This window comes from Gallinula chloropus (genome assembly GCF_964237585.1).
Source record: "Gallinula chloropus genome assembly, chromosome: 4".
Classification (NCBI taxonomy): domain Eukaryota; kingdom Metazoa; phylum Chordata; class Aves; order Gruiformes; family Rallidae; genus Gallinula; species Gallinula chloropus.
The window spans coordinates 19,595,072-19,667,160 of record NC_140088.1 but is presented as its reverse complement, the minus strand read 5'-3'; the positions used below and the strand labels follow the sequence as shown (position 1 = coordinate 19,667,160).

Genomic DNA, 72,089 nt, shown 5'->3' with positions numbered 1-72,089 from the left:
CTGTTTTGTTCTTCAAAACCTTATGCTTCATTGCGAAACTGTGATATTGCAATTGAGCTCAATCACACTGCATCAATACATCTCGATGCCTGGTTACCACTATACTTACTCACCTTTATGGCACTGTGTGTGACAAGCAAACCAAGAAAGGAGATCTCCTCTGTGCATTTCCATACACCAACATGACTGTTGGAGGTCACAATGTATTAATCAAACATAGATTTATGACCTGTGATGGAATGCGTTAGCTCTTTGGAAATCATATATTAGTTTCCGCAGACAAGGTCTGTATCACTGTAAACAAATGGATAACAGGCCAAATTAAAAACAAAGGCTGAGTCAAGTAGGAAACAAATCTGATTTTACAGTATCTACATCCTGTGATTTCCAGAGCACTTGCTGCACTTGCCTTGATGTGGGGCTGTCTGCTCCCTGCTCAGACAATGCTCTAATCTTCCACTGGCCAGACCCAATGCACTTTGGCTTACCTGGAGCAGCTCACCAGAGAGGTTTTGTAGCTTCCACTTGTATCTAGTAACAGGGAGACAGCCAGCACAGGATATTGCTGAGAGATCTGAAAAGTATGATGTTAATACAGTGTCCCATGACATGTTCCCTGTCATTTTAGATGCATGGAGTGACACTGGTCAGAACAGAAAAGGCACTGATCAACAAATAATATTCCTGGGACCTGACAAGTCTCCAAGCACTGACTGCTTAGTGGGAGCTACAGAACCAGCTGCAGCCCTGTCCTTCAGCTATCAGTGTCCTCAACCACCACCCTCACCTCTGCCTTTTCCATGGATCTCTTTTTAAGAAAACTCCTGAAATAATTAAGCATATATTTTGCCATAAGATTTTTCATTTATTTCTTTCTCCTTCTCCATCTATTTAGCCTGCTGTCGGTCCCTATACTACATCCCCCCTCCCTGTGCCAGTGGATTATCCTTGGTGCTGAGGAAATGCACCTGCCAGATGGCTGATTAATACAGTGTCAGCAAGGAATGGGTGGGGGTTCCAACGTCTGATATAAATTGATAGTGGGCAGGATGAGTTGCTTTTCTGTAGGGCTTTTGTGTTTTGCTCTGATAATGTTACTGTGCCAGGAAGGAGACACAGAAGCGACTGCAGGCACCGAGCTGGATCTTTTAATGGGAAGTTCTTAAAGTATTTTATGATACTGAGAATTATCACTCCCCCATTCACCTGTTCATGAAATAAGACAGACACTTGCCCAAGGTTCACAGTGAGTCACTGTGTAAAAGGTATGTCTGCACTTTAGTTTGCAACTTTATAACGCATTTTGAGGGGTCTGTAACAACAGCAGATTTAAAAGGGAAAAAATGGTTAAAGAAAACCTGAGTGATTCCAGATGACTGTAATGAACCTCAGGCTTGTAACTCTTGAGTCCTAGACTCTCTTCTTGGAGTCTGCAAATTCACACAGTGCTTTTCACTCATCAGTCAAGCAAGACCTTAAAAACAGGACTTTTGCTGGAAAGCTGAACTAAAATTTCATTCTAATGCTTCCTTCCCCCCCCCCCCCACCTTCAGTGGAAAAAGGTTTGTAACTGTGAGTAATTTTAGTTTCTTTTTTTTTTACTTGTGTTTTTTCAGGATCTGTTTGTCTTATTTATGTGCCACTGTGAGTATTTTTTCTAGTTAAAAAGCCCCCAAAATTGTATTTTCCTATTGACAAGCAGCTCAGTCCTACAGATAGCTGTTTCTCAGAAGTCCATGTGCAGGAATGGTGCCTGGTTGCATGGACCTTGAGAACTGTCCTATGCTTAATTTTCCTTGATGTTTTTTTAGTGATACATCAGATCATGTTATCTGCTGTAAGGTCTGCGTGTCCTGCTTTTTCAAATGCCCTGATGTTATAACCTTCATGGACAGATCTGATCTTAAGCAAAAAGGGCCAAAAATACACTCCTGTCATTGTGCTTATAGTGGTAGAGCAGAAATGCAAAATGTCCTGTACGTGTGCAGAAGAGTTAACCCAATAAAAAGTGTTTTATCTCAGGACAGGCACACAGTTTCAAACTGTGCTGCCTTTCCTTAGACATTTTATTTACAAGTGGCTAGAGATAAGCTGGCGCTCAAAATGATAGCAGGCTGATTTAATGCTTTGTGTTGAGAGTGAAGGAATGAATAGCTTTCTTGTTACCGATTTCCGGCATTGACAGGGAAAAGAAAAAGCAATGTTAAGATTTAGGAAGGGTCTGGAGATCTTGCTTCCTCCCTACACTAGCCAGTCAGGGGCAGTGGAAGGGTAGCTCCGTTGTTGAGCCCGCTGCAGTCTATTTAGATTCTTGATGTTTAGCAGTAGCATTAACAATAGTTATGGAGATAAACTGGTTTTGCTGACTCATAGACTCACATAATATAATGAAGAAGATAGTCTAGAATGGACAGAGAGAGTGGCAGGTTGAACTAATGTCTTAGTGTTCTCTCAGCTCCAAAATTAACAGGCTACAAAAGCTAGTGCACAGGTGAGGTAAAGTGGGACCCTGTGAGGAAGGAGTGGACTCTGCCTCCCAAAGGTTACCAAGAAACAGCAGTGATTCAGAGCTTATCAGAGCTAAAGTGACAAAACAAGAATGTGCCTTCCAGAAAGCTTCCAGCTATGCCGCGCATATAGGCACTGCTCCTGGCATGGCCCCGTGGTATCGATTGCTGGGCTAGCACTATCTGGTGTCCTTGAAGTTGATGGCACTCGCCTTCTGACTTTGCCCTTTGCATTTAGATTTTTGTGTTGGGTGTTAGAAGGTGTTTTTTTTTTTTCCTCTCCCCTTCCTTTTTAGTTTTCCACAGATACTGTGGTATACACCCTAATTAAAAAGAAAAAAAAAAAAAGTCCTCAATGTCTAGGCCAGGTTCTCATCCACCACTAAAGTCCTCAAGAAAAAATTTCAAGGGCAGAATTTCTGCAGCACAGGCACTGGCAATGACAGTGCCCTTGGCACCCACTGTGATGTCCTAGCTCCTGTGGCCTTTTCAGAGCCTGTGAGCATTTCCTGGGGAAATGCATCTAGTTGAAGATCTCTCAGCCACATCCCTTTTTCTCTCTAGGGCATAAGAAGAGCCAGCAAAACTGTATTGTGAAGGTCCTGCATATTAGCAAAGCAATGATGAGTTTCTTTGTTTCTTTCTCAAGGGAACCTGGAAGAGTCATTCAAAGAGCTTCGGGAATGTACTATTTAATAACAGCCCTGGACTGTACTTGCTGGCCTTTGCATTTGGCTTGACATTTTGTTTACTATAGTGTTTGTGAAATAGGGACAAGCCATAAACATCCATCTAGCTGCACCTCTGCAATGACATGCTCTGACACGCATGAGCATTTTCAGTGGAAGAGCTCTTGTAGCCATCTTACATCTTTGTGGGTTCTCAAGTCATCCAGTTAGGGAGAAAAACAACCATAACGTGTTACTGAGGTCACAAGATGAATAAGATGTTATGAATAGTCATGCTGGAAACAAAAGCTTTGGTGAATACTTGGTGAGAATTGTGGGGGTAGACAAAAGTTCGAAGAGAAGTTCAAAATAATGAAGCACTTGGAAAAAAATTAGCTTGTGTATAATTTCCAGGCAAAAAGAGTTTCTGAATAAACTGTTCAGTGTAGGGATTTCACTTACCCTTATTTTAATCTGAGCTGTGAATTTTTTGGTCATCATCTTGTAGGTAAATCATTAAGTAAAAAATTTAGGGGGGATCATTGTGTCACCTTTACCCTATGTCCCAGAGCAGTCAATAATTGTTTTTTTGTTGCTGTAGCAACTGACAGCTTAATCCCCTGAGCTTGAATTTCTCACCAGCAGTGTCAGATCTTCTGAGTGGGTCATAAATAAATGTGAATATATCTTCCTTGCATCAGAAATTTTGCCAGCAGATAAAATACCTTTCTCTCCTATACCTTTTAAAAGAAGGCATGTAGTGAAATGCACACATAATAATTTTCCAGTTTGTGATTAAGCTTCTCCCCATGTCATGATTTAGCGTTGATTCATAACTTCCTTCGTGAACTGCTGGGACTGTACATGGACATTTCAATCACATGTGTATTTATAAAATTTTCTGAAATATCCAGTGTGAACATTTACACATTTATTCTCTCAGCATCTGTATAAATTGACATAGTGTTTCACAGGTCTGGACCTGAAAGACAGATTTCGTATAACCTGGCTATAGTCTTGCAGAAAGTTTATGGTAGAAAGAGAATTACACTCCAGATTTCCTAAAATCAATCCCACAGTCTTAAATACACAATCTTCCCAGCTAAACATCAACCCTGCAATCACGGGTCCGGGCACATCTGTCCCTAATGTGATAAATGGCAGAAAGATACTGGCACAAAATTATGGGGTGAACTTGAGTGTTAGAATATTTACTTTTCTCAGTCTTCAGAAATCCTAGCATATTGATTTGTTTTTACTCCCTCTGAGGTAGACTTTCACTTTGAGTTCACTTTGGTCTTTTGGTCACTTATTTTCCCTTTCTTCTACAGACTATGAAGAGGTTTGTCACCTGTCAGGAAATTTCCAAGGAAAGGGACAGAGTTGGTAACAGCAATCAGCTGTAAGGATGAACCTGCTTATTACACAAAAGTGCATGCTTTGCAATTAAAATATTCTAAAATAACATTGTAGTTGTTTGTGCTTTATGTACAGTATTAAAAATAAAATAGTCTACCACAGGTAATTTATGAAAACAGCTAATAATGAGTTCATTATTGCATAGCAAGCCAATGTTGCAGTCGTGGTAATAGTCCTAGCCAAGGTCTTTGATCTTCTGGTTCATTAATGTATAAATGAAAAGACTCTAGCTTTCATCTCACATTCATCGGCTAATTATCTCAGTAACTGGTCTCGGTTCTAATTCAAGGACTTACCCTTTCATTTTCCATCCTCTACACAGGGAGTGAGTCACCAGACTCATGATTTATTGTCCTTTCGTGTAAGAGATTTGTTATTTTCATAGCTCTGTCCAAGAGACTGGTCTGTCTATAAAATTTGCAGTTGAAACAATTTGAAAAATGTTTCAACTTGATGTAGCTGTTTGCAGTGACACCACTCAATTTTAGTTAGGAGCAGCTGATTTCCAATACGAAATGCATCACTTAAGCATTCAGCCAACCACAGGGCTGAACTGAGTATCATCAGAACATTATGATACTCTTCAGACTTCTTCGTCTGCTCCCACTTGACCAGGACACAAAACCCAATGATTGTGAAAAAGATTCAATGTTTAGACAGTATTTAAAAAAAAAAAAATAAAACCCCCTTGAATTCTTGGATCTGCTAGCCTGGGTATGGGATTGTACTCTGTGGGAAGTGAACAGACAGTAATTTCCTCTTGGAAAAATCTGTATCAGTTTAAAGCTTCCTCTCAGCTCTAGGATCTCTGCACAGGAACATGGTGTAGTTTAAAACTTCCATTCACTTCCAAATCCTGCAAATGGCTAGTGCCATTCTCACCAATTTCAGTCAACTGTTACGTACATATGTAACAATGTTAACTGTCAATTCTAAAGGAATGAAATATGATCTGGATGGTGATCTGAAAATACGGTCTTTGTTTTATACATAGAGTACAGTTTTCACCTAGTATTTCAAAGAATGTTAATAGTTACCAAATGGTACTTAATAAATGGTTGCCTGTCTGTCTCTCCCCCCTCTTTTTAGTAATAATAATAATAGTAATAATCCAGTGTCAGCAAATAAGAAGATTATGTTCCTGACTTAGAACTTGTATGCCAAATATTTTATGCTAGAATGCTAAGACACACACCGTGGGATTCTTATCCCTGCAAACAAAACACATTTCTTGAAGAATTACATCATTAGAAACTCACATTAGATTCATAAGTTTGGGTGTTAAGATAATGAGTGCTCAGAATTGTAAGACTGCTGATATGCCTGCAAGTTCTAGTATCTGCCTTGACTGTCACTGATTTTCCAGGGATGACAGTACATGCTGGGAATGAAGCTTCTTCTATTCAACTACGCTATATAGAGATAAATGCAATATTTAGCAATGGTCAGTCTCATATACAATTAACCATCACTTTTAGGGGAATTTGCTTCAGGTTTTTTTTAACTATATGGAATTGCACATGAACAGGTATCTGCTTTTTTCTTTTTTTGACTTGTACCCTTATGGACACTGGAATTCATGCAGCCTCAGTGCATCTACACATAGCATTATTTGAGATGTGAAAAGGAATATGATGTACAGTTTAGAAGATGAAGTCACATGGCAAGAGGAATATGGCAGTGGATTATAACTGGAGCAGATGGCTGAACATGAGTAGGGGGAACTGAGCCAAGTGACTAGAATAAGCTTCTTGCCAGAGTGCGATAAATCATCAAATAGTCTTGTAAAGGAAGAGAGGTACAAGTACAAGGAATACTTTGAACTAGTCTAGATGACAGACTAGTTACAATGGTGGTTATAATAGTAGTTTCTATTCATGTAGTTCCTGATTGATCAAGGAACTGATTTAGAGGGACAAATAAAGCCCTAAAGCCTATAGCAACCTGGTCTGATCACTTATCTGACTGTGGTCTGATCACTTATCTGACTGTGGTTGGAACAGGAGATTAAACTAGAGACCTTCCAAGGTCCCTTCCAACCTGAATTATTGTGGTGGTTCAGCCCCAACCAGTGGCTGAGCACCACACACCACCCACTCCTGGAGGAGAAAGACAGCCCCCATGGGTTAGGATAAGGACAGTTTATTGACAGAAGCACCGTGAACATAGAACAGTAACAGCCAATTACACTCACACCCAGTGATAACACTGAGTACCTTACCAACCCAAGGACTACAGAGTGCTGCCCAATGCAAGGCCTGACTAACCGACCGACCAACTGACCCACCGACCTGACACCCCAGCCACACTTGGACTGTCCTAGAGGCACCAAGCCCCTACCCTTCCCCCATCAACCCCTTTTATGGGGAAGTGATGTCAGGTGGTATGGAAACAGCCCAGGCTAACTCAGCTCACCTGTACTGGCTGCTTGTGAAGTTTGACTCTGGCCTGGCCAGAACCAGGACAATTATCCTATGAAATAAATACATCTAAGCATATGGTGAAGAAACAAAATACAGAAAGTGACTGTACCATTTCCTATACAATCTGTAAGTCCCCTTCCCCTTCCTTTCCCCTTTTCTTCTCCTCTCCTTTTCTTTTGTAAGTCCTGGTTGTATTACACACTTTCACATGTAGCTATTTTGTGAACGTGATTTTTGTGCACTTTCTGTCCATACTCAAGAATACTCAGATGTAAGAATGTTGTACCAGTTGCCATTTAGATTAGATCATCAAGACCAGTAACTAAATCATGTAATTGGCAGCAATTCATTTTAGTAGCAATGGTACAATCTCCCAGTAGAGAAACTGACTTGAAGACAAGGTCCATTCTTTCCTCCAGATGTGGTAGCTCCATAGGTGACTCTTTCAGGTGTGCTCTGGAGAGGCATTTCTGCAATGTATGTGCATGGTAAAGCCACCTTCTGCTTAATCAGCTGCGCACTCCACTCTTTTGTGGGGATTGACTCCCATCACTACGGTGATTGCAGCAGGCAATGCCTGTTAATATGTCCTGGCACTTAAATTGAATTACTTTCACACAAAATAAGCTTGTAGAGTTTTGTGGAAACTGCATGTAAGTAGAATTCCCTGCAGGGCATGAGACCAGCAATGGAGTTTCCTGAAGATCACAACTCCAGCTCCAAGGCTTTAACTGGATTACTGGAAGAAAAGGGAGCAGCTCAAGAAGAGACTCACTCCTTTGAAATTCAGGGCTGTGTTTCTGTGGGTCACTGAGCATAGTTTGGAAGCCACAGAATGAGTCCTAGTAAAGTCACTACAATTTTTCTCATTCTTTCCTCCCACAGATGCATCATGCCAGCTGCTAAAAGCCCTTTCAGAAAGTGCATGGAAGAAACCTGGGAGAAGGTTTTTCTGAATAAATGAAGTAATTAATTCTGACCAATGCAATGTTGTATAGTAACTCTTTACAGGGGTTATGAAGTGCCAGCTTCCTGCCAGCGTGCCTCTCTGTACCTCAGCGTACCTGAGATTCTGTTCACACGCTTTCTCTCCATGATTTAGCAGCCTGGTTGGTAAAAGGCAAATGTAGCTCTTCAGTGCTCACTGACCAAACAACCAAATAGCTGGATAAAATTGGCTCCTGGCAAATAAAAAAAAAAAAAAAAAAAAAAAAAAAAGATGCACATGTAGTTTCAAGTGGGAACAATGTGCCAAATGTATGGATAATGAAAAATCAAATCTTTGCAGAGTAAAAAGCATCTGGATTATATAATAGCTATCCAACATGGACAGCCCGTCTCAAAGACTAATGTAGCAGAACTCTAAGGACAAGAGCTGAACTTCTGTGGCCCTCGACTTTAATGTGCGTAACAAGGGCTGGTGTAGTAGTCTGGTATATGCAAGACCTTCATTTACAGGGTTTCTGCTTCACTCTGTGGAGTTGTTATATCTAGACATAACCACTGAAACTTGGAATGTCTCAAAAGAGGAATACATTCACCTTTACAGTATTACACTGTCTCAAGAAGAGTTACATCATTACCAGCATAGGCTAGATAGGGAAATTGCTGAAAAGCTGGGGCAGAACCAAGAGGAATAACCAGGCTTCTGAAGTCCTATCTCTGTTCTACTTAGCAAAAGTATCTTTCACGGTGCAATTTTTGTAGTGGGAACCAAGTGACTTTCTTTGAGGTCAGGGTAAAATATTTGCTCAGCCTGTCCTCTATCTCCAGTAGAACAATATTTGCCCTCGTCATGCATGTATTGATCATGCATATTCGCTTGCAGATAGTGTACTGGTATGTCCAACTAGGTGATGTGAAGGAAACTCTTAGGACCTAAAAAGATATGTCACATACACCTACTGAAAAACTTCCTTTTAACTGCTAGCAAAGTGAAAGTTTAGCAAGGAAAGGGTGTATTGTTTCAATTTCATTATACAAACAAATAAAAGTACTTGCAGTTCCATGGAATTTTAGCACAGTTAATCATAAACCTGATATTTGCATCTCACAGGCACTGAGCATTGTGTAGATATTGGAGTTGGGATAAACTGGTTTGGAAAGGTTTGCCTGCTACAGCCATGTTCAAGGGTTAACCCTCACTCCCCCACTCAGATGCCAGCAAAGGAAATCCTCTCATAATTACAAAGATTGGAAGTTAGCCTATAAATTTTTCTCATGCTATCTTGTAAGTAGCTGCTTGCTTTGAAATGTCCCCAAAAAATCTGTTCTGGTATGATTCCTAAAGCTACCCTGGCCCATGGTTGGCTATTTATTGTCCTTTGTACCTATGCATTTCACAGACCCCTCATTCATTTCTGTGAAGCTATTCCAACTTTGCCTTATGGCAGATGTGTCCACTACCTGATTCTAAATGCTGAGATATTGGAGGTTTCTTTAATAGCCTTTCCCAAACACATGAACGTACCCATTTGAATGCCCTCAGCTTGTATTTATGCACCAAGACAGACACATGCATAATGAGTTTCTTGCTTTATCCCCTCCTCAGTCATTCAGTCATGCAGTTCTCACCCACATGCATACAGACATGCATGAAAATGCACTCACACAGAATCTTATTACTCTTCAATGTCATGAAGAGGGAGAAGCTCACATAGGAGAACTTGGTCATCTACATATTCATGCTGCCATGGGTCTCTGTTGGGCGTATTCCTGCTTGAGCAATCCAGCACCTCTGCCATAGATTTCTCATAACTAATCAAATCCATAATCTCCCAGTCAGACACCCTGCACTGCAACCTGTCTGTCTCTGTATGCTCAGTTAGGACTTGTGTGCCGTCCTGTCCTTGAACTGCTTTTGATCTAAATGTGGATGTGGGCATTTGTGTCCAAGGATGCCCTTGACTATTCATGTCTTTTGCATTCTGCCACACCATTTGGATCACAAGAATGACTACTTTGAAAGGTATCTGATTACAGTGTGAACAATTCCTATTTTCACATAACTTTTAATTCCATTTTATTGGCTCCTTGATCTGTCCTTATGACATATAACTGGTCTTTTGGCAGCCTGTTGTCCTTACTTTTTAATTTTCTAGCACATAAAAGAAACCACACTTACTGCTTGTGGGTCTGCTGCAAATACCTCAAGTCAAATCCTCTCATCTGAACAGCTTTTAAGTTTGGGAATGTTCAAGGTATTTAGATTTACAAGGACCCCCAGTGGGCTCTTAAAGAATTCAGGACACTTAAACCAGGAAAAGTTTAATTTGATAAGAAACTGCTAGAATTTGAACTCTGCAGCTAGAAGCTGCTTTTTCATTTGTAGGTTTCCTAAAAGTTTTGTCATCATATGCTGTATATAAAAAGCCAAGTGAAATCCAGATACAGATTCACTGATGAGGACCTAAATGAAGGCATGAACTTCAACTCTTGTCCAGCCAACCTACAGTACTTATCCTCAATTTTTCTATGCTTGTAGCTCCATAACAAGTTGTCCTCAAGACACAAGACCTCTTCTAAGCTATATAGCTGTGCTCCAGTTCATACCTCTGTGAATCACAGACACCTAAGGGATTGCACAGTGGTTTGTAGTTACAAATCATCCTAGCATAAACATACTTCAATTTTTGCCGTATTTTGGAAGCAAGAGGTGCAATATTCATAGGCATGGCTGTTCCTCTCCTGGCCCCTGTGGTTTTATCATGTCCTGGTTTATGAATGTAACAGAAAAAAGTGTTTGAGCCCAATTAGAAGCTTATCTCACCATATTTGTGCTCCTTTGTTTATCTCTGTGTGTTACATTGTGTTTGCACTCAGTGAAAGATAGTTTTACATTCACAAAAATGAAAGGTTTTGTTTTGCTTTGGTCCTGGCAGCATCAAGGTCTTTGCTAAGAGATTGAAACCACAACAGATAGAAAAGACCCATTAGGTCATTTTGCCCTGCCTGTTGTTTAACATCTACCATTGCACAGTTAGGAAACTTTTTCTTTATGAGATCATTGCACTGTCAGTATAGCCTCATAATATTTCCTTTTTTACTCCTGACAGAGCAACGTGTATATGTATATTTTAAAAATGCTGATGCCAAAACCTCATAAAAATCCATGGAACTGTGTCAGCTCATATGGGCAGAAAATAGCCTTGTAAATAATTTCTTACCAATGGGTCCTGTGGACTTCTTAAGAATTTTTCCACATTTTTCTTTCAAATGAGAAGCTTCCAACAGTTTGAGCAACAGTGGAAGCTCTTTCACAAAGGAGTGGCTGGATGCCACTGCACTGTTACACTGAGCTTGTTTGACCTGCACACTGAGGAGACAAAAACAAACACATATTTAATAACAAGGCTATTTCTTTGCATTTTTTCTTTCAGTGTTTGTTTGAGCAATCTGTGTTTGCCTTACTTGTTCATTCTAGCCCTTTGTTACCTTATCTATTCCATGGAAAATATAACTTGCAATTTATAATTTTATTAGGTTTCTTCCCTATCTCCATCTATTTCTTAGTGAAGGTGTCTAAGGTGTTTTCCCATGAATCTCCCTCTCAGAGCATGGTCAGTTTTGAAGTGATCCCGAAGGTGCTTACGTATTTTTTCTGGCCAGTTCTTAAATTACCAGACACACACTTGCCTTTTCTTTACCTTTAAACAGGCACAACAAGAGAAACCACCGTGATGTTTCCAAGAAAATGTCCATCACTGGAGCTGCAGTGTGTGGAAAAGAGACCAAAGGGTCAAGATGTGGGGGTCCTCCCCAGGAGAAATGGTGCTTGTGTGGGTGGTACTTTCTGGCTGGCAGCTGGCTTAGTTGTAAATGAAACTTGAGGGGGGCTTGTTTTTATCCCTTTGTTCATCATGTTTTCCAGTATCCCTTTAGAGGCATATCTGGGTTTGCAGGGCATCTCCTTTTCATCAAGAGAGCATACAGAATCAAAGACCTTTGTCATTCGATTATTTCTGGTTCACCAGTTCCAGTTTACAGCAAGTTGGGGTCTGTCTGATGATTGGGATGTGTGTGAAGAGTCTTAAGAAAATATTAACATACATAGCTGTATTGGTTTAGAAATTGAACCTTCATAGAACTGTATGCAAACACAATAGTCTATTGTGACCATTGCTTAGCTCCTTGCTGTTACTGACCTTGCTTATAATTTACCAAATGGTGACCAGCAGAGCTACAATGGACTTCTGCTTGCAGTTGAATATATTTGGAAAAATCCAGTCAAAATGTTTAGGCTATTTCTAGACTGGTGCCACCATTTTTTTTCATAATTAAAATAAATAATTTTTTTCACCTTCTTTTATCAGAGAAAAAGAGTTTGATTTACAGAAGTGCTAAGTGCTAAGATATGAAATGGAAGTGAATGGGAGCTGCACTTTCAGTACGTCATGTAGCTATGGAGTTCTAAGTGCTCTAAAGCTTAGGTGTTTAGGCATCTCAGAATGGATACCTTGAATTATTAAACATCTTTACCTGGATGATTTTAGGATTCCCCTTTAAAACAGGGACAATAAATTATTACCTTCTCATCTCACCAGGGAAGCTTAAATAAATATTTTTGTGCTAATGCTGTAAAGTTAGTACTAATGCATTAATATAATGTTAATAATGTGCATAGATTAAATGCTTATTTACATTATAAATAAATATGTTACTATAATACCTCAAATAGTATTAGGATGAACATTATAAGAAACCTCATGAGGAAATGAATAGAAGTTTTCAGAGCAAGTTCGATTTGTGTGCAGCAAACGCTGCTCAGGGCCACTCCCTGAATGCATAGTATTGGCTAGCTTCTCTTCAAATGAGTACCATCTTGTCTGTGTCTTAATTACAGTACCTCCTAACTTTGTCACGGTGTTAATAATTTTCTTCTAGTTCTGCTTCTTGTATACAGTTTCTATGCTTTGAATCAAAGAAAGGCGCTTCAGCACTGGCTATAACTGTGGGGTAAGTTGTTACTGGGCCAGATTGGGGAGTCACTGGAAAATTTGGCTTTTCAGGAAGGTGGATGCACAGGAATGGCCTTTGTTAGATGCTGGAAAAGCCCTGTGAAGCCAGGAAGTGGAGAACACTCAGTGCAGAAGCAAGCTGCTGGGAATGCGACTCTTCATGATGGAATCCATTATGTGGACTATGATTTGTCAGTGAGCTTTACACTGTCTAATTTTGGTTAGATTTTATTTGGAAAGATAAATAGCACACCCTTAACTCAAAAATCCATTGCAAACAATCCTAGCTTCAAAAATAAATGCTCCTGAGCTTAAAAAAAAAACCAAAAAACAAACAAGGCAGGAATATTTTTAGTATGAATAAAAAGAAAAGCCTTGAGTAAGGCCTTTGGCATTGTGTCCCACAGCATCCTCATAGGTAAGCTTAGGAAGTGTGGGTTAGGTGAGTGGGCAGTGAGGTGGACTGAGAACTGGCTGAAGGGCAGAGCTCAGAGGGTTGTGATGAGCAGCACAGAGTCTAGTTGGAGGCTTGCAGCTAGCAGTGTGCCCCAGGGGTCAGTGCTGGGTCCGGTCTTGTTCAACATATTCTCCAAACACCTGGATGAAGGGATGGAGTGTACCCTCAACAGGTCTGCTGGTGATACAAACCTGTGAGGAGTGGCTGATACAGCAGAAGGTTGTGCTGCCATTCAGTAAGAGCTCGACAGGCTGGAGAGAACCTACTGAAGGTCAACAAAGCCAAGTGGAGGGTCCTGTAGCTGGGGAGGAATAACCCCAAGCGCCAGTACAGGTTAGGGCTTGACCTATGCAGAACAGCTCTGCAGAGAAGGACAGAGTCCTGGTGTGCAACAAGTTAACTGTGACCCAGAAGTGTGCCCTCATGGCCAGGAAGGCAAATGGTACCTGGGGTTCATTAAGAAGAACATGGCCAGCAGGTTGAGGGAGGTTATTTTTCCCCCCTCTTCTATGCCTTACTACTCCACATATCTGGAATGCTGTGTCCGGTTCAGGCCTCCCTAGTTCAAGAAAGACAAGAACCTAGAGGAGACAGTCCAGTGGAGGGCTACAAGGATGATGAGGGGACTGCAGCATGTCTTATGAAGAAAAGCTGAGAGCGCTGGGTCTGTTTAGACTGGAGAAGACAGAGGGGATCTTATCAACACTTAGAAATATCTAAAGGGCGGATGTCTAGAGGGTGGTGCCAGACTCTTTACGGTGATGCCCAGGGACAGGACAAGGGGCAACAGGCACAAACTGTGACACAGGAAGTTCCCCCTGAATATCATAAAACACTTCTTTACTTTGAAGATGTCAGAGCACTGCAACAGGCTGCCCAGAGAGTCTCCTTCTCTGGAGTCATTCAAAACCCACCTGGACGTGATCCTATGTAACCTGCGTTATGTGATCCTACTTTAGGAGAGGGGTTGGACTAGTAAATCTCCAGAAGTCCTTTCCAAGCCCTACCATTCAGTGATTTTTTCCCCTGTCTCTTTTAATTTATTGGAAAAACACACACTGTTACAATAAAAACATACACAGATTACAATTATTTAAAATTTTGTTGCAAAGCATGATGGAAAAAGTTAATTTAGCCAAAAAGCTAAGGGCTAGAATTTGGCAAACTGTGAAGAAAAATTATAAGATCACAGAAGTCTAAGTAATAGGCAACTTCAGGTAGTGTTTGCCTGTAACTTTAAACACAGTTTGGAAATAGCGTCTGCCCAGCTCCTTCTGCCTTCTCTAGTGATGTTTTTATAGAAATTGTATTATTTTACATCAAACTTAATGAATCACTTCAGATTTTGCTACAACAGAATGAGGGCAGGAAGATCATACCCTGAATTCTTTGATTGCTTGGCATGTCTACCCTACATATCAGCTTCTTACACTCTCCTTTTGATACTCCACTGGAATTTCATAAACGAAGCAGAGATTAATATTAATGGAAAAGTAGAAATTACCATACATTTGTTCTCTGTTTTCATCAGGTGTCAGACATTACAGTAAGAGACGCCAATTTAAGAATCTAGACAGATTTAGATAATTTCCTTCATGCTTGATGGCTATAATTAAAATCTGGGAATTTGCACTGGCATTTCTGCCATACTGTGAATGTGTCCTCCTAGCTCCTAATTATAGAGGTTTTCATGTTTTCTCTGCCACCTAGAATTGTGTGGGGACCAAAATCATGTTAATTTTGTGGTTGCAGTGCTGGAGAAGAATATGCGGAGGGAAAGGCCTGCCTGTCTCCAAAAGCCACCCGTAATCCTCTCTGTGCTGAACCACATGTAAGTGTCAATAAGCATACTTGGGAGCATGGGGGCAGCATAGCTGGCTGGGCAGGACAGCAAATTTAAGAAGTCACCACCCTGTGTGGCACCCTGTCTTTGAAAATAGCACACTACTAAATAATGCATACTGGTGTGCCGGCCAAGCTAGCCTCACCTTGCCCAGACCTGTTGGTACAATGTGCTTTTTTGTCTGTCTGGAAGTATTCTGGGTCTTAGCAACTAGAGCTGTCTCTGCCCTTGGGAGCTGAGACAGAAAAGGCTTACAGCCTTGCATACGTTGGTGACACACGAGTCTAAGTACCATATTTGAATCAAATTTCTGCTGCTTTTGCTGGTGCTGTAGGGAAAGTCTGATTTCCATAGCTATGTTGAGATCCAGTGGTCACATCTTCCTGCTGTGCTTCTGCAGCATATGGATGAAATGTATTTCAATGAGACTCTATTCTCCCATATTCAGCTCAGTGGTATGATGTAAGCGGTGGGTTCCTTGTTAAAGATGTCCTTCCTGAGAAGGGAAGTGGTCTTTATTGCTTTCTCATTCTTTACTCACATCTTATCTTTTTCCTTATCTCCTGCTCTGGATTGATCATTCATGCTGATGAGAAGATAAGACATTATTTTGATGATGAAAGCTTTAGTATAAATACTCACCAAGGCATGAACAAGAAAGCAAATACTTAGGCTCAGTGACACAAATGCTTAGAGAAATCTTGTAGGTACTAGACCTTTTTCACGAAAACTCCGAACAGTTGCCTTGTTGTTTTCATTGGCATTGTTAACCCTTGGAGTTTTAACTATAAGACAATGCTGCTCTCCAAGGTGGACATTTACAGCCTTCCTTCTTCCTCAAGGATGACTTTCTTTGATGGGTTAGAATGAAGGTGAGCAGCCATGGAACTTGACTATAGCCTGGGTGAAAAATGATGGGATCTTCCCAAGCAGGACTTGTACACAGGTGCTCCCTACTTGTGTGAACAAAAAACAACTCAGGTTTTAATGTAATCAGTTTTAGTGTGGGTGATAGGAACAAAGGTGACATTCCTTGAGTCTGAGATCCACTATTTGTCTTGAAATCAGGTCCAGCATAAATAACATGTATGAAATGTTTCCCCTACACTGACAATGAGCCTTAATTAATCATTAATGCTATCTTTGGATACTGAAGAACAATTCATTCCCTGTGCTTGGTAAATCTATCACTGACAATGATTGTCGGCATCTGTTGGAAGGGACATTTAAGACAAGCTGTGCAACCAAAGTGAAAAAAGACTGGAAAATTCACTTCACACAGACCACTGAGAGATAGACGAGGCTTCATATTTTCATTTAGTCACTTCCTATATGCTAAAACATAATGTTCCTTAGAATATTTTCTGCTCAGGTTCATGGTTGCAAGCTGGAGGTGAAACTTACACCGAGTCAAGGAAAACTTTGGATTCACAATTTGGAACTGTCCTGCAAGTGCAGATCTTCTGTGAGAAAACAGCTTTTCCTTGCTCTTCACTCCACTTTGAGAGTTCAACTGATGACTGAATTAGTGAAAGACTTCTAATGCAGTGCCCAGGCTGTGGCTCAGAGGAACAAGCAAAAATATTTTGCTGAACTCCCACAGACTGTGAAGCAGGTGCCTTAAGAAAAAAAATACCTTTCTTCTGATGAGCTTAACCTTCAGAATTAGGAAGTTTAAAGGCAGAAAAATGAAAAACTGAGCCCTCATCTGCTTTTTTTTTGCTACATGTAGCTAAGCTTTTATACTGAACCCTATGTACAAATAAAACGGTAACTTCTTTACTCACTCTTTTTATTCATTCTGGTTTTATCTTTTCTCATATTCCCAGAGAAGCTGAAAGTCCAAGAGATTCCCCTTTCTGCAACCTCACACACTTTTCAGGATGCTCAAGATATGAAAAAAATTAATTGAGCCCATGATATTTGGCTTCCTGCCAGCACAGGATTATTCCATAATGTACATCTCCTAGTGTTATTTCCAGAGTCATTTTAATTTAGTACATTCCTGCTTTTCACTTCTCGTTCTAATTATAATCTCCCTATCTACCTGAAATAACCTCCATTAAAAAAAAAAAAAAAGGGATGGTCTTAAAAAAACAACTACAAAGAAATCAATCCCTCATCCATTACCAGGTTTTTCTTTTGTTCTGGAGCCACGCGTGTAACCCGGTTAGACCTGTTCTCTTTGAATACTGAGGACTGAGCTGGCCTTATGCAAATGTTCCCGACTTCATCTTAGTTGTTGTTGTTGCAGACCCAATGAAACGAACAGGAAGTGACCTAAGAAATTTCCCTATTGGCTGCCTGAGTGCTTAGCAAAATGTTTTAAAATTAATATCACATCCATTTATCTTCACTCCGGGAGTCTTTAGGAGACATAACCTAGTACCTGTGTTTACCCAACCTACTGCTCTATAGACAGGTTTCCCATTGCCTCAGTTAAGGATTTCCACTCCAGAATCTGCAGCTAAATGAGGTAAGGTGTTTGGAGTATTTTTTTTTTAATATACTTCCTTTAAATTAATAGCAGTGGGTAAAAAATAAAAAAAAAAAAGAAAAAGAAAAAGAAAATGAAAAAGAGAAGTGTCTACTGGACTCATGCCCACCTTACTGAGCCCCTCACTTCCCACTGTGGAGCAGCAGCTAATCTAATTTGATCAAAAGGCTTTTTAATTTTACAATAAAGACTTCTGATTTCCTATTTTGAATTTCTATCTTTAATTCTGTTTAAATGTCTCTGTTGTGTTTATGTTTGATTTGGCCCAGACCTGCTGCCTTTACTTACCCAGGATGTCACTGACTTAGAATTGAGCCAGTGGCTTTACCGGGATTGCTTAAAAAACCCTGAGGAACCCTTTTATTATAATGTATCTAATAATATTCTGGGTCCTAAATCTAGTGCTTTTGTCCACAGAGTGGTCATCTGAGCAGTAAAGCAAGGGGCAAGAAAGTGGACCTTCTCTATACCATTGAGAGTACTGGTGTCACAAAACTGGGAAAGGCTTTACAATGACAGGTTTTCTCTGCTTTTAGTGGTGAGGGTGTTGATGATGACTGTGCTGATAACAAAAAAAATCCTAAAGTACGTTTGAAATTTGCCTTGGTTTTACCCTCAAGGCGATTTCTTGGCAGTTTCTCTGGTGAGGTGGGGTTCTGCAGATCTTAGTCCCTTCTAAGTTAAAGCATCACAGAAGTCAGCTCTGTGTAGGTAAAGCACGGGGTAGGTAAATGCAGTGTTAGTAGAGGCCTGCAGTGTCTTTGCTTGCTTAATTTGTTTCTTTTCCAATGGTAATTTTATTTGAATAGAACCAGAATTGCCCCCTTAAGGTATAGACAGGGCTGCTTAAGTAATGGTAGATGAGAGTGTCAAGAAAAAGTTGCTCAAAATATATGTTATTTTGTAAAATATGTGTAATGGGCTTAGTGATAAATGTTTGCATTTCACCCCATGAGACATTTTAGGCACATACTCTTGTGTATATAGTTATAAAGTTATTGAATTTTGTCAGTAACATTCTTTTGGATTACTTCATCTAAAAATATCCCTATATGTCCCTGTCGCTGCTTAAATACATCCAACCATCCTTTTTTTTCCTGTTCTTTAGACAATGAAACCAGTTCATAATGACAGAAATGAATCTTGAGGTAAAAGTTTCAATTAGTGATTTTATTTGTACTCATGTCACATCAGACTGTTACATATACCTATATACTGCACCAGTATTTCCTGTAATTTCTGAAAACTTTAGTGGAATACAATAATATACTACTTTAAGTTTTGTTTGGGTAGCAGAGTTGCAGGTAGGAATTTAAGCCAGTTTTCTGACATCTACTTTGCACTGTGGAAAATACCAGAGCTGGAAAACATAGCAGTTCTATATTTATGCAAATGCAGAAACAGAAGAAAAGAGTTGCAATTAAAACCAGAAAAGCAATAGGATTAAGGTGTATCACCAACAAATATTGCAATTAATGACAGTTTAATTCCTGGCCCTTACAGTTTTCAAAACCAGAAGCAATCATTGCAATAACAACATGGTACTTCCAAGAATTTTTCAGAGTTTAATTAGGTGACTTGAAGTAGAGCCTGTCTTCTAGAAAACCTCTGATCTTAAAAAAAAAAAGAAATATCCTGAAGTCACCAGAACTTTTTCAGAGTGACCCAGCAATTAAATGCCATTCCTTTTAGTCTCATGTGGTCTAGCTTCAACATTCAGCCACCTGATTTTGTTATCTTTTGACTGTTAGTGTTAAGTTCCCCTGAGTGGCAATTTTCTGTTCTTGTGTAAGTAGCCGGGGACAAGTCCTTCCTTAGCCTAGCCTTTGATAATTGTGGTAGTCTGAGCTCAAAAGGCTGTTCCCTCTCATGGGAAAACTGGCACAACAGTGAGAACCTGAAGGACCTCAATCTTTTCTACTGTAAGCTTTTTCATCCTTTAATCACTTCAACAGTCCCCTCTAATTTTTCAACCTTTACTGAGAAATTTGGATGTCAGAATTGGACACAGGCTATAGGAACAGCAGTGCCAAACATGAAGGTAATATGAGTCAATATATTGGGATTTTAAGGTCAGGGGTTTATGAAGTGCATTCAAGGCTTTCTTAGAGTCATCCTCCTCCAGACACACTTTTGCCTTTGAGCATTGGTCTTACATACAAAGACAATGTTATCATTAGCAGAGTTGATGTTGTTTGCTTGGGGTTCCCCCCCCCCCCCATTTTATTCTAGTCCCAGTGTCTTTTATAAAGACTATAAGAATGGTAAAAAAGTATAGTTTTCCCAAGTCATAGTAGTACAGGATCTCATATGGGATCAGAAAAACACATTGTTTCCCCTGGCACAAATTAGGTAGCCCTTCACAGCAATTTACGGGGTGACAACTATACATATTACCCCAGTCGTGGTAAGATCTGTTAATAGAATGTGGTGTGGGATATTATTACCCTCTTGTTACCTGAGAAAATACGCTGTGGTATTACTCTAGTACTTCAGATTACTTCAGATATTCTCAGGGTATTGTGAGTTTTCAGCGGTGGTAGAAACAGACAATAGGACAGTCGGACAAAGACAAAATTAAATCATTTGGCTCCCGCTGAACTTCCTGAATTTCTTTTCATTACCAATGAATTTTATTCACATCAGTACTTGTTCTGTCTGGGAGGTGCAAGGTAACAAATTGCAGTGGAAAGAGATCAAACTAAAAAGGAAAAATTATCCAAAAACACAGATGAAGAGAGATTAGAGAGGAAAAATATTTCTGTAGATGCATCTGTGTCCAGACAGGACCGACATGTTAGCCTGTTGCCTGTCCCTAAGCAATTTGCACCAAAAAACCTGTGCAAGATGAAATTCTACACCTGCTGAAGAAGTGAATATTTATGTACAATTCTCACAGAAAGGATTAATGATTTTATCACCTCAGTAAACTCTGAGAACTGTCTATGAGCCACGACACCTTTCCAGAGTCGGCGTGTACCTTCCGTCCCTTGCTCACCCTTTGCACGCTCTTTACAAACATGTCAGTCTCAGGACAAAACCACTCAGTCTTCTCCCAGGCAAATGTTCCACTGACTGCAGTGTAACCTTGATCTGTTCTGTGGAGTCTCGACAGCCTACTGCTGTTTACTTGCTTAGATTCAACTCTTACAGAAGTGTCTGGGCTCTTTCTGAAATACAATGGATGCCATTTCTGTGAACTGGAGCAATGACCTACTCTATGGAGACGCGGGTTGGAAAGTGAGCACTACAGGACAGACCTGTCTGGCTTAAAAATTGGTCAGTGTGCCAAAACCAAGTTATGGATAGAGACGAACGACCCCTTCTTATTCTGATGGTAATGTGACCACCCTTTATGTGATTTTCTGTGGCCTTGCCGTGTGCTCTTTCTCATCAGCCTCCCTACAGTTGTAAAGTAGGTATCCTTGTTGGGAACTAGGCGTTTCTGCAGCAAGCAGCACATAAAAAGAAAAGGGTCACAAACTTAATTGTCAGTTGTCGTTGCTAGTGACACATGATGTTAGGATGTGGTAGAACCAAATATAAAGCCTTTGCTGTCCATGAGGAAATGAACAGAAATGCTAGCGATTTTTGTAGCGTGCGTATTTTGTAGATGTTTAGTGAAGTAAAATCTCCATCCAGTCTCACAGCTTAGTTACTATTGAACTTTCAAGCATAAACTCATTGAGTTTTCTTCTGAATAACAAACGCCTTGTACACCAGTGAAGTCCAACGCCATATTCAGCAAGGTGTGCTGGCTTCAGCCACTCAGCCAGTGTGGTGCAAAGGACACTTCTTTCTCATTGTGCCTTCAGCACGCTCAGCACCAGTTTCCCTGGTGAACCAAGCATTTATTTCAGTAATTTTTCAAGAAAAGGAGTACATTGCAAATTTGGTAAGTGTGAATTTAATAAGTAACACTGCTGATAAAGGGTATTCAGAGAGGGGTTTGTTCACAGAGCTGATGTATGGAGAAGTAAGGATTAATTTGGTTTCAGTGGAAGTCATCAGGAATCTTTCTTAGTGTGAGAGTGGCTTTGAGCTCTACTAGGGATGCAGCTTGCATCAAATCCCTCAATGAATGCCTAAAATACCTGGGACATTTTTTGGTCATTGGTCTATAGATGGGTGAGAATGAGTAACCATGGAGTCATGTAGTCGGTGGACCAATCAACTGGCATTTGGCATTTTGTGTGTCTTCCTTTGAGGTAGAGCACTCAAAGGCTCCCCTTCTGAAAGCTGACATTGCATGTGGTTATCGTTACCTATTCCTCTTCTTGTGAAATGTGCTCCACAGGAAAGAGTATGAGAACTAGTAGACAAAGCAGCTAGCTGGGGCTATATAATCACTGGTTATAGACCAAGATGATGGGGCAATAAAAGAGAATTGCTTTGCAGTGGTGAACAGAAAGTCATTCTTCTTAAAGGATGTACAAACCTGTAGAATAAAATAAAAGTTCCTGCTTATAATGGAGGAAGGGTACTGACAGAAGCACTTAAGATGTTTCCTCAGCTCACAATCAGATATAGCCAGAATAGTCTCCTGAGCCCCTACAAGGATTAAGCAACTACGTGTAAAAATATGCTCTATTATCCAAACTACTACTGCCATCATCAGAAGAATTGTTTTTATTTTTTAAACCACTCTGGGTTTTCTTTCATCTAGCAGTGAGCAGGTAAGTAATTTATATTGCTATGTAATTAATGAACCTGTGTAAAACTGCCCAAGATACTGTGGTCAGAAATCAGCCAATGTCCCTGATACAATGATCACCCCCAAACTTTCTTAATGATTTTTACTGAAACATATAATTATTATTACACAACACTTTAGAAGCTTGCAACTTGGTGATACACTTTCAAAGTATGCTTGGTTAAGCAATTGTCTCATAGATTGGCACGGCCATGGAGGAGTTTTATCAGGGAGTCAAATTCTGACACATTCAAGGGTGCTGCTCTAATCTCTTACGCGGTGGGATCTAACACACTACTCACACAAAACAGACTTTACTTGTAATATTCCCAGGCAGCTGCCTTGACAGAGGAAGATGAAAAAGTTTTCTTAGATTGAATTAATAAGTGATTAAATGAGTAAGATATCCTACAGCCTTATCAAAAGTGGGATGTACAAAATGAAATAGATATAGTTTTTCCGACATTTGTTGACCTGTAGTTCTCTTTACTCTCTCTAAGACTTTTTTTTGATGGAACTGTAATACTTTGTAAGAACAGGTAGAAAATTCTTTCTTTAAAATCTGAAACGATTAAACATTTTTGGATATAGTTTGTAAATTCTGGTCAATTTTTCCTAGTCTGTCTGTGGCCAGTCCTGATACACAGACACTCACACAAACGTACTGCTCTAAGTATCTGCACATGCACATCCCTCATCTCCTTCACAGCCTTTCTTGCTGTCCTTTTTAAAGTAGGGATTGAAATATTTGCTCAAATTTAAACCAATTTTCTTTCCTAATCTGAGTAACTCCTTATTTTAATCCTTTAAAATGCAAAGCTATTTGTGTTTGGTATTTGGGGTGTGTGTATATATATATATATATGTTTTGTAAGTGGGTATAAAGAGCGATTAGCGTTCTCCTGCAGCGAGTGAGGGTGCTGCTCGTGCCCAGAGCTCTAGCCTGAGCTACCCGCAACTTCCATGCTTGCTGTTTTTTTGTCCTGCGCTGCAGTAGCATTTCTTGCAGGTACAGGTGCACAGCCTGAGAGCTGGTGTGCCCAGAGCTTCCCTTCCCCAAAACCTGGACCGGGAACAGCAGGCCCACAGCTCTAGCACCAGTCAGGCTCTTCTAAGCTAGCACTGATACTGTGGAGGGATGCACAGACTCAAAAGGTGTTAATCAGTGCTGCTATACATTGGAAAAGCTAACAGGGTTGCGGGTCATTTGGAGCCAAGGTATCAGCCTGCCTTATGCCGTGACACATTTTCAGTATTAAAAATCTTGGGAAGTTTTAATCATTAAAGATAAATAAGTAAAGAAAAAAACTCCCCAGTACCCGACAATAACTTTTATAAGGATCTCTCCTAACACTCCCTTCCTAGAACAATGTTAACGTTGGCATAATTCACATAGTAATAAATCTCCTTTTGAAAAAGACAGTTGTTTGAAATAGTCCGGAAATATTTTTATTGGGTTTTTTGGTGTAACCTGTTCCAGGTACTTTGAGGACTACACAGGAGAGCAAAAAGAACTGAGGGAAGCCAGCTTTTTTTCCCCTGTTTCTGATTCCTTCAGCCGCCATCCTAGAGACCAGCCACAAACTCCCTATTTGCCATAAGACCTTGCACTCCTGTGCCACAAAGAGGTAATTGGAGATGATATTTTTGCCTGTTTTACTGGCTACAGGCTTATGGTGGTATTTGAAAGAAGCTTCCTTGGCCAGGTCAGCCAAGTAGAGGGAAAAAATTGAAAGAGAGAGGAAAAAAAGGAAACAAACATTAAAAAAGAGAAATAAAAGAACTAAGGAGGAAGAGAAAGAATAACGGCGATCAGTGAAAGAGGAGGAGCAGGATCACAAACTTCACATCCTTTGTAGCACCTGAGACAGTCAAATCTTCTAGTCTGCGGAGTCTGCATTTCAGGATTACCGTGGTGAGGCTCTGCAGAGGGTTTCCTGGTGACCATGTGCACAACAGCCATGTTAGTCAAGTTTATTGCTCCAGCGCAGCTGCTCGATGGTGACTTTACTGCCTGTTTGCAGTAATACCTGAGTCTGGTATTTCACATAGCAGGTTGAGTTGTACATTTGTTACGTGGACAACTTGAATATAGGTTTTTAGACGTCAGTTTGTTGAGAAGGGGGTCCTCCCTCTCTCTTGCCAGAAAATTCACTTTTAAAAATTCACTTCTTTCATTGTAATAAAAGAAAGGAAGAAAAAAGCCTCTTGAAAGGGAAATAGTTCCAGAAAACAGAAATTTTGAGCCAGCTCTACTTAGGAATTTCTAGTTCATTTTTAGGATCATACATAGGTCAGGCAGCTTTTTTGATTAAATAAAATGTAGATTTAGTTGTTTGGCTAACTTTACATTCAAATCTCTACTAGGCATATAATAGCCATGATGCATAAAAGAATCTTGTTTTCAGTCTGAACAGGTATCTTTTTATAGAAAATTCTTTCCCTTATTAAATAACTTCTCTTTGCACATAAAAACCCCACAACCATCCTAACCCATTTGAATGTTGAAATTTTGCTGGAGACATGATGCAACAGACAGTAATGGAGCTTGAGCTGGAAGATATGAGTTGGACTGACTTGTCTATAGACTTGTTATATGACTTAAGCAAACTATTTCAGCTCTGTGTCTCAATTTTCCTATTTGTAATAATGAGGCAATGCTAGTTCCTTCCTTCATTTCTGTGCTTTGTGCCATTTACTGCCTTCACCGTCTGCCTGTACTCTACCTCTTTCTGCTTCATGGTTGTCAGTGTGTCAGTTCTTCCAACACCATAGAAGCCTAAATGGTCAACTGTAGATGAGCCCTGCAGGCTTAAATTTCAGGACAACTTAGAAGTAGCCCAGATCTCAGATGAGTACCTGCGTCTCATGGACACATTTTTTTTTACTTTCTTTAAAAAAAAAAAAGATTAAGGGCTGGAGGGTGTGTAGGTTCATTTGGGAAAGCAAACCTTCCCCGTGCTTCAAGTTTTTTCTATCTGTCAAGAAAGTTCCTTTGCCGCTTACACTCAATTTGTTGCTTTTTCCTGCTAATTTTCGAACCACGGAGTCTCAGTTTATTTTTCTCGATGCATTTTGTAGGGCACCTTTACTGACTTAAAGCTTAGAACAGCGTGCTACTTTGACCTGTTGAGGTTTCAGGTGATGGAAAAGTACGGTATTGAAATCTCTGCTACCAGGCTCTTCTGTAGCAAAGGACTATTTATGAAAAGGGAGAGAGTTCACGTAAGAACCGAAAGAGTACATTTGTACAAAACCCAATGGGAAAAGCTCTATTGTCAAACCGGCCCAGGCTGTTGAGGCAGATGCCTGGCTTTGCTCTTTTGTTTATATTCCAACAAATCAAAGCTGACCTGTGTTGTTATCGGAGTAGAGCAGCAGGTGCAAAAAAATAACTCTGCTGCCAACTCAAACGAAAGGGTAAGACTAATACCCTCTGGGAGGTATTGAGAAGATAACAGAGAGCCATGCCAGCAACTGAATTAACGGCTCTATTTACGGTGGTTTTTACTTAATAACCTGCTCCTAACACTGACACATAAATACTCCATTGTATTGTTTAATGCAACCACTGGAGAAATCAATGGAAACAGGATGGGCAGCTCTTACTGCGCCAGGTGAGAAGGAGCAACACTTCCATGGTGTTGCTCCTCTAACCACAGACAGGAGAGAGAAAGAAGCTGTTCTTGGCTTTTACAAAAGTGGGGACACATTGTTTCCCACAGCTTCTTGCCTGCAGAGCAAGGAAACTTAATTCCCTCCATTTTCAGGTTGGTTTTAATGAAGGCAGTGAGAAGAAATGGGACCCAACATATATATTGGCTGTTGTTCCAGCACCACACGGCTCCCAGAGGTTCAGGACTTCCTCGAAGTCCTGGGTGCGTGTGATGAGTGAGCCTGCTGCTACACCCACAGGTGAAGCAGACAGCTCTTGTACAGCCAGTGGAGTGGGATGCCAGGGCAGTTGTCTTGCAATCTCTTACTCTTCACACAACAAATACAATATGAAGAAACCACATGGCTATAGCTGGGCTCTAAATAAATGTTTACTAAACACACACAAACATGCAAGCCTGAATGACAGTCAAAGTAATGGTCTGACAGCAAGTTTCTGAAACAAGGTCAGTGACCTTCATTGAACTATTTCAGTGATAGCCTTCCCCCTAGGGACATTTGACTTTGAAAACAGCTGCCCATCTTGGGATAGTTGGTAGTCTAGAAAGGAATGCAGGGGGAGCAGGCGTCCTGGCTGAAGGTATCATGCAGGTGGGATCAGTGAGTCTCAGCTTGGCACCAAGGATCATGGCTCACTGGGATAGAGTTAATAGTCAGCCATATAAACCCCTCCTGCAAGCTCCACAGAATTATCCTTCCCATCATGAGCCTTGCCTCCTTGAAATATCCTTTTGTTATCATGTCAGGAAAAGAGTGTGATCAGATTATGGTCAGGTCAGACAGTGGGCTTGTAATAAGGTATAAATGCCACTATTGACTGAGTTTGTCTTCTAACAAGCTGCTTAGTTTAGGATAAAACACTTAATGCTCAACATCCAGCTTCCCTAGCTAATTTGTGCTGTACTGCTATATAAGGAAGAAACACTATTAGTTTGTTGATTGAATGAATCAACTGAAGTAAAAAACAGTAGTCCCAATGAGAAAATTCGCATGTTCCTCAAAACATTTTCCTTGTTTTGCTCTCCATCCAATGTCCCTTATTCTGTTTAGTTCTCAATCAGAAACCATCCGTGAAGAAGAAACCTACAATTTGCTAGCAGGTGCCCTTTGTAAAAACAAAATCTATGAAACACAGTTTACAAAAAGGAAAAGAGAAAAAAAGGATCTTTTTGTTTTGGAAGTAGGCAAATTAGTGGTTGTTACTGCTGAAAACCAGGCTAGGCCCATAACAAAAGAGAGGCGCTGGTGGTGATAGTATTTAAAATAAACTTATCCAACTGCTACAGCAGAGTATGTCATTGTATTTGTGTGGCTGTTAATGTCAGAAACACTTCAGCATCTAACGAGAATCAAACATGAACGCAAACACAATTGTAATCATCATTATTGTCATTATTCACTAATAACCAACCAGTCACACATGCTACCTTAGCAGAATGGAAAGTAGGTCCTTCAATCTGCTGTTGGTCTTCAATGCAATGCAAAGAGAAGCTTTGGAAGGTAGAGGGAAGTGGTTGGGGAACTGGAGCCAAAGGAAAAGGACAAGATGTCAGAACATGATGGTAATATTTTGTTAGCTGATGAGGTTCTTGCCTAATTATAGACATGTGGCTTGTCAAGCTACAGGGGCGTCTAGAGTGCTTTTTGGCCATTTGTATATTTAGTGTATTGTAAGCAAAAGAGAGGTGTTCAGTAAAAGGAGATTAGGGAGATGAGCTGGCTTCTGTTTAGAGGAAGGATGCACCAGAGAGATAGGAAGGACATGAAAGGAGGTGTGGAGTTGTTCCATGAGGTGTGGTATTAAATTGCTGAAACAAGAGCAAAGGCAGTTTTTCCCATTATTGTGTTTTCCAAGACTTGGTATCCCTGAGGCTAGACTGGTGAATTTATGGCAAATGACTTCTAAATATTCAGGAAAAATGGCTGATCCAAATTATCATGAACTTGCTGAGGTGGTGCAGACAGACAGTAACAAAAGGAGTGCCATATGTCAGTCAAAGCCATGTTTTGCAACACCAAGCCTGAATAATAAAATAAATAAAAAGCCTATTATTTGCTAGTTTTTAGAGAATTTATCTACTTCCCCAAACATTCTAAGGATATGTTTAAGTAAAATGACTCAAAAATTTAGCATTAGAAAGAAAACATTTTGACTTAGCTCTATGACTAGCAATTTTACTAATAATATACAGATCTTTGCACAGAACTTCTTCATGATGAGAATGAGATTTTTGACAGTAAGATAAATTATGATACTCCTTTTTTATATATATATTTATATTCAAAAACTAGTGGTATGGCAAGAAGATGCACATCTAGCCTATGAGGTGGCAAGGAAACATGGATACCAAACACTAGGTCCTTGTTAAGTGGCAGGTTCCAGTTCACTCTTTCCTCTACTAGGGTAACATAACTATGGGGAAAATTAGCAGAAGTACCAACCATTAGCAGTTAGCACTGTCAGATGTATCTATGCCTTGAAGACTCTCTGTTCGCAGTTGGCATTCTATTTGCTTCTGAGTTAGAAAACCAACCAACCAAAACCTCTTTTAAAATGATCCCTTTTATTTTCACTATACTAATGAGTACCTTGAAAATTGAAGTCAGTCCATATGAAGATCATTGATTGTGAAAAAAGAGGACAGGTAAAAAACAACCTATAAGGCTTAACATAAAGTAAATTTTCTTTTTTTTTTTCCCCATTCATGAAGTGAACTTTGTTCTCTCTCTCAAAAAGGAAACTGAACTATGGTTTTGTCTTTAAATTACATCACTAAAAGAGAGATAAGAACCAAACCCAAACCCTGGAGCAGAGGGATAGCTCAGATACAGATCTAAATCCTAACTTTTCTACCCCAGCTTCTGTTTAGTTAAAATATATATGCAAGTTTTTCAAGCATCCATATGAACATGTTAAAACAACCACCACATGTCTCTTACAAAATGTTGCCTTGTAGTGCATCATGAAAATCAGATCTTAAGTAATAAAAGATTCCAATCAAGCTTTATTTGATTTTGTTTATAATGATCCTATCTGCAATGTAGGTAAATGTTAAATGCTCCTTTTCTATTCATCTTTCTTTTTCTTGTCTTTCAGTTTACCTTCATGTATGCATTTAATATACAAGGTTCAAAGAAAACAAAAGAATTAACACAACTCTTCCTTTCCAAAAGCCCACAACAGTAAATGATCAAGGTCTCAATGCAGTCTCTGAAAACTCACCAAGAGTCAGTTTTGCACATGCAAAGGTGGGTTTATGCATATGAACCACAACTGTATTCACCAAAAATATGGAAGCATAGGAATGTACAGTTCAGAGCTGTGTAGAAAGGAAAAAGATTGGCCCTGAAGCTTCAAACTAGAATCCTGAATACAAAGAGTTTTTGAGATTAGAAAATTTTCTTATAAAAAAATTATTCCTTGAACTTCACACTCATGATGTGATTCAGTAAACATGTTTTGTTACTGTGGCCCAAAGGTACATATGATGAGCTAAATATGAAATGCATCAAATACACAATATGTTATACAACAAATATTGAGTGCGATCATAGTGCTTCTTTGTATGAATTTTCTTCAAAGCTTTCAAAGAATCTGGAAGCAAGTTTTTATGGGGCATGTTTGTAAAGATATTAGCAGTGAGTCTTGAGATTACCATCAGTCAGGCCAAGCCGCATAGGCTGTTATCTGAATGGTACCTATGATCTTGCAAGTCGTAGCAAAGTGGTCAAAAGTTGAGCTTTTTGTTGTTGTTCCCTGCTAGGAATCAGCCTGTAGATGAGTTGTTCCCTTTAAGACTTCTGTCTGCTTTTTAGGCACTAAAACAAAGGGATAGAAAGGGAAAGGAAGTGTGTGATGGCTACCTGTGGATCGATGTAGCCAGAAGAGACCCTAACACTGCAGAAAAGGTCATATCAAAGTGGGCTGTGGCAGGGATGGTATTTTATCTGGGAGTTTGGCACAGAGACCAAGGATGAACTTTTGCAAAATAGGCAGATAGAGATCACAGGACAATCTTGGGGTCAGCCACAAATGTATGTACAGGCACAATGGCTCAGAGTAAGACCATGGGGCCCTTTTAGTAATACACATTAAATGAGGGACTGGGGGGTGGGAGAACTGTGGAAGACCCAAAGCTCATAGTAACATGCAAACAGGCTCTCAACATTTATATATTCAGTTTGTGTGCCTGCCCTTACCATAACTGGAGATGTAAAATAGGTGGTTAGAATGCAAAGCAGCTAATTGATCATATGCATTACAAGTGCAATGCATTTATGTTTCTGAAGTAATCGTATGTGTAAAGCAGGTCCACCTGCTTTGTTGTATATGTCCTTTGTTTCTGGTGTCTTGAAAACTTGTCCCATTTGGTTGTCTTTTGATTTTTCCAGAAGCAGCCTAAGATCTGGGGTCTGTTCCTATGCAGCTCCAGTTATTACCCAGTATCATTTATTTTAGATTCCTGTTTAAGTGCTTGACTGTAATCCAAGGTGCAGTAATGATCTAAAATATTTAACATACTCTGTAGATACTTGTTCCATAAACTCCAAGCCCTGAAAAGCAGGGATTGTGTCTTCACTGTGTACATAACATACTTCAAAGAAAATAGGTCCAGGTGAAATCTACATTTGAAGTTCAGCCATGATGGTAAAAGGGGAAAAATGGGGAAGGATCCTGTAGGTAAATATGCCAAAAGAGATCCACCCTTTTGGACATGCCAGGAGGAGCTGCACTGAGCTTGTCTCAGCTAGAAGTCACTCTTAGACTTTGCATAGCTTACGGGTGGAGTCATAGTTTAATAGTTTCAGTCAGATTTGCCTTAGACATCTTTTTTTTGTGTTTTGCATAGAGAACATAGCTTTACAAACCAGGCTGTAGGGTCCCTTCCCTTATGGGCTCCACACTGCGCCTGCCCCGTCCCCCCCCTCTCCCCCCCTCCACATATTTGCATTTAATGAGACCTTTAGTTTAGTGTTGTAACATAAACAACCATACAAATCAATGTCAGAACAATCACTTGGGTTGTCATACTTTAGGATTCACTTGTTTTCTCTATACAGTTTATTCACCTTTCATAATCTGTTCGGCACTTTACTGTGATAATGGATATGAGCTGTTCTTGAAATATGACCTGTTCTTGAATGATTCTGGTTCAAAGAAAGGAGAAACTCATTATCTGGATGTTAAGACTCATTGGGTTGAATGTGGAAATGGGATCAAAGTAAATTATTTTCAGAGCACACCTGTACTGCAATAAAATAATTTGCACAGAGTGCACTATACAGTGTTCAAGGTTCAAGGATTTGTAAATGTGTTTTTCTGCAACAGTAGATTTGCTTCATGGGCAGGCCAGGGCTCCTTGCTCTTTCCATCGCTGCCATTTACTCAGAGTGTTCAGGCGGTCAAGGAAGACAAGAACAGAGCAAATGACCTACTGTTCCTTCCAAGATTCGGGGTTGTGGTTGGACAAAGCTTCTCAGAATCCAGTGATGGCTTTCACTAAGAAATGTGTGCACAGATACCTGCAATGCACACACAAAAAAGCATAATTGTGTATGTATAAATTCACGTGTACTTTCATTTCTAATGTATTGCATCTTAGTAGGGAAACAGATCTCAAGATCTTGTATTGCAAAGCTGAGAATCCCTTTTTAACGTGGTTTCCTGAGGAAATGAGGCTTTTGTGGTTATTCTGTCTGTGTGATGGCTTTTGCATTTGGCCTGTAACAATCTTTGAGTCACATCGCTCATTTTAATTAAATTTGATATGGGGCAGAAGTCTCAAAGATATGAAGTTCTTACAGGATTAATGAAATGTAGCTGCCAAGTACAGGAGGAAAAATCTATTAATACTCCATCTGAAAGGAAGGGTGAATCTTGAGCTCACTTCTTTGAGACAATGAGATACTATGAATGCCCCAACCGTGGGAAAAACTTCAATCAGCGCTCACATCTTATTAGACACTAGAGAATCCAACCACAAGATACACATTCATAGGAAACCAGGCTTCATTAGTTCCACCATTCACTTTGATACATGGCATATGATTAAAAGAAAATTGAACATATTAAGTGTCCTTCCCCTTGAGGCTTCACACCCTTTAACCAGGTTTGTCTGTACACAAGGGAGATTTGAGGATTGGCCCTAAACAAAAAAAAAAGCACACCCCTTCCAATATCCTGACTGAAAATCTGTCCAAGTATGGTATAAGACAGTGATATAAGCATAAAAATGCCATGAACTTGTATCAAAGATAGGCATATGCAAGATGAAATGGAGAAAATCACAGTTTTTTCTTCCCAGGGAAAATATTCTTGAGCATAATGCTGTACACTTCCAAGGAAAGGTGTGGAAGTTGCCTTAGTAACTTATGTACTAAGTTGTGACTTTATATTCACTCTGAACAAAGTGCTAGAGTGATTTCCAAATAAGGAACACCCTTGCGTTAAGATAAAGGAGGTGATTCGACAATTTTCAAGTCATCAAGAAAACTGTACCTTGAATAATACATAGAACTTTGAGAAAGTTTGCATTAAAGTTGAATCTAGCCCTGTTTCCGTGATTAGTGTCGCATTGCAAGTTCTTACTCTCATACACAATTATTCTGACAGGTGATATTGGAAATTAATTTGTATTCTGGTTGAGAAAACTTTTTTATAGCTTTCAAAACAGGATGTATTGACTGATTAATTTATAAAGCAACTTCCATGCACATTATCTGAAAATGCTATTAATGCTGGTTATGGACACTGTGGAGAGCAATTGACTGTGCAGGGGAAGAAGACTTTAAAGGAAAATAACTCAAATGCAAATCTAGGGAAAAGGCTGTCAGAGTGCTGCTTCTTAGATCTTTAATGCGCATTGGTTTTTGTTACCTCTGGGGTGGAAAAAATATGCAAGACATATGATTTGGTTTATTTGAGTATCCATAGCTTCAGTTGTTGAAGCGTCACAGAATCTTTTTGTTTGGAAATTCACCTGATTAGTTATGAAGAAGGAAAAGTGAGAGTTTATCGCACTGAATTTTCAGAGCAACGTTACACAGGAGCTTGAAGACAGAACGATATGCATGCATTTTCCCCAACACATTTTTATTTGCACAAGTATCAGACTTGAAAATTATGTAGAATTCCAGAATCTGCAGAAGTTGCAGAGGACAAAACAGTGCCTGAAATTCCGATATGGCTTCTGAAAATCTGACTTCAGTTCAGTAAGTTGGAATTAAATATTAAGTGCATAGTGTATTTTTTTTTAAAAAAGCAAATTTCCTAAGGGTGTTTTGATAATTCTAAAGTTTTATATTTTCTCAGAATGTCTGATATTCTACCTCACCTCTATTTGATACTGTAATAAGCTCTTTATCATTAATACTTCATTAATTCATTCATACTTAATTGTCTTAAATTGATAAAACCAAAGTTAAATAAATAATTTGATATATCATCAACCACAGAAGTTTATGTGTTGACCATCAAACATGCATTATTGCTTAAAAGTTCTTATGTATCAAGTATATGAGATAAATCAGATTGATGCTATATGCCAAACATCTTTATAATCAGTATAATAAATTTACAGGCTTTTTTACACATACTCACAGTACTAAAGTCACTTGGCTTTAACATGGGGCTAATAAAATGTCTTCTCTTCTAACTTGCATAAATTTACTGACTGATATGACAGCCTTTTTCATTTGGCCAGAGTGGGACAGTGTGTATCCCTCTTGGTTACTAATATTTTATACCCCCACATACCAGTTATGAGAAATTAAATTCTCTTTGCTGGTGGTCAATGAGTCACAGATTGGCTAGGATTAAGATTGGAAAGCAACTGTTAAAACATCCACAGTTTGATTTTGCCATGCTGTATAGTGATAAAAAAGGACCTCTAAATATGTTATACAGTAAAGCACCATACTCCACAACAAACTTCCTAAGGCTTTGGCTTTTTAAGCAATTCTCAATAACCTCTCCCTCTCTAAACATATCTATTTTTATGGAGGGGGCAGGGAAGAGAGAGACATGTAAATTTTATAAATTACATCATTTATTGTAAATTACAATGGAAAATACCAACCCAGGTAATTTTCAGGCTGTTCTTTAAAACCAAGGCTGAGAGTGTTTCTGTTGACTACTTTACCAGAAAGGTTGCTGATATGGTCAGGCTGTAGTCTTGACGGAAGCTTTTTCATTGGCTTCAGTGGCTAAACAGGCAAGACTAGCAACTTTTACTTTCATTACAGTCCATTTTGTATTTCATCCTCTTTTTAATTCCAAGGTGATGCATGCACATGCCATCCTGATGTCTAAAATTTTGTTTTTATAGACATTGCAGATTTCAATTTAGAATATTTTAGAACATTTTTTCTGTATATTTGTGTAGGAATAACCATCTGAAGCCTTTATAACAATTGACAAATTACTTTCCCAAACTCTTGAAGAATGTCTATGGTTATAATGCACATTTTTTAACCTTGCAACTTAAAATCTCTGAAAGATAATGTAAAATATCAAGAGTCCCTGTAATTAGGGTATTTTGTATACCTTCACTGGAATGATTAAGCATGTGCTAAATATGTGGTATTTTTCTAAAATATTTTATAAGTAGGGTTTTTTTAATAGTAGGAATAAAACAAAGGACAGTTTTGCTCATGGTACTAATGTTAAGATAAGTAGAAAGGAAAATTTGAGTCACATAAAACTTAAAAGAGGGAATGCTGACTTGTCACTCAAAAATGCTGTTTCTGTTACAACAATGGCTGCCTCATTTACAAGATCTTTGACCGTCTGATTTTTTTTGTGTTTGTAAATGTATGATCTGTAATATTTTGTTACTGAGAAGTGTTATGGACACTTCTGACATAGATCAGATAAGAAACTGGGTCAGCTGACAAGATATTCCCTGCAACGTTACCTCCCTGTAGCATTAACATGTGGGTTCCTCTGTGTGAGGGTTCGGAACATGGGTTCTTGTCAACTGTAAAGTTTCATTTGCAATTATTGAAAAGTCTTTTCTGTCTCCTGGAAAAAAAAAACAAAACAAACCAAAACAAAAAAAAAAAAAAGAAAAAGCAAAGCAAAAAGCATCTTTAAACCACATTTATCTTTATATTAAAAAAAAAAGAAGGAAAACTATTTACTATTTCATTTCTCAAACTTTGGCAGTTTTCCTGTATTACTCTGTCAGGAGCCTTATCTTTTCATTAGGCTTCATTTCTGATTACAGATTATTCATTTATGGATAGGCAGCTGTAGAAACTTGCTTCTTGCATATGCAAATCAGTCATGGTAATTTTTATCATAAGGAGATTTTGTGGCAGAGGAAAAGTGGTTGTGGCAACATGTTCTTGATTTCAATTGTATCTTCTACAAATGGAATTGGCTTCTACACTTAACCTTCAGTGGATTGTTTTTTTGTTACTTGCCTCTTGGACTAGACACCGTTCACTAAGCCAGCTGTTTGATTCACTTACAGATCATGATTTTGGAAGGAGCTGGCAGAATGAGTATCAATTCCAGCAGCAATCTACTCCACCAGCAGTCTTCCTGGACAGACGGATATTCCACATGCAATGGTAGGAAGAATTCAACCACTCTGAGCCATGCTTTCTGGGGGGAGGCGTCGGGAAAGGGGCTACTTAATCCTTTAAGCATGCCCAAGTATCTTTTTTCAGTAATACTAAATTACTGGAGTTTCACTTTTGGTAAGAAAAATTTCCACTTTTTCCTTTATTTATAAAAAAACCAAACTCACAACACAGTTTCTGGAAATGATCAGTTTAAGCTTCATTTCCTTAATTAAAATTAAATTGGTCGTGGTGAAAGTGCCAAAGTTCCCTCTCCTCGGTCTAGAATTTCTTTCTTACCTGAACTCCTCACACGTTCTCCAAACCAGCATTACTCTTAATTTCTAACCACCTCTCCAGCTTCCCAAGGGAATAGTCTTTTTGCTCCTTTATTCTATTTGCTTTTTCAGCTGAAATTGCTAGATAACTTTCTAATTAGACGGGCATTAAAGCACTAGATATCTTGTGATCTGAGAAGTATTTTTTCCTTACTGTTTTCTGATTATATGGCTGTATCTGTAAAAATGTATTCATGTATATTCTCTCTCAGTATAAAAATATAGTTATAGACATAAATGTATCTCCATATATAGTGTTTGATAGAATTTTTTAATTCTTTCACTACTCAGTCAGTTTGTAAATCTTAAAAATCCACACACATACTGCCGTTGTCCTTCTAATCCAAATAATGCTGCAACAAAACTTACAGTGAGAGTTCCCACTCAATGAAACTCTTGTTTTTTATGTGTAATGTCTAAATACACGAGATACATAAGCAATAAATGCATAGAGCCATCTGTAACAGGTTCACCGCTGAGTTTCACTTTCCATGGGATCTTGTGAAGGAAAAAGTTGGCTACTGGTTTCATGTTTCCAGTGTGAAACTCCTCAGGATTCGCATATGTTTGAAAGAGTCAGAAAGCTGAAAGCTCAGACCAGCCTTTACAATCATTCACCACTTCACTTCCTTCTACCTAGCTATTCTTGCCTCTTACTACAGTTTCTCCATTAACATTAGGAGTCCAGTGACCTCTGAAATCCCTTTAGCCTTCTGAAGTGATGGGGATGCATATCGACTTCCTTTCAGGGAATACTTGACAGCTCCATCAAGCCTTTATTCTCTGACATACCACACTCCTAATCATTTCCACACTCATTCTCCAAATCCTTCAACGGGAGAATAAGAAACATTCCTGCAAACTCTGTAAGCTACTGACACAGACCTTGTCAGCCAATATTGATAAAGAAACCTAAGTAACTGTGGGGCTTTTTTGCGTTTACCTGGAAACCAATGCTGTATCTCAATAAAAGAGACCTGAGCTCTTTAGGTGGTTTCCTAAAATGTACAAACTCTGTTGCTCCTCTAGCAATATTCAGTGTTGTCAGTTTTTCTCACAGCTGTGTGGGTAGTATTTGTCTGGGGGAGACCAAGAACATACTGGTGCCACACGCTGGAGTGGAGCCACTGCAGAGCGAGGCCATGGCATTCTTTCCTCTTCCCATAATTCAGCTGCCTCTGCAATCTCTCATTGCCTCATCCTTAAACTTTTCATGCACTTGTGAGTATTTTATCACACTGCCATCTCTGCTGGCATACTCAATTGTCCTCCTTTCCCAAGGAAAAAATTGCACTGAACTCTCTTTGCCCGTCCTTCTGTGAGGGCAGACCAAAGCAGTCCTGCCTTTTGTTCTTATCTTATATAATTATCCTATCCCCACATACAATTTCTTTCATTTGCACAAGTAAATTATTGTCATGCAATGACATACAACTTAGAGCAGCTTAAAAGATTGCCAAGAAAAGATTCAGACATCTTAACAAGAAAATTAGGCAGCTCCTGTAGCTAAAAATGAGTTTTACAACTGCATTCAGAAATCGTTTTACCTGACTTGAGGGGCTGGACCTGATGATCTCTCAAGGTCCCTTCCAACCCCTATGATTCTGTGATTCTCTGATTCTGTGATTCTCTGACTACAAAAATAATGTGTTTTCATCAGAATACGAGCTACACCGTGAAGCTGTGGGCCATACTGGCTTTTACTGTGAAACAATATGATGGCACCTTGGCTTTTACCGTTCTTTGATTAAATCCCACAATCCATACTCAGTCCTTATCAAGTGCTTATTCAGAGAAAATTTCCATGTCACATTATAAGAATTTTGAAAGTTTTTCCCATCATTTTCCGATCCACTAAAATTATTTGCCGCCACACGGATCAACGTGCCTTTTCAAAAGTACTTCTGTAAGGTACCTTCCAACAAATAATTTTGGTGTGTTTAGCCAAGTTAATTCCTATATATTCAATCTGCTAAGAGAGATGTAATGTCATAATTCCCAGTTTTTAAGAGGAAAACTGAGGTGAAAAAGAATAGCAATACCTTTTCCAGCAATAGCTACTGAGCTAGTGTTAAGGACTGCCAGGGCATGCAATTTAGCTATACACCTTTCTTGCCATCGACATAATCCCATAGTGCTAACAAACAGAGACAGTAAATACCTGCTTTCTTTTCCAGTGTCCAGCAGCTTCTATGGAACCCAGTGGCATGAAATACATCCACAGTACTGGACTAAATTTCAAGTCTGGGAGTGGCTGCAACATCTCCTTGATACCAACCAACTGGATGCCAACTGCATACCCTTCCAGGAGTTTGATATCAACGGGGAACATCTGTGCAGTATGAGCCTGCAGGAATTCACTCAGGCAGCTGGGACAGCAGGCCAACTGCTTTACAGCAACCTTCAGCACCTAAAATGGAATGGTAAATAGATATTAGGCAGAGACACGTGTTCAGTGGTCTGAATTCTGGGGTCTCCGCAAGCTGCTTGTTCCCCAGAGACTTGCCTGGCAGATCCCATTTGCTATGTTTGCTATACTGCTTATACCACTAAATTGCTTACATATGGCATACGGTGGAATTCTGAAAGACCAGGGGAAAGGGTATGTTTCCTGCTCAAAAATTAACCCTCTGGCTCAGCTGTAGCAGTTGCTGCTTGGAGCTAGTACCTTTGATTCTTCTCTGCTTGTTGTCATATGCCCTATCTGCCATATGTTTTCTTGCAGGCCAATGTGGAAGTGACATGTACCAATCTCATAATGTCATTGTGAAGACAGAGCAAACAGGTGAGTAACAGTTGGGTAAACTTGTCTTTTGACAGTGAAAAAAAAAAAGAAGGGAAACTGCCTGCTCCAAGAGAGAGATATCAAAATGTCATTAAGTAAGAAATTGTATATAGGGAAAGTGCACTACGCAGAATAAAAGAAGCAACACAAGTATCAGTCAATGTCTACCTTTTGAAGTTTTGGGTAGTACCACCATATCTTTGTTTCCATGTGGCCACTTTTCCTGGGAGACCTCTGCAGTATCATCAGTCTATCCTGATGTTCAGGGTTGGAATAGTTTTGCAGCCCTCAGCAAGTGCAGCTTTGTAGAGTACTTCATTCTATGCTTCATTCAGCAGATTTCAGAACAACTGTTTCACAGTATTCTCATTCTCAAGAGAAAAGTGAAAAATATTTTGTTGTGAAGTGCTATTAATGTTGAAACATGATGAAATTTCTAAATGAAACAATTTTGAGAGAAAAAAAAATGTTAATTTCATTTTCTTCCCATTTCAGTGAAATGTTAATTCAGTTAGTATTTTGGTTTGACCATATCTGCATTTTTCCTGTGCCTCTTTTTTCCACTGTGTCCATAGCTAGATCCCTTTCTCCCCAGGACTTTGTTTCACTAAGAAAAAAGCTTGATCTTGGTTAAATTCTCCTCTTCAGGCATGATTATTTTCCTGGTTCCTTTGCCAGAGCACCTCTGTCCATTTCCAAACACTCTGGTCCCAGCCTCTTTGTATGTGGATGTGTTCATGAGCCACGTTTTAGTATCTCCTGGTGGAACACAAACAGATTTGTAGTGTGTGAAGTCTGCCACACAATCACCAGCCTGTTTACTCAGCTAACCTGGAGGAGCCCAGCCTCTCCAGCCAGGGACACTGTTTTAACTTCCTCCTTGCAGTAGGCAAGCACTGCAATACATGATCCACTCTTTGCCTGTGCCCATGTGCTGTAGGTGATGGGTGTGCAGCAGCTTCAGTCTTTGCCGTATAGGGAAGTCCTGAGTTTATAAGATCTCGGTATTAGTTCCTCCTCTCACTAGAGATACACGGTGCAGTGCTAACAGCCTCAGATGCATGTTGTGGAAAGGTCAAAGCCTGGGACTAGCTGATGGTTCTCCTAGATTTGAATCAGGAGCGGCATGGTGGAGCTCTGGAAATGCTGAGCATGGGCAGTGGGAGTGGGTGGTGTGGGAGTGGGCTGCTGGGGAAGGGACTCCTTGCGAGACAGCAGGGACAAGTCTGGTGGCTTAGAAGGGAAGCCCTCCTCATTTTAGTAGATCCTTAAGAGTTGCAAAGACGTGGGTTCTGAAAAAAGGCAGAGGGAAAGACAAACTGCCTATGTTCTGGCTACATTTTCAGAGGCAACATTAGGCAGATCAGGTGTCCAAGCAAGCAAAGGGTGTGTGCTATTGTAGGAACACAAACTCTGGGTGCCCAAACATGCAGATATTACTTAGCATGCCTGCTAAATTCCCATGTTATAAGCAGTAACTCAGCCAAACATGATGATTTAGCTATAGGTCTTTTTAAAAATTATTTCTTTCCTATGAACATGAAAAACCCACCTAGATTTGAACCTTACATCTCATCCTTTCTGATATATATTCAAAGAAAAAAAAAAAGATTTTTTTAAAGGCCACTGATCTCAAAAATGTACTGTAAAGAGACTAATTTCCTGATGAATGTACAGGTCATAAAGACAGTACTTCTGCTTATATTGATCCATCTGACCAAAAGGTCACAAAATATTTAATCATGAAGGTGGTTTTTAGGTTACAGAGGGGGACTTGACATTCCTGGAATAAAATGGCTCTTCATCTAGGACTAGGCTTTGATGTCTATCACTGTGTGCTTGAACATAAAGATCTGTCTCAGAGGGGACTTTTGAGTTCTACTATTACAGAAATAAACACTCATTATAAACATCCTCCTGTATTTGAGAACACTTTCATCTCTATTGCACCAAAGCACTGTCATAATCACCAGGGACTGGATTGGGTAGAATTAGCGTTAATCTGGCACAGGCATAAATGATATATTAGCCAGGAAAAGGAAGAGCTTACTACACTGTATCTAAAAGTCACATTTGCCTGAGTATGCAAAACCCCATCCGTAACTGGAGTGAAAGGAAACAATTTTGTGCATTTTTTCTTCATTTTGTTTCCTTCACAACTTTTTTCTTTGTACATATGTTATTCCCTTAGTGCTCAATATTCACCTCTGTGCTCAAAAACTACTCGTTTAGTGATCTGATTTTCTTTTTGGTCCTTCATCTTCAGATCCGTCGTTAATGGTGTCCTGGAAAGAAGACAATTATCTATACGACAGTGGCTATGGTAGCACAGTAGGTAACTAACATCACAATACTTCACGCATTTCTGAGATGCTTTTATTGTTGTCTGAGGCTCTTATGTTAAATGTATTCTTTTTAATCCCCAGAGCTACTGGACAGTAAAACATTCTGTCGTGCTCAGATTTCCATGACGACACCTAGTCACCAGCCTCCTGGTAAGGAACATGTAATTATATTGTTAATTGTTTGTCACTTTTCCCAGAGCTACTGATGTGTAAAAGTCTCTGTGGACTTCTGCTGTAGGATTCAATCTGAGCCTCCAGTAATTTTAAACCAAGCCGTACACATTCTGACAGCTCTTTTAGATGCTATTATTACAATAGCTTGCTTTAAAGAAATGCTTCTCTCTTCTCCCTGTCAAGAGAAAGAAGATCAAATAATCTGCAATCTCCACATATCTTTTAAACTGGCTGAGTCAAAGGGGAAGATGTGAAGAGTCAGAGAGACGAGATGTTCCAGCTCTACCACACTTTTCTGTGGTGTAGCTGGGTATGAACAAACGAGGGGCATGTTCCTCCCCAGAAGTGGCTGCTTTTTCCTACTGAGCCTCTCAGCCATGCTAAGTAGGTTGCTTGATTTGAGGCTGAGTTTGGGGTCGGCCCAGGGAAGCCGTAGAGCAGGCACCAAGCCCTCTGCCCAACTGCTCCAGGAGGAGGGGCCTCCTTCTGGAGCCCATCTCAGACGGTAGCACGGCAGGCTCCTCTTCACCCTTCCACAGTGTTTTTCCATGAGGTAGAAGTACAATCTGCCTATGCAAAGGCAGGAGAAAGAGCACACCTGTTTGCCGTGGTGCCTGGTGAAAGTGCATCCTGGGCACATGTGTTGGGCGCTCTGTGGGCCATGTCCTGGGGTTAAGCACAAGGGGTGGAGGTGAGAAAGAGAGGCACTGTGAAAAGAGGAGAACAGAGATGGCAGGGGAGCGGGAAAGGGGAGAAAGGGAAGGCAGGTCTTTCTCAGGAGGCTTTTAAGCAAACAGACCTGAGGGAGAAAGCAGGGGAAGGCATGGGAGCTTGAGAGAGGAAGGCTGCTGTAGGTGCAGCCTCACAAGAGTTACCTCTGTGCTGGGGACAAGTTGTGCCTCTGCAGAGAGGCAGCAGAATGTGCCTGCCCATTCACTGCATTCCCAGTGCCCAACCACTGCCAGACTTGCCAAATGACACACAGTTTAAAATGGTGCATTCTGCAATAAATAAAATTAAAAAGAAACCAAAACAAGACCAGAAAAAGAAAACCACCAAACTTTAAAAATCCCCAACCAAACACTGTTTGCTTTCTCCGCCGCCTCCGCTCACTCTCACAAGATGGCTACCAGGATTTCAGAGCTCTCTGACAGGACTGGGGACCTGTCAAGATCCTGGCACAGTGTGTTTACCTACTGACTACTTAAGCCTAGAGCTAGGGTGGCATGCCAAGGGCACAGCCTCCTGTAAAAACTAAATTTGTATATCCAGTAAAAAATGGCTCATTCCTGAATCATATGCAAATACAGCGCAACCTTTTGTCAAAAGTTTTGCAAGACGGCTTTGTTGAAACTGCATCATAACTCTTTTCATCTGTCAGGCCCCAGCCTCCTAGCATGGCATGTTTGAAGCTGGTCTCTGTGTAGGAGCGGAGGCAGAGCGGGAGGCTATTTACACAGCTGAAATCCAGAATAAATCACCAGCTAGGCAGAAGGCAACTGAACTTCCAAGAATAAATCTCCAGCTAAGTGGAGCATAACAAACATTTGCAAGTGAATTGTGGGATTTTAAAATGAGAAGGATTTATATAAGAGGGCAAATAAAGGACTGGGACCTGCTGTCCTTGCCTGGAGTTCCCACAGGCTTTTAATAACATCAGGGGAATCATAATCTGAGGAAAGGCAGTGAAATAAGCCTCATTTTACTTTTTTCCCTCAAGCTGAGTGAGGTTCAGGCTAGTTCCTGGTCTTTGAGGAAAAATGACTCAGAGTATGTTTACTGCTTGGAGGTCAAGGACAATAATTATGTCGGGCTCAGAAAAGTGGAGGTTAAGCTTATCCTCACTGATCTGTTCAGTGTATGTTTCCAGTTATGTATGAATAAAAGAAGTGTGTGAATAGCTTTGCATCTGCCTTTTCACATGCAGTTACTGCAGTTGCTTGGGCAAATCTGACAAGTTTCTATGCAAATGAGTATTTCCTGTGAGTCATTTTCCCATGCAAATGCTCTGTTTCCATGAAAAGTATGATAATCGTGCATTCATAGAAGCTGGGAAAACGTGCGTGGGACCTTCAGCTTTGCTTTATGGAATTCAGGCACAAAGTATGCCGAAAAGCAAACACGGGGTGCAGGGGGAAGCTCCCTCTCAGGACTATCCTGAAGGTTTTTGCAAGACTTAGAGCGATCGGATGAAAGGTACTCATTAATGACAAGAGCAGAGCCAGGCTGCGGTGGTTAGAGGGTGGGAGGGTTGAACGTGCAGACTGTGAGGTAGGTTAAAGTCATGAACAGGCAGAACTTTTCTTTCTCTTCATTTCTGAAGAACCGCTTGTGCCAGAAACCCTATTCCTCCTCTGGCTGGCTGCAGGTGATAAAGTACCATAGATGAGAAATGGCTTGTTTCTATGGCTCTGAGCCACGGAACAATATATGCACATCCAGCTGCCAAAAACTCCTACCAGCACAGCCCCGTTCCCCCACTCAGCACCCCCCAAACAGTGACATGCTGCCAGTTCATTATGTTTTAGTCAGGTAGGTGTTCTGTGCCTTGGTACTGGCACATACATTTCACATTAGATCATCTCTGTAGAAACAAATAAGCCCCCAAAGATACATGCTTCTGCAAAGACTACGGCATAATGGGACAATTCAGGACTCCTTTTATAGACGTGATCGTCTTATTTTTTTCTCTCTCTCTCTCACACATAACATGAGGTGAGGTATTTGTTAATCAAATTTAGGTTTCAAAAGCCAAATGTTTACCTCTGCATTCATTCTTTATTCATCAATGATCTCTTTGTGAGGTGTGCTGACTAACATACAGTACAGAAAACAAAACTCTCCCCCTTCCTCCTCACTTAGATTGCCTTCTGAAAAGTGATTATCTTCAAAAGAGATATTCATACTTTTTTGTGGTTTTATTTCTTTCAACCTGCTAGTCAATGGAAAGCCTTTAATCAAATTTACAAATAGGCTTCATTTTCCTTCTCTGCAGATTCTTCAGATGTGAAAAAATCGCAAGATCATACCCCAAAGTCCCACACCAAGAAGCACAGTAAGTTGACATCCATGTTTATATCAGTTGGTTGATGGAAGAAACACATTAAAGCAAATCCCCTTCAGGAGGGAAAATGATGTGATTTGAAAGCAAAATTGATTAGATCATTATTGTGATTGAATCCTCCAAGGATATGCCTGTTTGTAGTACAGTTTGCCTATGTCATTTTTGACTCAGCATTGTTACACTTTTCAGATTGTTTTTATCATTGAGGGCTTATGGAGAAGCAACCAGAAACCAGTTGCCTCTGCCCTGTGTTGAGCTGGGCTCGTGGACTGGGGTAAAGGAGTGATGTAGGATACCCAAGATTAAATCAGGAAGGTCTGTCTGTGGGCATGGCCACATTCATGGCCATGCCTGCCCGGTGCAGACCTTGCTCAGCATCTCCTTGCAGAATTTCTCATGCATGGTGTCATGAGCAAGCATCTGCCCCTCAGTGGTGTCACCTCCTTCTCCTCTGACACGACAGTCTTTCCATTTCCTTCCTCTGATTTTTTTGCTGACTTTGATTCAACCTGACTCTGCAGATAGGTTACCATATTTGTGATTTCTGGACATAGTTCCATTAATGTACTTTACTGAGATTTTTATGCCGAAAATATCTTGCATATGTATGTCTTTTGCATTCTGTGTCATTCCCTGTTTATAATAGAAAACCTTAATATTGGTCCTTCAGAGCATTTTGTAGCATTTGATTTCATCCTGTTTCAATATGGTCTCCAGATTTTCTGTCTCTTCCTGACTCCTCATCTTGCTCTGTGACTTTGCTCAACAAGAACTCCTGAACTTTTTATCTGCACATAGCTTGTTTCTTTTATGTGTGTGTGTGTATATCAAGATTACTAAAGAAAAGATTAGATAGGACTGGTCTGAAGACAGACCTGTGAAGAACCGAGATCACTCTGTTTGCTCAGCTTGAAGAAGAGACGGTTGAGGGGTAACCACATCATAGCCTACAACTTCCTCAAGCAAAGCAGCTGATGGGAAGGTACTGATATCCTCTTTCTGCTTAACAGTGGTAGCACACAAAGAAATAGAATGAAGCTGTGTCGGATTGGACATTAGGAAAAAGTTCTTCAATAAGAAGGTGGTCAGTCACTGGAACAGGGTCCCCAGGAAAGCAGTCAGAGCAGCAAGCCTGTCAAAGTTTAAGGAGCATCTGGACAAAGCTCTTAGTCATGTGATTTAGTTGTAGGTAGTCTTGCAAGGAGCAGGGAGTAAAGATTAGCCCTATGGGTCCCTTCCATCTTGAGATATTCTGTGATTCAAAGAACTCACAACCTTGGCCTATAGAACAGGTCACTTTCCCATGCTGGGCTAATTGTCTACATTTCCAGTTTCTTCAGTACTGCTCTGTATCATTATTTATTGAGTTATTGATGTCCAGATAGACTAGGTCCATTTTGTTGTTTCAAGAAAGCAGTTATAGTAACAAAAATACTGGATTAGTTGACTGAAATGAAATGCTATTCATGCTGTAGTGTTTACCATTTTCTATTTACCTTCAGATCTTTGATTAATTTATTTCCTTTTTTATTTGGTCTAAACCCTTGCATGCTTTTGAAGTCAGAACAAAGGACTGATAGCCTTCTGGGCCACCTTCTCACTATGTTTACTGTTCTTCATTCATAAACTACTGTGTCTAACTTTTTCGATTTATTTAATCTTTTCCTTTTTTTTTTTGTTTTCTTTTTGACCGGAATTTTCTGGTGCCATGTCTACAGTCTGTGGGCTGGATTTGTGCTTAAACTTGGAGGTCTACCTATTCAACTGTTTTTGCTTTTTCTGATATCACATTCAAACTTTTTTATACCCTTTCACATACAATTTTGGCAAGCGAGTTTTGTCACTACTCCTCTATCACCCTCTCTACACCTTCTTTATGTCTACCTAAGAGGACTGGGACCAAATACATATCTAGGCATTTCACCTCCTTTGCCTTCTGTTTGTCTTTCTAATGCATGGAGGACCAGTGCCTACTTCACAATTATCTTGTCTGTTTCATGTACAGCATCAGGTTGCATGCCACACTGTAAAAGAATATCAGGAAAAATGGGCAAATGAGATGAGAGGAAGACTTAAGCATGTTATCTTCGGGGCAGAAACAGTGCCAAAGGCAAAAGGAAGCAGTGGGTGGTTTGGACTCTGCTTCCCCTGGTTGCTGGGGCTCCTGCCTGCCTGCCACAGGGCTCAGACTGCTTAAGGCTGACACTCACCTCCAGCCTCAGTGTAATGGCTTTCCACCTCTTTTGCCTATTTGCCAGTATTTCTGATGAACTACTGTGTTCCAGTAACTATGGCCTGTCCCTGCCAAGTGGTCACCATTTGCACATGACATACTATAAAAACATAACATAAAAATGGCAAGCATAACCCAGAATGCTCTTTGGACACTCCTTCCTCCTGCCCCCTTTCCTCTTTCAGACCCCCGAGGAACTCATCTTTGGGAATTTATTCGAGATATTCTTCTCAATCCTGAGAAAAACCCAGGATTAATCAAGTGGGAAGACCGGTCAGAAGGTGTCTTCAGATTTTTAAAATCTGAAGCTGTGGCTCAGCTCTGGGGAAAGAAGAAAAACAACAGCAGCATGACTTATGAGAAACTCAGCCGGGCTATGAGGTGAGCTGAGATGTTACTATAGAAGTCTGGGGTACATAAAGAGACAATCTGAATGGAGAATCTAGTTGACTTTTAAAAATTGTCAGCAGCACCAGTTGCTTTCTTTAACAGCTGAGTCACTAATTTTAAGAACCATTATGTTCTTTGTCTTTACTTTCCCCTCTGTTTCTGTAAACTATAATACATACAATACACATGCCATAAATAAGTAATTTTTATATATATAGATAATATAAATTCTGTTGCTGTCCACGCAAACAACCATTGTGGTAAGGAAACATGGTTGCAGCAGGCTGAAAATTCATGTGCTACTGAACTTGGAAGGCTTAAGTGACCCAGTAATAGGAAGAGACCTTATTATATCCATCAATGTTCAGAAACTAGATGTACATCAACCAACCACCTTTAAAATAGGTGATTTACAGATTTTATGTGAGGATTTTCTTTGCGCCCTACTTTAACATTTTTAGCATTTTTTCATACTCTATGAAAGTTCAAAATGTATTTTTAAATGGAACCTGAGATTCCTTCTTCGCCTGATTTCAGATCCTGGCTTATCTGGACACCCGCCCCCCATGAAAACTTGTAAGGGTGTGGGATAAATATGGCAATATGCTATGACCTGATATATGGTGAAATTAAAACTCAGAAGATAATTAATGTAAAGTAAAAATAAGAGTTTTTTTTTTCTTCTCTGTGTTTCAGTTATAATAATCTTAGGGGTTTTTATATATATGTGTATATGTACATATCAATAGAAAATACAGACTTTTCAGCTACCTGAGGGGTTGCAGAGTTGGCAGTGGCCTTTAAGAATCGTAGGTGAATTTAATCTTAAATATTTTTCTATGTTTTTATTTTAACAGATACTATTATAAAAGAGAAATCTTGGAGCGTGTGGATGGTCGGAGATTAGTATATAAATTTGGAAAGAATGCCCGTGGCTGGAGAGAAAATGAGAATTAAATAAGTTGAGAAATAACATTTAAAACACCTGGATGTAAATATTCAAAGACTATTTTCTTATATTTATGTACCAAACGGTGGTGAAAAACCAATTCTACTTATGTCGGGAAGAAGGAACATTATCATTATTGGTATTAAAATTATTTTATTTGAAGTATGTCCTGTATGGGGAAAAAATGTACACAGTTTTCTGTGATATAAGATAACATTATAGAATGATGATTATTTTTCCCTTCTTGTGAAGTTTTTCTCGTTCTTTTTAAATCATACAGGCATAATGTGATTTATGACAATGCTGTGAGTCACGCAAAGAAAGGGAAGGAGCAAAATACTAGGGCATTTAGGAGTATGATAATCCACTTTGGAAGGCAACTGTAAGTGGAGGAAACAGTAAAGCATCTCTGAGCCAAGTAGTCTTCTTCCATAGTCAACTGGTTTATAGCTTTCGTTGGCCAATATCACTTGTTCCTTCCCTCCACTGATGTCTAAGTGTTTTAACATTTTGCTGGCTTCCAGTTGCTTTTGTTGAGTCAGACGGTGGGTTCCTCTTCAGTTAGTTTATCCCAGCCACAGAGAGCAGTGATTCTGCAAGGTGGCTGTCAGCATTTGTTTGGAGAACCCATACTACCTCCACCACTGGGACTTTCTTTTGTAGGCAGAAGTTTAGGACCTGACCTTGCCTGGTACTGAGGATCCTCCCTAATCTCCAAAGGGCATTCAGCTCATCCCAGAGAAAGGGCTATTTGTTTGTAACTAACAACTTTGAGGTGAACTGGAGGAAGAGAGTCGGTCTCAGAAACCAAAAGTTATTGAAGGAAGATGATAGTTTTCTGACTGGGCAAACTTACTAAAAGGCACACATTTCCCAGTAGAAATATTAATACTACTCCCACCCTCTTATATGCCTAATTAAAGCTTTCAAATCCATGCCATATGAAGCACTGAGGTGATGGGCAAGATGAACATATATTAATCCCATGGCATGAGGGAGCAGTCTCCCCACTTCCTTCAAGTCATACGGTCCTCCTGGCAGATCAAGTCTACTTGAACAGATACTTTCAAAAAACCTTTGAGAAATGCAAAGCTCTGTTGCATGTAAAATATTAGTTCCCTTTGCTTTTCTCAAGTCTAACTCTATATTGTATTTGTATTTGTCAGATGTGCTTGGGATTCTTAGTTGGAGAAAACCCCACCACCATAGGGACACTGATATTTTAGGGACATTCAGATCTGGGTCCATATTTTGGGCTCATCTCTAGCAGTGCTATATGGAGACTGAACGTTCATTGTGGGAATGAAAACTAGAGGAGACAGCACTTTACCAGGTCACTGAGTACGTGATGTAAGAGTTGAGAAGCAGGATCTTGTTGGTAATGTTAACAGAGGTGAAACCAAGATTGATTATAACTCACTTTTTCAGGGATAGGGAATTTGGAAAACAATAGCAGGGGCTGAGAAGTCCAGGACATTAAAAAAACTCAAAAAACCAGAGTATTAAATCCATCCGATATCCATTTCCTCAGGTGTCTCCTAGATTTGAATCCATATTAGCTTGAAATGCAGCAAGGTGCAGCTGGAGGTTGTAGGATATTCCATTTTTTCTTTGTCTTAAAAGGAAATAGAGATGAAACCAAGAGACAACAGGGTATCAAATGTGCTTAGCAACAATTTGTAGGCAAACATGAGAGCCTAACTTATTATCTACACATGTAGGGCATGTCAAACAATAACACCGCCTCCTACACTGTGTATGCCAGAGCTGTCACCATCAATTACCCATACATGACAATTTTTACTTTTCATAACCTGGGTGGAGAGAGATTCATCTTATTTACAAATCAAATAATAAGCCTCTGTACTTCAAAGCATTTTTTTTCTTTCAGTGTCTCTTTTTTTTACTGACTGTGCTAGCCTTGCTTGCTTTTGCGCAACTCAATAATTTAATTTTTTTTAGCTTAATCAGCTACATTCCACTTATTCTACCATCAATTTGTAGTTCATATAACAAGAACTGGGCCACCAGATGAAGAGAGCACCTTCACTTTGTTCCAAAGACTGTTCCTTCCTCCTACCCCACAGTCCTTTGCTCCATGCTCTTCACTATCTACCCCCCTGCTCACCCCTGCCCTCTTCCCCCACTCATCAATCCACACTTTGGGTGAAAAATCTGAAATCAGTGGTATTATCAGAAATCCACAATACTATTGTACCTTATCTCAGGTTAACATACGTCTTACAGCAACTGATTGTAATACCTTCATAAAGCTGCTTTCTACTAGATCTCTCATCAAACTTCTGGGAGATAGAATGAAGTTGTGATGTACACGTGTCACCATTTGGTTAACAAGCAGCAGCTAAATCTGCTTTTAAAGGTTTTGAAAGATAAAAATTTATTTAGAAGTGTACTGTATAAATCTAGAGAGTGATTTACACTGGGGTGCAGTATAAATGCCAGTCTTCCACTGTCACGTCTTTCAGCACGTGGAAATCGTGCAGATTTCTATTCCTACTCTGCAGAACTTTTCAGACTAGGTACTTGTCATTCAGCATTACAATAGCACAAAGTTGGAATAGAAGCCAGCCAACATTTACTCTGTTTTACAAATATATTAACCTTTGCTTAAGACAAACACAAAGGACTGCTTAAAACTACAGTTCTTGCCAAGGACAGATGCAACAAACCAAAGGGAGTCTTTTTACCAGACCTAAGCAAATGGAGAAAATGAAGAGACAAATGTTTATGTAACTTACTATTTAAACGAAAAGCATTTCTGATTGCTCTTTTATTTTATATTTCAGAGGCTGAGCAATCATATTTTTAGATGTATCCTTTAAGTTAGCAGCTGCTGAACTGGTAGCACCGTGTGTATAGATTTTTGTTGTACCATAATTTTTCGTATGTATAAAGCTCTAAATAGGAAAGTATATTATATTTATATAGTTACATGCAAATCACAATGTCAAAAGTGTTGGCACGAGCACTCTCAAACTATATTTTCTGCACAAAATTAAAGCGACTTACTCTAAAAACATCCTGAGAAACTGTATGTAGGCTGGTGAACTACATAGACATTAAAATGTTTAGTTACATTTTCATCTTTCTTTCTGTGGCACGTTGCATAATTTCTGCTTGCTTCTCACAGCATCATCTTCAATGTATACCCATGGAAACAAATCCATGTTAGATATTTCACTGTTGCTGTTGTAAATCTCAGCTTGGAGACCATGTATCACAAAATGGTTCTAAAGACTGTTTCTATTTTTGTGAATATGATATAAATTCAAATAAAACACTCATGAAAGAAATTTTCTGATAAATGTTTGTCTTCACTTCTTTATCACTTGAGATTGGAAGCAACTATTATGAATTCTTTCAATATCGGAGAATATTTCAATATTGGCAAAAGGACTGATGTAGCCACCACAAGATCCAATACCTTAAATTTAATAATTTACTAACATGCTGAACATCTATTCTGATACATGTGTATATAAATATTCTTATATATACACATATACTGGATTTCCAAACCTGTTTTATGTCTCACAGGGCTTGCTGGAATACTTGACTCTGTCGACACAGCTAGATTGCCTTTCTTGTTTGGCTGCTAAACTTTACAAAGGTCTTACTTCAGCACTGATTTAACTTCAAAGTATTTTGAAATGTGTGCAATGGCTAGGCTGATTAAGGATGCCATTACTCACGCTGAGTACTTCCTATACTGAATCAAAGCAGCTAAAACTGTGAAATCATGTTGATTGTGTTATTTTACCATTTCAGTGGTGGCTACAGAACCACTCAACCAAATCTCCTGATTTGGTTTGCAGCTTGACGAAAGAAAGTGAAAAATGAGCTCATATGGCATTTACACTCTGGAGACTGTATCAGTATGGTGCGAGAGTGTGGTGCATGGACCTTTGATGAGCCAACCTGTAGGACCTGCTGCTGCCTGGCTGGATATCCTGAGCTGATGAACATCGTGGGGCACCATGGTGGAGCACGCCTGCTGCGGCAACTTGCACTTGTTGCTGTGCTGGCATGTCTGGAGTTGGGCTTGGACCTCAAACCAAGAGCTTCACTGCAATGGGACAAATCACACCATCATGCTCTATAATCTGCAAACATGCTTAATTTTAAGCAAGTGAGTGATTCTACTGCATTTGAAATTAGGTATGTGGCTGTGTGAGGACGGTGGCTGTACAAGTGTTTGATCTATATTGAATCAGCCTGTATTCCAGCCAAGAACTTCAAGGGGCTCCAAAATTATGTCCACCTAAGTAGGACAGCATGTTTGAATTTTAAACACAGGTACAACTCCAAAGTTTAGCATACAAAACCAGGCCAGTGCCCTGAAAGCTTTGTCATGGTTTGGTTTAGAGTCCCAAGCCAGATTTCAATATTGAGTTTTGAATAAATACAGTAAATTTTTAGGCCTTTTGTTTCAAGCAAGCTGAGACCAACACGTGAGACAAAGACAAATGAGAATATTGTTTGAAAACAAGCAATTAAAAGCACACTTAAAACCTGCAGACTTTTCTTTGGTTGTATCTTAAAATCAAGCAAAACTTAAGCTTTCAACTACATTCTAAGGCCATACAAATTTTTATTCAAGGTGAATTTCAGAGTTTGCAAATCCTATGTAAATTCAGAATAAGTAAGAGGAGCACTGTAAACAGAGTCTATGAAGCTTCATGTGAACATGATAGAAATTTGTGAGCATGTCTGCATCAAGAGCAAGTGAGGATTGCTTCAGATAAGTGAAATCCAGTACTGAAGAAAGATGTGCAATTAAGGGTTACCAATATTAATGGCTTCCAAGAAGTGTTCAGTGGGATAATTATAATAATTTGAAAGAGAGATTATCTAACTGGGGTTTTAGCATTTAGCCCCTTGCTGATGTAGCTTTGCAGAAAGCAGTCAAGTCCTGAGCTTTGTGTCAGCCAGGAATTTCCTTCGACAACCATTCTTGGTGCCTTCTGCCAGATATTTAGCTCCTTCAGTCACTGAATCTGTTTCAACACATGAAATTGTTAGAGAAAATAATAGGGAAGGAGAAAGATACTGAGTAGCTGGCCAGGTCTTACTGCACCAAACAGTTCTGTGTGGAAATAGAAAGGTTGTATGCACAAAAAAAGTTGATGACATGCAAGTTGGTTTATTCATAGTCTTTCCATCAGAGGTCGGCAGCAAAAAAATAAACATAAATTAGTGTTTACAAGTCTAATTATAACTGTAAAGGAATAAGAAATTAGAGCAATATGCCTATGGGCACTGTATAATCTTGTAAGCCTAAAAAAATTATTCAATTATGAAAGTAAAATGACTGAAGCACTATTTCCGCTGAATAATTTCCCTCTCTGTCTTCTGAATGGTGTGATAGTCTCCTTTGCTTTCATCTCATTTTGAATTTTCTATAAGACTTGGTCTCAACACAAGGAGTGAACAGGAAGATGGATTATCTGTAATGTTGTAGCAGGTGTTGCCAAACAAATAGGTGAACTGTGGCTTCTTCCAAAGCTTTTTGGTTCCTTATTCAGCATTTATACTGTTCCTCGGAACAAAGTGTCTTTTGTGAGGTCAGGGATAAATTTACTCTAAATATGTAATGTCATTAAAATAAAAAGGAAAACTAAAACTATTTTTAACATTGCAAATATTTCTTTTTCTGCAAATGACGTTCTAATGCGTCTGCCCCAATCAGTTGCCATAGCACATAGCACTATTTTTCTTGAGATGACACTGTTAAATTGAACAACTATTTTAAAAAGGCTGATGATTTCTGTGAGAAGTTTGAAATATGCCCAAGAAGTTACGTTATAATTTAAATAATCCTGCATTGTTTCTTCAGGAAAAGGCTAACAGCAAGATATTACAAGAGTATTTTCCTTTTCCAAAGCTCTCTCTGGTAAATTTTGCTACTGAAAAACAAATTTGCAACATACCAAGAAAATAAACATCACAAAATACATCAGGAAGGGTTTTTTTTCTATTTCATTTTTTACCTTTGAGAAAAGGTTATGCAATAACCTTCCTTTTATAATTTTGTTTCTGCCTTTTACATTACAGTTCTTGCACCAGCAGTAAATCTGATTTAATGAATGGAGTCACCTTTTAAAAATACTTTGCATTTTTATATCCTACTGAGCAGATGAAGACACAAGAAAAGTTTAGCTAGTGGCAGTATCTGTTTAATGTCTTTTCCTTGCAGTAGACACATACGTTTGGGACATGTGCATGCCAGCATACCCTGGATGGGATGTTCCCACAGGAACTGGCTTGACTAAATCTCTTAGAGAAACAGTTACATTAATACAATTTGCCCAAATATCTGTTAACCAAACTTTCAGTAACAGTAATGTAGATTCAAACCTGGTGGGAAGCACCAAAAGCAGACAAACTGTCAAAGGAAGCTCCAAGAGGAGTGCAGCTGACAGTTCCATGCTTCTCCAGTGGCTCACCTAATTTTTAGAAGTTACTAAAATAAAAACCAGAATTCTGAGCTACTTCAATCACAAAGCTTGAGAGAGCATGAAAATCCTATGCTCGTTATGTTGGCATCAGTAACTCAGCATTCAGCAGCCCCTCACTGGAAATTTTGGTCTGGTTTGAGTTTTTTCTAGGAGAACCATACTAATGAAAATTTCTTGGTAAAAATCCACCTGGCAGTTGGAATTATATTCTTAAAGGGTAATGGTTCACCGAGATCTGACATAAGCATTGATAAGTTTTCATTTAAAAATTAAACTAATTAAGGATCTTCCCCATGAATTTTGCATCCTGGTGGATCATTGCTGCTACGTTGCTTACCTTCCTTTCTACCACAGGACCTCCATTGCATTTCGCTGTCATCCCTGGTGCATGCCCCTGATATCTATTTGACACAGAGTATTTGATCTAAAGTATTGCTTTGGATGCTAGATAAGAAGTAGGAAAATCTGGACCCAACCTACAAAACTCTTAACACTGCAAATTTTTTTTGCCTCTCAAATCTTGTTGAGGAATGAGGAGACAGGCTGTTCCAGAAGTGCAGTTTCTCTTTCTAGAGCTGGCCTGCTCAAATGTGCCTTTCCCCCGTGTCTTTATGAACAACATTGCTGCATATGCACTACTTCTTGGCCCTGGGTAAGTAGGAATGTTCATAAATATTTGTCAACTGACATTATATGCTTTATGTATGTCTTGCACTTGATTTTTCATTTGTATCTGAGTCTGCAGTTTTGTGCCACTCTAGATGTTGATAGATTCTTCTTACAGTGATTTAGATCAAGTGATTTATTAAGTCAATCAGATCACAAAACGAAATTAACAGGTGGACTCTTTATTGCAAATATCACTCATCGTGAAAAGCACTTTATTTCTATTGGAAGATGCTTCTTGACCAATCCCAGATTTTCACGTAATTATATGATAAGCACTAGGATTTCCTCGGCTCAGGCAGTGTGTATTTCAGTGAGGAATTAATGCCTTTTTAAGCCACAATTTCAGTATCAGTGACCTCTAAAGGAGGTGAAGATACCATCATAGCATCATAGATTATCTGAAAGCCTCTTTCTTGAAACTGAGCATGTTCACAGGCTGAACATGACACTGCTGCTCCATAGCAACCTAAGGGTGGGGAGAAGCACTGTGTTTATCCAGGCTGCAGCCTCTGGAGACTGTAGGATTCACTGTGCACAGAGGTCTAGTCCCACCCTCATCTCCCAGTCTGTGGGTCCTACATTTCTCAGCTGTGCCGGGCAGATGTAGGCTGAAGATTTCCCCCCCAGCCGCCATTACTATGACCGCTGCAGAAAGGTCAGGGGATTGATGGGACTCTTAAAGCTCCTGGAGGTGATTCTGTCATGAGGATACTGAGACACAGCCCTCCACTGGCAATCATAGAGTACTCTGGAGGGTGGACTGGATCTTCAAGTTTTTTCAGCTTTGCTCACTATTTGCCAGCTCCTGCCTCCAATCTTTTCCCCCTTCCCCTTCTCCCAAGTCAGTTATAATGTCACTGGCCGTATACCAGGAAGCCTTCTTTCCCTGGAAGGGAATGTGAAGAGTTTTTCCATCAGCAGCCTAGTCTTCTGAGATGGCTTTCATGGGCTAACACCAAACTAGCCTCTTGGCTCTAGCTCACATAGTTATAGGCTGTGATCTTTCCAAGTCAGGGAAATTTAAAAGTACAAAACTGTGTCCAGGGGTTCTCTTACTGAGCCATTGCAGTTTAGCGAGAATGGAGAATCACTCCACAGGCCTGATGTTGCCCCATTTCCTGTGGACTATGGTACTTCTCAAGACAGTCATTCCACCAAGCCTATGTCTGATTAATAGGAGGAGAAACAACATTCACCACTGAAGACTCACAGACTGCTGGCTCATGCTGTCTAAGATCCCTGTATTTTCAAAGAAAAACTTAAATAGAGAGACAATCAATCAAAAAAGAGGGGGAGGAAAATGACTTGAATTTCATCCTTTTCATGTCAGATACAATCATGATGTCTCAGTAATTAGCTTTGCCTGAGATGATGATCACTCATTTTAGGAGTATATAAAATCTATGAGTTGCAATGTGAGGCAACCTGCAAGTCTTCATGCATCCTTCCAGAGTTCTCTCTGTACTCTTATATCTCTCTGTAAATCGTACCTCCTCTCTTAGGGAAAGGCTCACCAGAGCTTATCAGATTCAATTACTGCTGTTTCATATCAATGTTCTCATGTGAAACCAGAATACAATTAAGCCAAGACTACCTCCATACCCCCAAACAATTACAAATGCTGATGATTCACCAGTTATTCATGCCAAACCAGTATTTTTCAGTATTTTACAGTTCATGAGTGAAACATTTCAGCATGTTCAGGCTGAAATCACTGGCATGCCAGGAGGCAACTAGTGGAGAAGAAGACTGCACTGGGATGGGTGGCATATTCAGCAGCTGTCATGCAATCCCATATAGTTTATGGACACTTACCTTTTCCAGTAGGTTTGGGCGTGAGGGGATAATAAACATTATGTTTGTTTTCAAGGAAATTTAGATGATAAAGCTAATCCCATCCATTGCCTTGCTGCCACTGGAAGAGGGACATGCTTTGCCTTTCCACTCTCCCTGTCGGAACTTGGGTCCTGCCTGCTGCTGTGACCCCTGCCCAGCCATGCCCGTCCCCACAGCTCAGAGGGTGCCCAAGGGCCCTGCAAGGCAATGCACTTCTGTAAGGCTCTGATCGAGCTGGCACAGGTGAGGAAGCAGGCAGAGCCATTGTGTCAGCCCCCCTCAAACCCATCACTGTCAGCAGCTGCAGAGGACTGCAGCACACCAGGTGGAGCAGCCCTTTGGTATATAAATAGAGGTCAGGGTTGGTAGTGCTGAAAATGTGAAGGAGGACTGCAATAAATGTTGAGGCTGACAGTCACCCTTTGTCTCTCTAAGACCTGAGCTCACTACCTGTGGGAAGTAATTCACATGCTCTGCTATGTGTTTGTTCTGGTGAGGAGCAACCCAGTGCTATCAAATTTAAGGGGGCAGAATACAAAGACCCATTGTCGGTGTCCTGGGTTCTAAGCAAGCACCATCTCATCCCAAGTATGTTCTGTTGCCATGAAGTTTGGTCTCCGTGAACAGTTGTAATGAGACCTACCCTTTATCTCTGTTTCCATCAGATGTAATTTTTCAATACACATACAATGAAAAGTTATGTGCTGGAGTTTAACCCCCTTTTTTTTCTGGTGAATTGAATTCACTATGCATGATAACCCATTTGTTTATGCTTGAGAACAAAGACAGCTAATAAGCTTTGCTGTCACCTTTAATAAATGGTTTCACAAGATAATAACTCCATGTGACTACGCCCAAGGGCCAACAACATTTTTAAAGCTTCTCTGCGTTTCAAGAAAAAGTCAAACCATAACAGCCAGCAACAATCTGGGAGAACTGATATTTTGGTTACAAGTGAAAAGGGGACCTATAGGGAGAGAACCTTTAGGCAGATATCCCACCCCAAAAAAGGTTGTACACCAGGAAGTCTTTTCTTAGCTTGGTGGAAGGCAAGGCTGGAAGTGGGGCCTTATCAGGAGCATATGTTCCAGCTCAACCACCTTGAAAAACCTTGAGTTTGATTGCAGATTAATTTAGTCATAGTCCGTTTGAGCTGACTTGAGATCTCTTCTGAAAGGGCAGCTCTTGCTCCCTTGTCTTGTTGCTCTGTGCCTGTTGTTGCCTGATGTTGGCACCAGCACTGATGTATTGACTGTTCCCACTCACTGATAGATCCCAAAATCAGTCTGCAATGAAAAAAGCCAACTTTTTTGGTTGGATCTGAACATCCTGGTGTCACAGGATCACCAGTCACAACTCAAGGGAGAAGGTAGAAACCTGCGGTCAGAGGAGCAGGAGAGGGAGATATCCCCTCAGCAGTTGGTTCCAGTTAGATCAGTGTAAACCAATTTGTGAAACCTCAAGTGATTGCCTGCTTCATGGAGAGAACCTGAGGGACCTAGCAGGTATGTTTGTATTATGCTTTGATAAATACAGCGACACCTTTCCTTAAATTCTCTATGGGGATGAAATAATTTTGTCTTTTACTTTTTCCATTATGTTTTTCTGGCCTTAACAGTGCTTTTGTGTGCCTAGCAAAGCACAGGTCTCTGGGGACCAGTAAGATTGGGGTGTGAAACTGTCAAACCTCACTCCCCTGCCCCACCACTTAATACAAAATGTGGGAATCCAGGATGATCACAAGCCTCCTCTGCTGAGAGGGTCTCGTGGTTTTACCCCAGTGAGCAGCTCAGCACCATGCAGCCATTCTCTCACTAACCCCACAGCGGGATGGGGGAGAGACTTGGAGGAGTGAAAGCTAGAAAACTTGCAAGTTGACATACAGGCCATTCAATAGGGAAAGCAAAAGCTGCATGCACAAAGGAATTCATTCACCCCTTCCCATGGGCAGGCAGGTGTTCAGCCATCCCCAGGAAAGTAGGGCTCTAGCACATGTAATGGTGACTTGGAAAGACAAATGCCATCACACTGGACATCCACCACTCCTTCCTTCTTTCCCCCAGTTTTATGTGCTGAGCATGATGTCATGAGGTATGTAATATTCCTTTGGTCGGTTGGGGTCAGCTGTCCCAGCTTCTTGTGCACCCCCAGCCTCCTTGCTGGTGGGGCAGTGTGTCCCAACAAAAAAGGCCTTGGCGCTGTGTTGGCACTGCTCAGCAGTAACAAAAACATGTCTGTTTTATCAGAACTGTTTTCATTGCAAATCCAAACCATCGCTACTAGTAGCTACCAAACTAGCTACTATGAAGAAAAATAACTCTGTCTCAGGCAAAATTAGCAGAGCAGCAAGGACAAGTTTCTTGAAGACCTTGTAGCACAGGGTGTTAGTTTGGGAAAAATACATCCCACCAGTAAGTGGCCTCCTAGGATTGTGAAGAGGTCATATGAGTCACAGGTATCTCTGAAACTCCTACATCCATGCTGCCTAGAAGGGTATGTAGAGCCTATGCTGTTTGGAGAGGAAGGGAGGAAAGGGAATCAAACCTACTGATGGGTGGTTTTGGGTGTTTGGGGTATTTTTTGGGGGTGGGAGTGTCTATCACTAACATGAAGAGATGTGTTCTTAGTGGTGGAACTTAATTAAGCTAAGGAGAAATTGCAAAGGTGAATTTTGGGAATTCTTGACCGTGCAGCTTGTCCTTCTGAAGGGCTCTTGTGTAGCTGGAGGTGTTCAGGCTGCAAAGCTGAAAGATGCTCACTGTGCTGCAGTTTCGAGCAGAACTAGAAACCATTATAACTGTAATGATTGAAATTACAGTGTGATGCATCTAATACTTTTGAACTCTGGATGCTGCATTTGCATATTAATATCTGAGAACAATTACCTCATGTCTCCTAAGGGATGTGGTTGAATCCCCATCACTGAGCACCAGTAGGGCCTGATTTTCAGAGGTAGTAAGCAGTCACCTGTCCCATGAAAAACCAAGTAGGAAAAAATCCTGCAGATAACAATCTGATAGCAGCTGAGGGATAGAATAGGTGTGACCCATTACATTTCTTTCCATTTCAAAGTTTTATGATTTGGCTGTATGTGTTCACTGATATGCTAGTTAAAATAATAAAATAAAAAAATACTGCGTGATCAACCCACACAGCTCCATTCCTCAGTTAGTTCCCACACCTTCATTCCCCAACCCTTTCAAAGGGCTTGGTTGAAAAGAAAAAACAACCACCCAAAGAAACCTCAAGTGGATTGGCTCATCACAACACTGCGAGGGCTTGGTTACAGACAATTAATTTATTTGGTCTTAGAGAATTCCCTGGGTTTACACATATGTCCAAAGGACCAAGGCAGAATAAAGCATCTACTACCTAACACTGACATGTTTGGGTTCAGGTGTGATGCACTTGTTCTGCATATGCCTTTTCAACAGCAAGGGTGCAGGGCTTGGGTGTAGTCATAGTGATGCTTCTCTGGATCAGGCAGTAGAAAAAAGAAAGATGGAAGCTGATCTGTGAGGAGTAAAAGATGCTACTTGCTTCCAGTAAAAGTCAGGAAAGAAAATATGACTCTTGGTCAGATGTTTGTTGGGTCGGGTTTTTTTTTAGAGCAAGATAACTACAAGTATCCTTTCAATCTAGCCTTATGTAGGGAGCTCAGGGTAGCAAGAGGTCTATACAGCTAGACACTGCAGTAACGGCGCCCATCCTTCTATGCTTGCCATGTTCTGGTGAAAAAGGATGCAAGTGCACTGAGATGCCTTGCAATGGAAAGGGAGAGCACTGAAAGAGTTAAAGTTTTACTATTTCAAGGTGTTCTTGAGTATGTTATTTTCTATCTATAAAATACAATAAAACATAAATCATAAATATGACCTAGATCATTACCTGTATGTGAAAAGTACACATGTGATCATGCAGGAGTGGTTTCCCAGAAAAAGCCAATTATCTAACTATGAAGTCCAAACTCGTTAATCACTCCAGCATGTGTCCTCTCATTTTCTCATCAACAATGTCTGATTTGTTTGTTTTTTCCCCAGCTGTTGTCTTAAGATAATCAAGCTGGAGGTTTCATTCTTTTTCCTTTAGTGCACTTACAAATGTGTTTCTCCTAAATAGATCCCGCTTTTCTGAAGCGGGGTAGTATCCTCATAGCTCCATGGAGTGCTATGTGGTTACTTATTAAGGGACCTGTTACGTGTGTGGGAACACAAAATGTGCTGTGTTGGTTTTGATCACTGGGAGGGGTCTTGCAGCAGACGGTTCCTGTTCAGCACCGTGCACACAGACACAAATCTTTCTCCGCGCCTCAAGTGATTGCAGCTGAAGCACTGCACACGCAAAACTGACTTACCACAAATGTATTATGCGTGAGATGTGAGAGATCCAGCTGCAATACCTAGTGTCATGAAGTTGATTCTGGAGTGTGGTATGCTTGAAAAGATTATTTCTACAATGCCTCGAAACTGAAACAGAGTAATGTTTTTCTATTTATATTATACACCTTTATTTTCTACAGTAATATGAAGAAGTAGTTTGCCAAAGGGAGCCAATATAATCCACAGACGAGACCGCTGAGCTAGTGATCTCAGGAGTTGTTTGCTCATAAACCTTTAACTCTACTTTGGGCTTGTCAAGTTTTATTTCACTGTGCAGAAATTGTAGCTCGAGTACTAACTACCAAAAGTATATAGCACAGCTTTTAAACTGTGATACATTTAGCATGGTGTGGAAGAATAAAATTGATACTAATAAGTTATCCTTGATATGTGTCCCAGGGAAAAACAGAAAAGAAATATCAGTCATCTTGCATGAATCACAACACTTTTTTTTTTTCTAGAAGGGTTGCTTACAAATAAACAAGCCCAGCGATGATTTATCACTTCTAAGGTTTTAACATTATATTTAATTTTAATTATCTTGAAAGTGTTTTTAAAAATTATTAGAAATTTTAAAAATAAGATGTGTTTTTCAGTTTGGAATAGATTTTTTTCTTTTTCAGGTTTTTCACCATCCCAATGTGATGAGTAAGGATTTTGAACTTTTGAAACTTTCCCACAGGAAACGTAGTTGGACTTCTGATCAGAGTGCCCACAGGAATTAACATCAGCAAAAAAAGAAATGAGACTTCAGACTGGAAAGGTAAAAGAATATGAGTTAGATGTTTCACATCAGCTGGTCTTTTTGAAATCCATTTAAAATTGCTTGGGAAGGTGGCTGAGGCAATCTTTGGAGTTGTTAACGGTAACGTTCAGAAAAGCAAAGCAGAGATCTGGTAAACAGAAAAATAGAAAGACAGAAACTACACTTCAAAATGGAGTGGTGAGGTCATGATGACCAAAGCAAATCTAGGTCAGGAAGTGTTACTTCAGCTTCTCAGAAGCTATTGGTACAAATAATCGATCTGTTTTCAAAACATCTACAAAGGCCACAATGGGTTTCCAAGCACCTTTCCAACCAATTTTATAGTGTCGGCATGACAAGCTGGTGTTGGGAACAGGATAGAAATGTGCCAGGCTTAATGTGCTGGGCTTTCCAGTTAATACTACTTCATAGGAAACTTTCACTGACATTCTAGACAGACAAAAGCAAGATCAATGGCTCAATATGTTGCACAAATATGCAACAGTTGCACAAATGTGAGATCACAAACTTATTGGCGGGCTGTTTTGCAGAAAAAAGGCATGTAATGTTGCAGCAGATCACAGGTTCAGCATGAGTTGGCGGTGCTATGGTGTTATGAGAAAACAGATGAGAACATATAAATAGGTGTGAGAACTGTGAGATAACAGCACTGCCCTTCCAACATACTCAGCGGCGAGACTAGATATAGATAGCTAACAATATCATGTCCACCTTTGGACGCTGGATTTAAAAAAACAAAACAAAACCAGTTGCCTGGTAATGTAGGAAAAAGGGCTAGAGATCTAGCAGACATGTTTTATGAGGAAAGATTAGAAAATTATATTACAGGAAGATGATAACAGTTTTCAAACATGTAAAAAATTGCCAGAAAGGAGATAAACCTTTCCCCGTTTCCAGTGAGACACAATGTAAAACAACAAGCCTAAACCATAGCAAACAAAATTCAACTTAGATGTACACAAGAGATTTCTAATGGTACAAAGAGGAATCCCAACAATATACATTTATTTATATGAACAAGTTTGAACAACATCTTTGGGGAATAACATAAGTACAGCTGGTCTTTCCTTTGGGTGTTGGATGGACTGTCACAATCTTAGATCTCTTCCAGCTTGGCTTTTTATGACTCTGCAATATGTCTTTGTGAGTCATGTAGGCTTTGATGAAACAAGAATGTCTGCTTGGAATTTTTTTTTTTTTCAGAAATTGTTTTTCAAAATTATTTGGCCAAGATGTGTGCATTGACAGTTCACAGAGCTGCCTTTGTTAGCATTTCACTTTGTTTCTATGTTCTGCAAGAAATTATTGGTATTTCTGGGATAGAAGAGGAGCATGCAGATATAAAAATTATTAAAAAATTAATTTATATAAAATTTAAAATAGAATACGTACAAAATTTAAACTGGCCACGGAGGATGGGGGGGGAGAACAGATCGCAATGACCTACTCTGAGCTATGTTTGAGCCTCACCTATCTAACCTGTTAGGTAATTGTTTACTGTGTACTGTTTCCCTGCAGGTGAGTGATAAAGCAAGTTCAAGTTTTAAAAGGTATTAAAAGAGGTTGTTGATGTCATTAGATTGTGGGCAGCGTTAACCTAGATTGGTCTATACTTCTAACACTGGCAACATCATGTGTTGCAAATAACTGCCCTTCTATCTACCAAAAGATAAGACAAAAATTTTCCTGTATGCACATAATACTTAGCCCAAAACCACCTTTCAAACCTGTCCTCGAAATACTGCTGTCAGAAACAGAAGTACAATAATCCTCTTTTATACACCATTTATACACAGAAAATAAAGTCAAGATCTACTTGTGGTTTTGAGATGCTTATGTACCTGTGTAGACTTGAGAAGCTGAAGCAACTTCCCCAAAGTCGTACAAACAGATCCTGAATGTGAATGCATCTGCGAGCTACGTGTAGCTGCCCAGCGCCGCGATTGTTCTTTCATTTCATTTGACTGTCACAAAGCACTAAACAGCCTGGTTCAGGTACTTTCATTACTAGTGAAATACTTTTGGTTTTGCTGAAAGTGCTAAAAAAAAAAAAGGTTGATTATTTATGTTTCTTTGTTTTTTAAAAAAAATCTTATGAAAACTTGCCAGTCCATGAAAAATGGACTGTGGCAAATGAACCGGGCAATATTTGAGCATAATAACAATAATAATAATACACCTGAAAAATGCAAAGTAACACAGACATTTCTGGTTTGACAGAAAAGCCCATCCATCCAATAATTCAGCCTGCCAAATTGGCTCTTTTTTCATGGAAAATTACATATTTTAGCCAATCCCATTTTTCTTGTTGAAAGGGAGACAAAGGAGTCCCAGTGTAAGGTGGATGTGTGGAAGAAACAGTTTCAAAAGAAACAGATCAAGTTAAATAAGTTTTTTTCCTTTCACATGCCATGTATAGTTCATCTCTTTTGCAACACTCTTTCATTCTCTGGTTTCGTTCTCTAATTTCAATCTTCTGGTGAGTTCTCAATAAGTACTTAAAAAGGAAAGAAGCTGGGAAATTTTACCCAGCACTGAACTTCCAGACCATTATCAACAAAGCATCAAGAAAAGAAGACCTAGCTATCCAGAATACAACTTAGAAGAAAATACATTAACATCAATCTTCTAAGCTGAGTAATGCTTGGTATTTAGGAAGGTAGTTACAAAAGGCTGGCTGCAGCCTACTAAGACTAATCATCTGAGGATCATATGTAGTCAATGAAAGCTTTGTGTTTGCGTTTCGGTTTGGGACATGCAGGATATGCAATGCCTGTGTTGGGAGAGTCATCAGATAAACTCATTGTGGGTAAGTGGCACACTCTGCACAGTACTCCAGGAGAAGTAGAAAACCTATGCAAAATATATGCTGGCTCTGGTGTCAGACCAGATAAGTTTGCAGCAGCTATAGATAAGTTCTAACAACTGGTTTACTTAGCACTGCTTAGTTTTACTACTTAGGGAAAACCTCTCTCTACCTTGGTATTTGAAGAATTTCAGCACAAAATCAAGAAAAGAGAGGATGACCCAAGAGTTAACAAGATGGAAATGTCTTAATGAACTTTCCAGGCCACAGCAAAAAGGATTTTGGATATCTAGAATGACTTGGCACCTGGTACTGTCATCCTCAGGCACATGAAATTATGTGGGATTTGGGTGTGTCAGGAAGCAAGGACTGAGCCTCATGCTGCTATCTTCTAAGGATAACTTGCTCTCTTCCTGATGCCTACCTAATAGGAATCAGGATATGCCTAATCAGACCAAACAAAAGATGTAGAGATTAAACTGCACCATTAGTATGCAGTAATGAGATGACTGGAGAAGATCTCTCACATGCAACAGCTTCATTTCCATGCTTTAATGATTTGCTTCTTTATGAAGTCCACTTGAATCAGCATTTCATCCATGGAAATTAAATGTATGTAGAAGAACAGTTGGCATCTTGACCACAAGCTGAGCTATGGATGTGGATTTAAATACACAAGCCTACGGAGTTAGATATTACTAATGAATGAAACAGAGCAGAAAAAATGTTTGCATATGCTTACTCTTGCAAAAAATGTTACAGAAATCCTAAAAGGTAAATTAAGAGTAATTCAAAGATGCAAGAAAGTGGAGCAACCACCACATACAATTTCTCACAGCCCTGCTGTTTTAATTCACAGGTAGACTTGTAGATTGATTTCACCAGTGTAGGAAAGGTGGCAGAATTATCTGCTGATAATTATGATCCCCACAGTTTTAAGACACTGTTACTTGTTATCTGATACTCTAGGAAAGAAATTATAGCATGTGAATACCTTGTCCTCCCCCTGTTCCAGGCCAGAAACAGTCACAATATTTCGGCATTATATTTTTTATTATCTATATAATATATATCACATATATATTACACATAATTTCATTATAATTTTAAAATCAGCTCCTTTCTCAAACATCCTCAACCCCAGGAGACAAAAGAAGGGCTGGGGAGATGGTGGTCCTGCTAGGCACCACCTTTTTGCACCAGGGATGATAGCACTGCACTGGCACCATGCGGCAAAAAGTTTTAGTCATTCCTAACATGGGCTGTGAAGTGGACTGCTGCAGATGAAAGACTGTGTCCCAATTACTCACTGCTCAGCTATTCAGTACACCCAAGGTTTTCAATTTGTAGTAAAACCACATTTTGATTTTGATTCTCTAGAAGGAGGGCAGGTTGCTAACCATGACATGATAGGATTGCCTCTTGTCAAACCAAATAGTTCAGCTGTGTTTTGGGAGCTTTGTAAATTCACCGTGGCACAAAACCTGGAAACTTTTCCTGATCAGAGTTTTCATTCACATTTACAGTGGAGTCACCTGAAATCTAAGGAGTGATATGACTTTCCAGCATGGATTTCAGTTGAATTGTCAGTGAAATGAAGATATCAGGCAAAATAGTAATTAATAGTCATTTCAAGTTGATTATGAGAGAAATCTTCACAAACAGCGATTTGCATTCATACATGCTTCAAATTAATATTTGTTTAATTATGACCTGATAACAGATTTACTTTGCCGTTGTAAAGTGAAGTTGTAGAGGCGCATGGAGAATCAGTCATCAGACTGAGAAACCTTAAACCCTTCCCAGAAACTGACAAGAAGGGGTGCTCAGAAATGCCAGTATCTTTGATACTTGAACTCAAAGCAAACACCCTGAAATGAGCTTTTATATTTGAGATCTGAGCACCTCGCAACTGTCATCAGAGCACCCATCACCCATCAAACCTTGCCTGGCTGAGAGCAGCGTTCTTTATGGAGGGCAGATCTGCACATTTGCACGTTTGCACAGGTCAGGACAGGGGCTGTCCCGGGCCACGCAGGCAGTGCCAGGGCGAGGACGTTCCTGTGGCTTGTTTCGGTTAATCCGATACGTTTCTGTTCATTGTATGGAAGAATACAGACTGAAGCAAAAACCTGGCAGATGAGTGAAATTTATGAGGTAGTTCAAACTAGCAGTGGAAAAATTTTATAAATAAATGCAGGTGATCAACCATTTGAGAGGTTTTCACAAGAAAATGTCAGCAAACCACTGGTTTCTAAATGCCATGTGGAAAGATTTGACAAAGCCAGCGCAGGTCACTGGGGAGCTGCCCAGGAATAACACTTGTATCTCTGTGGCATTTCGGACGCCTCTGAACAAAATCCCAGGAGCATGTGAGTGCCATGGTGGAGGCTGGGTGCTTGCTGATTCCACAGGATTTGCTGCAGAGTCCCTGTAGGTCACATAAGCTGCTTCTCCTCCCTCGGCAGTGCTACAATTGCTTTTGAATCAGGTAGACAAAAATAGCTGGAGGCTTCTTTCCTCCGAGGTGGCTTGGTTTCTCTTGGTTTACAGGCTGTAGTCACACATGCTCTCAGCAGTGGCGGTGCACAAACTTTGTGCAGTAGGCATAGCTGATGGCTTTGGCATCTTGGTCCCTCATGTTTGAACTCAGTGTTTCCTTCCACATAAGTTGTGAAATGTATGGCTGGTCTGTTGGTGGCTGGTGGCGTAACCCAATGCTTAGCTTGGAATGTGGGTGCTCAGTTGAGCACCTGGGAGGTAAACCTTTGTCTGCTAGTAACCATCCCCTCTAGTTTCTGAATATGGAAAGGCAATTTTCTTTATATCTGTCATTTTCTTGTCTTTTCATGTTAGATATGTTGATGCTAGAGCAAACATTGAGGAGATGGTGAAGTTGCAAAAGGAGTAAGTTTACCTGAATAACTCCTGCAGTACAACTTTCAAACTCTCCCAAGTCAGCAACACTAGAAGGCTTTTTGCAAGATTTCCATGTGTCACATTAAAGGAGGTTTGGATTGATGTCTAAATTAGGATATTTACTGAATTAAGCAAAACCTTGGTTCTACCATGAACGTGTCATAGCATGAGTCCCAGCAGTGTGTGCTTGCTCAGCTATCTTCACTTTAGCACTTCACTCTCTTTTCCAATCACCAAGGGCCTAGCATATCAATCGAGGACTTAATCTTTTTTCTTAAGCATGTCAATGGTCAGTTACATTATTTGGACTCCAACCATGGGATTCAATGCTTTTTTTTCCACCTCTCCTCCCTCTAGGCCCTGCACTGGTGGCATGAACCAGAACACAAACTATGAAGATGAGGCTCTAGGGACTGTTGCCCCAGCCTCATGGCTTCCACTGAGGAGCACAGCCCAGAATGGAATTGTGCCACTTTATGCAGTGCAGTCGGGCCCCTCAGCAATGTGCACCCCATACATGACCCCCAAAAAAGAGCAGAAAAAGTGAGAGGGAAATCTGGTGATGCAGGTAAGAGCAGTGTTTTTAGGCAAAGCACTGTGCTGCACTCAGGTTCCTCCTGTGTTAGAGTCAGCAGGTTCAGCTCGGGTGCAGCTCAGGGCAGGGTGCAGCTCTGGGGTGTCCTAGGTCATTGTGCGTGGCCAGGCTGGGTGGTGGAAGCAGGCCAGCCACAAAGTTAGCACAGCCTCTCTGCTGAACCACCTGTGCGGTGCCCGGTGAGGCAGACGTGTCTGGGTGGTTTTACACTTGCTGCCCAGAGTTGATGTAGATCCTTAATTAGCAGGGTTAATCTCTTACATTGTTAGGTCGACCACTGCTCTAGGAGTGATGTTTCTGGTGTCTGGACTGGCTTGCACACTTTTGCAAGGTGCTTCCCTGCACTCTTGGCAGACCGACTGATCCATCTGATAGGACCTTTTGGCCCTGTAGCTGGAACAATGAAAGGCACATGGACCATTACTCCCCTAACTTGTCAATGTTGGCAACCCACATTGTAACAGAACATGTCAGCTGGGCATGTGGACGGACCTGACTTAGCTTTCATTTAGCCTGCTCAGGTACTGATGGCATTTGAACTGGGAGAATGTGGCCAACATCCAAACCTGCCTGGGAAATGAGGAAAACCCCATGACAATTAGCCCACATGGCACTCTGTGCAACCACAGCGAGACCTGCAAGCTCCAGGTGAAAGCAACCGTGGTCTATCTCCAATGTGCTGCCTGTTGTACACCCTCAGGGTGTGTCCCTGGTGTCCTTAGTGCTGCAAGGGACAGCTGAGGTGCTGGTGAGCCATCTGACTTCAACACCAGTGGCCAAAGCTCTGTGCAACCCCCTACAACTGCTCTCTAGATTTTCTCTGTGGTGCCACACTCTTCTTTAGCAGATTTCCTGCTCATGAGAAGGGGCACATCACACTGTTGTGAGCTGTATGGCAGCACATGTTAAGCCTCTGCTGGCTCACTGATTATTTGTGTGGGTGCGTCCCTTTTAGCTGCAGACAGAGCTGTGACAGTGGTCCTGCTGAAGGTCTCCAGAGAGGCGCTCCCAAACAATCAAGAATTTGATTTGATTCCTTTTGCCTTGGGGAGAAGTTGGGCAAGTCCCTTCCATGGAATTTCTGAGGGCCATGCAGCCTGGTGAGCTTATCTCTAAACTCCAAATTCCCAATACTTCAGCCGAATAGGCTGGTCCCCAAGTCTGTTTGGTTGACAACACAGTGCAGAGGCAGAGGGAGAACTGCTGGGCCTATTTCTGTGTTAATGAAGACAGACTGTACCCTATATTTCTTCTCTGTATTGACTTTATCAGATTGAAATCTGATGGGTCTGGTATATTTGCGAGAGCCTTGTGTGCATTGTTCTGCTGTTTGGTTTTGATAAAATGTGGTATTGTACTTGATGTTCTTTAGCTACGTCAAACCTTGCTTCATGGCTAATGCATGGCATCAGTCCATACCACAAGTTGTGCAACACTTTGCAGCAAAAATATTGATGCTTCTTGGGGATTAAGCGTGTTATTTCAGCGTGAGTTTAATGACAGAAGGGAAGGCAGAATTGGAGGAAGAATAATTTCACTGCAAAATGAATTTTGGCAAGTTGAGCATAAGGAAAAAGCCCCTCTTTCTTTACCATTCAAACATTATGCATTAATTTGTTTGTCCCAGTGGGTAATTTTTGTGAAGTCTCAAGAACTGGGACAGTTCAGGCCAGCATAAACTGTGCTATGTATCTCTCATCTGACAAAATTCCTATAATTCTGCTGAAATTAATGAGGTGATAGCAGAGGTGGGTTTAGTCCATTCTTCACAGAGCTGGACCTTGGATGTAACCACTCTGGGAAACTGAACACAACTAAAACTTGCAGTCTCTGTAGCTATTGCTGAATTAAACAGTGAAGACACACTCCTCACTTGATTGTTTACTCTAACCCTCACAACATCTCTGGCACATGTTTTGCCACTTTCTCAAGCAGTTCCAAACATGTTTTAGGACTAGCCACTCCCTGCTAACAGCTTGTGTAGGGTAAGGGAGTCTGATGGCCCAGGCACAGCAGGGTTTAGTTTGTTGGCACAGTCATAGTGGCAGGATCTACAAAGTAAGTGGGCTTCACAGTCCCAGGGAAGCAGGGATGGCAAAATCAGATGGCACTTGGGTGTCCCAGGCTGAAGAGGCTTCTTTTAGCTGAGCTTGCAGCTCTGGGCTTTTGGTCTTCATGGCAAGAACTTGAGATTTGTTTCTCTTGTGGAGTGCAAAGCTCCTTTCTGCCCTAGTCATGCCAAATTTATTCTGCTCCTTGTATTTCCTAGCTAAGGAGGCCCCTGTGCTCTGGAGGGCAAGGACCAATGCAGAGGGAAAATGGTCCTGCTGACAGGAACAATGAGGCCTCCATTTTTCTAGGTAGCAGCAAGATAATGCTCTCACATCGACCCTTTGGACTCTGATCCACGAGCTCTACCCACTGGGCTGCCACTCCTGTCTCCCAGGGATTATTGCCGTGCAATGGGGGCAACGACGAGGTGGCGTATCAGCTCTAGATAATAGGCTGATAAATGCACACAAACTGCTCTTTTGCTTTTGGTTTGCGTTACTCTGCAATGAAATGTGGTGGTGTGTGGTGGTGATTCATCACCCCTCAGCTGCAGCTAAAAAAAAAATTTCCAATTTCATTTCCTAAATAAATTCCTTGAGAATGATTCTGGCTTGCTTTTTTGTTTTATTTTTGTGTTGGTTTTAGTTTGTGATTTTTTTTTCCTCCACAAATCTCAGTCCCTGCTGGGACTGGCAGTTGCTACTCTGATATTAAGCACTATTACTATTAACCACAACAATAAAAGCAGCAGTGCATACCTACATGAGCCAGACGATGAGTTTATTAGATGCCACACTTTTTATCATGCAATGAAAATGCTGATGTCATTCAGCCTGAATGCATTGATTCTGGCTGAAAACTAGATCATTGGCTTTCTTCCAGAGTATTTCTGAATATCCACAGAATAGTTTTGGGGTCAGAGCGTTGCATGTCGGCCCAGACATGGTGTGTCCAGTTCCAGCAGGTCAAAGAGGGATGTTCCACTCTTACACAACAATTTCTTCCAGCGAGATCACTCCATCTCGCTCTAAAACCACCACTCATACATATTAGAGGAATCTCTACCCACTAGAGTTTGCATGTGGTGTTTTTGCTTATTAAATTCCCGAGTCCTCGGGTCATCATTTGCATTGTGTATCTAACTCCCTTGGGTTGACAATGTTGCAGTATGAAGACACTGAGGCTAATTGTTCTGCTATTACAGAAGCCTCTTGAAACAAAGCAGGTTTGGAGGATAATTCAGAGCAGGTGTTCAGTACCTGGAAAGTTCTGTTGTCCAAGTAACAGATGCCACATGAGGTTACTGACTCTGGTGTTAGTTTTATCAGACTGTAGATGTTTCAAGCCTTCATAAACAGAGGGGGAGCTTAGACAACCTCCATGCATATCTTCCATATCTAATGTTATGAGCATATAATTATTTTATGTTTTGCATAACTGTGCATGTTTTTCTGGAACAAGGTCTGCCTTTATTTTACTGATTATTTTCCAGCTCAGTACCTTTTGGGACGTAGATTCAAAACTGTGTTTAAGCACTGTGGGTAAGTTGTGTGGAGGAGATGAAGGAAAGAAACTCTGCAAAGTCCAGTCTTTTCATGTGTTAA

At 40.2% G+C, this 72,089-nt stretch overlaps 1 protein-coding gene across 2 annotated transcripts; it reads left to right on the top strand.

Annotated features, from left to right (window-relative positions):
• Window positions 1-35,618: 35,618 nt before the first annotated feature.
• EHF (ETS homologous factor) lies at window positions 35,619-47,992 on the top strand (the record flags this gene model as incomplete). 2 transcript variants are annotated; one of them, XM_084262895.1, is made up of 8 exons in its annotated part: window positions 35,619-35,715; window positions 38,222-38,467; window positions 38,770-38,829; window positions 41,096-41,164; window positions 41,256-41,324; window positions 44,344-44,403; window positions 46,831-47,026; window positions 47,893-47,992. In XM_084262895.1, the coding sequence occupies 8 exons, from the start codon at window positions 35,619-35,621 to the stop codon at window positions 47,990-47,992; spliced, it is 897 nt and encodes a 298-aa protein (XP_084119021.1). The 2 variants fall into 2 exon arrangements, with proteins under 2 accessions (XP_084119021.1, XP_084119022.1); XM_084262896.1 differs by lacking the exon at window positions 41,256-41,324.
• Between the last annotated feature and the right edge of the window lie 24,097 nt (window positions 47,993-72,089).